This window comes from Melopsittacus undulatus, assembly GCF_012275295.1.
Source record: "Melopsittacus undulatus isolate bMelUnd1 chromosome W unlocalized genomic scaffold, bMelUnd1.mat.Z SUPER_W_unloc_5, whole genome shotgun sequence".
NCBI lineage: Eukaryota > Metazoa > Chordata > Aves > Psittaciformes > Psittaculidae > Melopsittacus > Melopsittacus undulatus.
In genome coordinates, this window is record NW_022993947.1 from 64419 (window position 1) to 136507 (window position 72089).

General features: G+C 42.1%; 1 protein-coding gene across 3 annotated transcripts; it reads left to right on the forward strand.

Moving 5' to 3' along the window:
- Positions 1-31851: 31851 nt before the first annotated feature.
- On the forward strand, positions 31852-55971 carry LOC117438290 (mesoderm induction early response protein 3-like). Of its 3 annotated transcripts, none has more exons than XM_034073822.1 (13): positions 31852-31973; positions 32672-32696; positions 34950-35095; positions 37964-38098; positions 39013-39133; positions 40328-40413; positions 40596-40668; positions 42773-42924; positions 43349-43430; positions 45848-45942; positions 47201-47328; positions 47508-47650; positions 52263-55971. In XM_034073822.1, exons 1-13 carry the CDS (start codon positions 31965-31967, stop codon positions 52715-52717), a joined length of 1650 nt encoding a protein of 549 aa, XP_033929713.1. In that variant the 5' UTR covers positions 31852-31964; the 3' UTR covers positions 52718-55971. The 3 variants fall into 3 exon arrangements, with proteins under 3 accessions (XP_033929713.1, XP_033929715.1, XP_033929714.1); XM_034073824.1 differs by having other exon boundaries at positions 47282-47328; XM_034073823.1 differs by having other exon boundaries at positions 45851-45942.
- The last annotated feature ends 16118 nt before the right edge of the window (positions 55972-72089 follow it).

Here is a 72089-nt window from a genome sequence, read left to right on the forward strand (position 1 = left end):
TAACAATACTTTTTTTACCTCTCGAGCCTTCGCACTCCTAGTTGGAAAGGCTTCTGGCCAACCTCAAAAGGTATCTGTTAATACTAACAAATATCTATAGCCCCTTTTTCTTGGAAGTTCCGTAAAGTCAATCTGCCACTGTTGTCCTGGTCCGTTACCCCTCCCAATTTGGCCTATTTTGGGTTTAGGATTATTTTTGGAATTCGTTTGGAGGCAGAGATCACATTGGTGGGTTACCTGTTGGATAGTAGCATACAGATTTCTAGCCATAATTTTGCTTATCAAATATTTATGCAAGGCATCTACCCCCCAGTGTGTTTTTTGATGTTTGTTCCTTATTAGTGACCATAACAGAGAGGAGGGGACAATTAGTTTTCCCTGTGCTGTGCTAGCCCACCCCTCCTCATTGAATATTCCTTCTTGATCTGTGATTAGTTTTTGGTCTTTGTTGTAATTTTGCTTATCTTCCAGGGAATTTTTCCCATCAGGGATTAAGGCTCCCTCAATTGTTATCTCACCTCTTGCCACTTCTTTTGCTTCTGTCCTCCAGCTCGTTTCCTTCCTCCAATTCTGAGCTCACCTTCTGGTGTGCCTTTATGTGCATGATTGCTACCTTCTCAGGCAGTTGAACCTCTTCCAACAGTTGCACTATTTCTTGTGCATGTCTGATGTTTTTCCCTTGGCAGTTCAATAGTCCTCTTTATTTCCAAATGGCTCCATGTGCATGCACAACCCCAAATTCATATCTTGAGTCTGTATAGATGTTTATATTCTTTCCTTTCACTATTTCTAAGGCTCTAGTCAGAGCAATCAGCTCCGCCTTTTGTACGGAGGTGTTTACTGGCAAAGGTCCACATTCTATTACCTCTCTGCAGGTGGTAACTGCATATCCAGCATGTCGTTTTCCACTAATGACATAGCTGCTCCGACCAGTAAACCAGGTTTCTGCATCATCTAAAGGGGTATCTTTCAGATCTGGATGACTGGAATATGTGGCCTCAATAGTTTCCAGGTAATCGTGGTGTACCGGTTCTCCTTCGTTTCTGCTGAGGAAAGAAGCTGGGTTGACAATGTTAGTTGCCACTATCTCTACATCATCTTGTTCCACCATGATGGCTTGATATTTCAGGAACCTCTGCGGGGAAAGCCAGTGCCTGCCTTTCACCTCTAGTACTGCAGACACTGTGTGTGACACTAGTACAGTCATTTTCTGCCCCAAAGTGAATTTGCGTGCTTCTTGGATGTTTAGCACAACTTCTGGGATGGCCTTGAGGCATCCAGGCCATCCTTTGGCTGCAGAATCCAATTGCTTAGAAAAGTAAGCAACTGCTTGCCGGTATGGGTCCAAGTCCTGTGCTAGTATTCCTAAAGCAATTCCTTGTTTTCATGGGAGAAAAGAAAGAACGGCTTACATCTGAGAGTCCTAAGGCTGGTGCCGACATCAGGGTGGTTTTCAATTGGTGGAAGGCTTGAGTGGCTTCCTTTGTCCACTGAAGATTCTTGTTGTCTTTTACAATTAGTGCATATAGAGGCTTAACAATTAGTCCATAATTGTAGATTCACAATCTACATCATCCTGTCATACCTAAAAAGGTCCGTAATTCTTTCACCGTCTGGGGTTTTGGCATTTGACACATTGCCTCTTTTCGGTCTTGTCCCAGTGTTCGCTGTCCAGCACTAATTTCATATCCCAGGTAAATTGTTTTTGTTTTACTATCTGGGCTTTTTTCTTGGATACTCGATATCCCTGTAGTCCTAGAAAGTTTAAGAGGCTTACCATCCAAGCTACGCAATTATCTTCAGTCTGTGTGGCCACTAGGAGGTCGTCCACATATTGCAACAGTTTCCTGTTTTCTGATGGAGTTTCCCAAGACTCTAAATATTTTGCCAGCTGTTCTCCAAACAGGGTAGGGCTGTTTTTAAATCCCTGGGGCAATACCATCCATGTGAGCTGAGTTTTGTACCCACTCTTGGGGTTCTCTCATTTGAGTACAAAGATTTTCTGTCAGTCTTCATGGAGAGGGAGACATAAGAAAACATCCTTCAAATCTAGAACGGTAAACCAAGTTAGCTCTGGTGTTAAGCATGTTAGCAAAGTGTATGTGTTTGCCACTACAGGGTAGAGGTCCTTAGTGTCATGGGTTCAGCAGTAGCAGTCATTTTTTCTCCTTCTTGGTGGCTGGTGCAGTGCTGTGTTTTGACTTTCGGGCTGGGAGCGGTTACTGGTGGCGCATACGTTTTTGAGTTACTGCTTAAATGTTTGGTTTTGTCCAAGGCCTTTTCTAAGCTCATGCTCTGTCAGGGAGGAGGGGAGGCCGGGAGGAGGGAGAGATAGGGCGCTAGGCCTGGGCTAGTCGGGGAGGTATTCCATACCACAGCACGTCATGCTCAGGGAGGTAACTGGAAGTTGGCCGGAAGGGGGGGGGGGGGGGTTAGCTCTCTTCCGGGTTGGGCTCATTTCGGCGGGTGGTATCGTATTCTCTCTCCTTGTTTATTTCCTCGAACATTGATTTATTAGTGGTAGCAGTAGTGATTTGTGTTATACCTTAATTGCTGGATTGGTTTTATCTCAATCCGTGGGAGTTGTATTCCTCTGGTTCTCCTCCCCATCCCTCCGGGAGTGGGGAGGTGGGGGGGGGGGGGGAAAGGGTTGTGTGGTACTGCGAGAGACTGAGGTGGGGTTTTAAACCATGACAGTTATTTTGTTAACATCCCGTACGTCCTGTACCACCCCGTATGACCCGTCAGGTTTATGAACAGGTAAAATAGGAGTGTTAAAATCAGATTGGCACTCTTTTAGCAGCCATAGCTGTAAGAAGTTTTCAATTACTGGGCAAATTCCTTCCCTATCTTCCTTTTTCAGGGGGTATTGTTTTATCCTAACTGGCTGTTTTCCTTCCTTGAGCTTAATCTGTATCAGGGGTGCTTTTTTGTCTTTCCCAGGTATATTTGTGGCCCATATTCCTGGTAATGCCCGGTCCGGTATATATCCTCTAAAGGGGGATTCTTCGACGTGATTAGCGACCAAAACTAAGCTTAACAACTCTATATACCGTTGGTCATTTACTTCTAGAGTGATCTCGCCTTCTTTGAAAGTAATAGTCGCTCCCAAATGTTCTAACAATTTTTTTCCCAAAAGAGCTTTTGGGGAGTTAGGCATGCCCCACTGTTTTCCCAATTGATATTTTAATGGTTTACAAAAAGTAAGCCTTTTCACTTTGGCAGTTTCCCCTTTTACCATAATGTAATCTTCTTCTAAAGGCATCAAGGCTTTGCTTAAAACTGAATATGTCGCTCCCGTATCAACCAAAAATTCCACCTCTTTCCCAGTATCCCCTAGCTTCATTATAATCAGTGTGTCTTCTAGGGGAGACTCCACTGGTCCCCATCATTCTTCTTTCATATGTGCGACCACCCTCCCCTGTGTCGTTCTGGTTGGGCGAGGACTTTGTTTATTTTCTGGACACTCATTCTTCCAATACCCATATCTCTTGCATAGCGCACATTGGTCCTTGCCCAACTGTGTCCCTGTTTTGGGTTGTAGTGGTCCCTGCCTTTGTCTTCCTCCTCTCTCTTCCTCCATGACTGTCACCAATCTCTTCATTCCTTGTTTATAACTTTCTTCCCGATTACTAAATACTTGCAGAATTTCTAAATTCCTTCCTTCAGTCAGCCACAACTTTTGGAGCTTCCGCCTAATATCTCTGGTTGATTGTCCTAGAAATAAAGATACTAACTGTTGTATTCCTACTTCCGACCCAGGATCTAAAGGTGTTTTATGACTCATTGCATCCCTCAGTTGATCCAGGAATTCCGAGGGTGACTTGGAGGGGCCTTGTTTAATTGCGCATAATGCTGACCAATTGATTGTTTTCGGGATGGCCCTCTCTACTCCCTTTACAATCCATTCCTGGTAAGCTTGCAATTTTGCCAGCTCTGCCAAATGATTTGGATCCCATTTTGGATCTTGGACAGGGAAGAATTCCTTCACAACTTCCTGCCTCATTTTATAATAAACCTCAGCCAAATCCCCTGCTGTTCTTAATATTAATTGTTTCTCAGTCTCAGTCATTGCTTCTAATAGTAGTTGCATATCACTCCAATCAGGATTATGGTGTTTTACAATAAATTGTAAGTGTTTTGTAACACTCACTGGATCATTGCGATAATCCTTTGCTACTCTCTTCCATGCTTCTAGGTCTAGCGTGGAAAAAGGTACTTTGATTAACATAGTGGCTCCCTCGGGTCCCACCACCGCTCAAAGAGGAGCTTGTAAAACTTGGGTTTGCCTGGTTCGAGAGGAGACTGGACTACCTGGGGGGGTTAAGGTCCCTTCTGATTCTGCATCTTCTTCCGGCCTTTTAGGTGGGGGTTTAAACATATCTATGAGATCCAGATCAGGGCTTTGATTTACCTTTCCTTGATTAGTGCACCTTTGTCCTATGCTACACAATGAACAACATCGCTTCAGTTTCCCTTGGCCATTCTTATTCTTCTCATGTTCTTTTTCTAATGCCAATACCATAGGGTTTTATGGAGGTATTATCCCACATTCCCTTTGCAATTCTGGATGATTCCGGAGAGTGAAAAACATATCTGCATAGGATACCTTATCACATTTGCCTTCTCTCCTTAGGAACAACATTAACTGCAAAATGGTGTTATAGTCTAGTGTGCCATTTAAGGGCCACTTCACCTGGTCATCTAATCGGTACAATGGCCACCATTGATTACAGTATTTTATTAGATTCTTTCTAGTCTCAGTTCCCTGGCTCTCTGCTATTATTTTCCAATGAGCTAAAATACAGCCCAAGGGGCTCTCCTTAGGTATATCCCTACTTTGACCTGTGCCCATTCTAATTCTAAGTGTTCCTCAAATTCAGTTTCCTTTCTAACTATGTCCTTATACTTTCTCTTCTTCTATGTTCCTCAAATACAATTGCAAAAATGGGGGAACAGACCAGTTTTCGTACTCTTTCAGGGGGTGCAACAAAGGGATATCTCTGTGTTTGACAAAATATTTCCACCGAGGCTATTTCACTGGTCCTATTGCTGCAAGTTTTATGCTGTATTATTACCCACGGCAGGTTATACCGATTGGATATAAATATACACTCAGAAGCAAGACTACATCTAATGGTTGCGATGTCCAATCCTTAATCTCCAGACATCAAATGTTAGAGTTTATACTTCTTTTATACAGCCATTGACATATAGTCAAACCAGCCACTTTGTAGGCGCTTGCCTCCGCCTTCTTCCTCTGTCCCTTTTCCACTCGAACCTTTCTTCACACTTTCTTATAGTCTTTTCCCACTCCTCCTTCCGTATCTGCCAAATTTCAGGAACTAGGCGAGCCTTTCCACATATGAACCCCCTGAAGTGAGAAGGACCTGAAAACATCCTATCAGGATAAACTCCTGTTTCTCTTCGATATTTTTGGATGAACTGATTACAGTGCCTAACTCCACTGTTGAAAAGAAGAACTATCACAATATGTGTTGCACAACTGTGATTGCCACAGTATCCAGATGTAATGCCAAGGACTTATTGTGGTTATGTTACCACACACAAAACAAGGAATCCCCTCTATCTGCTTGGTAGTCAATACAGTGTGGCTAGCCCTTAGAGTATCCGAAACAATGCTCCTATGATAGAGTCACTCTGGAACAGGGACCTTATCCCTCCCCCAGGGTTTAAATACTGCAATGTTGGTAATAGCAGAAATGAGAATACGAGACAAAAAAATGCACTTCATCTGTCTCCGGCCACTCTCCTCACAAAGAACACGGAACCACAGATTAGGACTCCACACTCACTTTGTAGCTATGCCATGTCTCAGTCAAACAAAACACTTAAAAGACCATCATTCAATCACATTCACATTCACATGGGATCCCACAGACACACTCCACACAATGGTTCCGCTTACCCTTCTCCTGCTTCCTACACAGTCATTAGCAGGTCCATCCTGGATCCCAAAACCTGGGATGCAGCAGAGACCCCAGACTCACATGGTTCACGGCCACTCTATCAGCTGACAAGTCCTTGGACTCACCCGATCCACCCTCAGGATCGCTAGCGGACACTCTATCAGTCAACGAGTCCCCAACCTACTGCTTGCAAGCCCTGCCTTTCCCAGTATGGGGACTATACTGTGCGCCAGATGTCTCTGCATGACCTATCAGCAGCCCTGGCCAAGCGTACAACTTAGAGGCCCCCTAAATTACAAGCATACCGTTTTTCGCAGTCTGCACAGGTTGTTGTCTGCCCCCCCAGTGAGCCCACAAGAAGTGGAGGTCCTCAAGGCAAACTGCCTGGGGCACCTAGGATGCCCACTCCTCAGCCTATCCTGCAGCCGAACAGACGTCTCCTGGCTGGCTCACAAAATTGATGCGCGGATAGTTTCCACAACTCATTAAAATTGTAAAGTAGGTATGCTTTATTCAGCGCTGAGGCGCATGGAGGATTGCTCCTCCAAAGGCATGCACACCCCAACATCGTTCTCCACTATATTTGTCCTCTAAAATACTGCATATGCATTAGGTTACACAATACGCATATACATATTCATATCCTATCCCTGCTTCGCATTATAATGAGTTAAAAGGCCCTTTGTGCTTCTGCCGTGTCTCCTGGTTGTCGTGGGCGAGGGTCTCAAGAAGAAGTAAACGAGTCTTCCTCAGGCCTAAACTTTTCACCTCTAGTTGTCACACATGCTCCCTGGTCTTTTGGTCCAGATAAAAGGAACCAAGTTAATGTCAAGCAAGCAGTATACTTTCTTTAGCAAGCAGCTGCAACTACGGTTCCTTCCTCTTATCAATAACCTTGCATCCTCCCATCCTGCTTTGGCCAGCACAATAAATGTTAAACAAGCAGTATACATTGTTTAGCAAGCAGCTGCAGCCCCTAATAAATCATTCCTTAACCCTAACTTCCTTGCATCGGTTAACCCCTCGCATCAATACCAGGCTATAAAGACTCACGCTTTTAACTTTGGAATTCCATGTTTCTATTTCTGGCCATACTTGCTATATCAAATTGTCCTGGGTTCAGCAGTAGCAGTCATTTTTCTCCTTCTTAGTAGCTGGTGCGATGCAGTGCAGTGCTGTGTTTTCGACTTTGGGAACTGATAACTAATGCTGATAACACCGATGTCTTCAGTTGTAGCTAAGTAATGTTTACTCCAATCAAGGATTTTCTTAGTCTCATGCTCTGCCAGGGAGGAGGGGCACAAGAAGCCAGGAGGGAACAGAGACAGGACACCTGACCCAAAATAGCTTAAGGGGTATTCCGTACCACAGCATGTCATGCCCAGTATATAAACTGGGGGAAGTTACCCAGAAGGCTCAAATCACTGCTTGGGTTGGGCTGGGTATCGGTGGGCAGGTGGTGAGGAACTGTGTTCTCTCCCCTTGTTATTTCCCTTACCATTATTATTATTGGTGGTAGCAGTAGTGGTTTTGTATTATACCTTAGTTACTGGACTGTTCTTATCTCAACCCGTGGGAGTTACATTCTTTTGATTCTCCTCCCCATCTCTCTGGGAGTGGGGGGGGGGGGGGGGGGGAGGAAGGAGAGGGGGAGTAAGTGAGCAACTGCGTGGTTCTGAGTTACTGGCTGGACTTAAAACATGACAAAAATTTACAGGACTCTGAATTAGAGATGGCTGAACAGAATATGTGTGTGCATATACACAGTGAATCAAATAGCTACATTAACGCAAACACAGTTTTCCATAGCTCTGGGGCATACAAAAATGTATGGATTTCTATATTTCAAGGTGTCTTTTTTCTTGAACTGGAATCAAGAAAAAGTGATAAAAATCTGCCTAACCTTCCTTATGAAGTAATGAATATACATTCTGTGCCTATATTTTGAATATATTTTATCAACCAAGTTAATATCAGATTAAAAGGGGGGTAAAAAGTATTTTGAAACACTCAGAAAAGGAAAGAACTAAATTAATTAGAAATAAAGAATCTAGTCTTAAAAAAACCCCAACAAACAAACAAACAACAAAAACAAACCAATAACACAATGAAGCTGAACAGTTATAGATGAGGAGTTGTAAGATAAAGAGTACAGAAACTCTAGAAGAAAATTTATTGAGATCTGTAGCATTTTTTTCTTCTTTACTCTTAAGGAATGATAAAATTAAGTATTAAGTCTTTTACATTCTGCACTCTTAGGTATATGCTATCATGGATACATCAAACAGATTTATGGTGTTCAGAGAATACTGTAACCATGTTTGAAGTCTTGGCCTTGTATCTGGGTGGCATAAATGCTGTGATACTTTTCACTTCATACTCCTCCAGCTAACCTAAAGCTCTAGATTAATGGCCTTAAAGTCCTTTCCTGTAAGTATAATAACAAAAGAAGTAAAGCCTGTTTGTTCAGAAAATGAATCTGGTCTTAGACTCTTAGGCTGTATCTTGATTCGGAGAAAACTCCAGGAACAAACTTGCCAACAAAGTTTTCAAGCTGACAAGCAGGTATTCTTTATTGCGGCGCCGGGAGACACGGGGGATAGCTCCTCCTAACGTGTGTCTCCCTGTTGCTACACAAGCCATCCTTATATAGTCCCTGGGCATACATACATGTTCATGAGGCTACATATGGATTACATCACTTTCCAGAAAGCTCCCCGCATGCGTACAGAATTGTGGTGGTGGTCTCTGAGGGTCGTTTACTTCTTCTAACAATCTTCATCACTTCTGGCAGCCTTTGAAGCACGCGCAGTAGATGCTTGTACCAGTTTAATTGGTTCTTTAGCATCAGAGACATAATAACCCTCCTATCCTCCTACTTATCATTTAGTTTAACCGTAGCCTATCCTGGACACCTGCTATTCCCAGATACTCCTTATCCCTGCGTCCTGTTTTTCTAGACTGTTTTTCTTAAGACTGCATCAACTATAACGATTTATCTTGTGCCAGTATGTTCTCTATCTGTACTCTATTTTTTTCTATGTATTATGCCCCTCAGTAATTTTCCACTGCTACTGTTACAAAGCCATTGAACTTAACATTGCTTAAAACTAATTCTAAAGGTTTATATATTCCATTTTGTGTTCCCCTTGTTTCAATCTCTATTAGTAAATTAAGTATGCTCAGGGATATTTCCTAGACATTAAAACCACCAAAAAGCACAGAATCGTACACATCTCTGCTAGTAAATTCTGTTTCCTTCAGAGATTGCCTGTTGTAGATGGACCATTGAACACAATAACTCCTGAAGGGTACTAAAGAGGCTGGTGGGAGCAGGGCACAAAACATGTGGGGGCCATCCTAAGAGTTTGATGTTATGGAGTACCATGTGCTAGCACTATTTAATTTACTGGAAAAGCAGTCACCATCTCCCACAAATCTATAGTCTTTGAGCTTCAAGATGGGAAGAAGGAAGGAACCCCATCTGTGTGTTACTGATGTCGCTTACTAATTCTAATCACCCTGCTTGTTCTGATCCCATGGTTTTGAGGATTGCATTTGCAGTAAAGAATAGGCACACAAAATAAGTTTTTAAATCCCCTAGTTTTATCTCCCTGTGCTTTAATTTTCATGAGCAGAAGTAACACAGCTTTATGCAGTACCAACTGGAATTCTGTATAATGCAAGAATGTGAGACTTCTTAAAATAGTCTTGCTTGCTTACCTCTCATGCCACATTTTTAAAGGGAATAATTTTCCTTACCTCCTTCTCAAGACATTTAGTATTCTGCTATTTTAATTTTGAAGGAGTTTAATTTTTTCCTACCGTGATAAATTAATATTAGTAATAGGCAAAGTAGCTTATTTTTTGTTAAGTTTACCAACAGCCAGCATATTTATAGCAAGAGGGTGTTTTACCCAGACTTACAGACAGATACAGCACATGCATGTAATGACATCACTGGTAATTACATAAGAGATGGTATAATGTGTGCATAACAAAATTTAATTTAGGGGAATTTTAGAGTTTCTTTTATTAATTTAATCAGTTTTATTTGTGTATAATCATGAATAGCCCTCAGGTTTTACCTTCTTTCAATTCTGTTCCCCATGGCTGCATGGTACTTAGTTTCTGGCTGGGTTTAAACAACACACTACAAGAATGAGCTCTGTTTTCATGATCTAGCAAATATGTGATGGCTCTAGGATACTCTTCAGTCTTAGGAAGATTTTTTTGTTAATTGAGAATAGATCACAAAAAGCAAGAATGGGAAATTATTTACATATTCATGAGATTTTATTTAATTTTTTAACTAATTATAATATTTGCATCCTAATTAAGCATGTGCTTTCTTGCTGAGTGGGGGCATCTGGTGGTCACTGACAGTCTTCCTCACTGTGTTTACTGAATTACCTCAGTGCTTGTGAATGCTTGCAAGGTCCTAGTGTTAGAGAAAGGGTGAAATTTAATGTTAGAAATAATTATATTGAATGTTTGCAAATCGATAGTAGGCCTTTTGTTAGAAATAATTATATTGAATGTTTGCAAATCAATAGTGGACCTTTGATTTTGCTGTTCTGTACCTTAGTTGTAATTTAGGCATGGGTGGATTTAAGAAAGTATTGTAAAACCTTATCCAAGCAGAACATGCAGACTGACCAGAGGCAGCCACGTGAAAACAAGAGAATGCTGGAGTCCACATAATGGTTGGAGCCTGTCCAAAGAACAGACAGGTCAAAAGGACAAAGCAAGGAAGACTTCTTACTTCATCTGAGGAAGACTCCTTACTTCATCAGGACGACCACCAGAGGGGGGCTGCGCAAGCGCAGAAGAGGCTGATGTCCTAATAGACTGATGAGGCAATCCCTAATGCATATGTATTAGTTAAGGTAGCAATTTAGGTTTAATATGCATCAATTGCGAAACTTTCGATGTATAAATTGCGAACGTGATGTGACAAGGTCGAAGCCAGATTTGGGTGAGCGCCCCTGGTTTCCCAGTGCTGCAATAAAGCAATGTTAAATGTTTCCTGCACAGCCAGAAATATATTAATATTGTGCCTACTGTAAACTGTTCAAGCTGTACTCCATGAAGTACCTAAACATACAGTCTGCCTATGGGCAAGATTCTGAGTTTCTAGAAGCTTTAATGCACTTTTTAGCCATGAATACAAGTAAGCATTGAGTCTGCTCTCCTGATTTCAGAAGGCCTCTCATAATTTTGCAAATGCATGAACGAAAAACTCTATACCTAGTTTTCTGTGTATGGTTGGATTTTATTCATTTCTTCATAATCAAACCAGGAACATCCTGCAAAGCCTTCTTCCTAGTTACTACAGGACAGCAATGTGTAGTGCTTTAAACTCTGTCGGCAAGACAGCCATGTAGTCTAGCCCCCCCTCCCCCACTCCCAGAGGGATGGGGAGGAGAATCGAAAGAATGTAACTCCCGCTGGTTGAGATAATAACAGTCCAGTACCCAAGGTATAACACAAACCACTACTGCTACCACCAATAACAATAATGATAAGAGAAATAACAAGGGAACAGAATATGATACCACCCGGCGAAACGAGCCCTACCCAAAAGAGAGGGTGCCCTTCTGGGTAACTCCCAGTTACCTCCCCGGGCATGACGTGCTGTGGTATGAGACTCACAAAGTCCTTGGTGAGTCTAAACATTTGAGCAGTAACTAAAATCATCGGTGTTATCAGCACTGTTCCCAAGCCGAAAGTCAAAAACACAGCGCTGCACCAGCTACTAAGAAGGAGAAAAAATGACTGCTACTGCTAAACCCAGGACACAATGAGAGACCATAATTACTTCCAAAGGGCTAACAACAAATTTGCAGCTGTAAAGACACATTTGCTGATTTTTACTTAACTGTACATCACGGTTAAATTTTATAGCAAACCACTGTATAAAGTACATAATCCCAACACTATTTGAAAAGAAGTTAATCACTTTAATGCTAAGGAGAAAACAATGAGAGGCATTAAGAGCTTTTCTTGCCTTTTTTTTATTGTTCTTTGAAAGCTATCCAGTAGTTTTGAAATTCTAACTAGATAGGCCTGCTTGTGATAAAAGAGTAAGCTAATGTCAATTAATAGACATTAACTTCATCTGCTGCTGCTGAGCCTTTAGCATAAATGCAATACTGACCATCACTAAAAAAAAACACAATGGAGAAAGGTAACTTATAAAGATAGGATGAATATGCAGCCCACACTGCAAAGTCCTTCAGAAGTTCTACTCCTGATTTTGTGATGATGCAAACCCACAAGTGGCTACATTTATGTTAATAATCATATTCACTTGAACATTTTCCTCATGAGTAAAGTTAGGCACAGAGGAACACATGTAGAAAATCAGGTTCCTGTAGTGGACACCAGAAAGTGACAGGAAACAAATAGGAATTTACAGTCCCTTTACAAGAATTTTTCCCATTTCATTCCCTCTCAATTTACCAGTCTTGATAATTTCAAAACAAAAATATAAGTTTAAAGGAACTGTAACGACAATCAGAGGAAATAATCACATTGGCTTTTCACTGTAACCCTAGTTCTGTTTCACTCTCATTTCCTTGCAGCAGATAGATAGCATTCATGCACACAAACAGGACAACACTCTGTACATAACTTCCCCACAATCTCTTCCTTCTTCATCCCCCTGCTCTGCACATAAGCAAACACCCCATCGTAGCACTATATTCATCTTTTGCCCAAGTCTTGTTTTGCCTCATCTCAGGAGGTATTTTTGTCTATCCTGGGTGCATACTTGTCTTTTTCACCTTCTGTTTCAATTTTGTTGCTTTTCATTATTCCTATGCTTCCTTCTCTGGATTTCTATTATTCTTAGACAGGAGCTGGCAGAAAGAAAAATCAGAAATAGCAACAGTAAAGAGAGAAAGGTAGAGGAGAGAAGTAGGCACTTGAAAACCTGTCCATTTGTACGGCAACATTTCATGATCTGTTGTTTCTCTGTAATTTTGGAGTTCTGTCACCTATCATTTAATGCCATCCTTCACTAGCCATCATCACCCTTCACTGACTTTAATTTATTTGGGGAAGATGATGATAAGGTAGCCATCCAGAAAGAGGCAGCAAGAACGCTCACACTTAAATCTTTACCTCAAGTGTTCAGTCTTTACAGATGAAGTGGATAAGAGTTTTCAGAACTGTGATGTGTGCTGAATAGTGATCCTCGTGTCCTGGGTTCAGCAGTAGCGATCATTTTTTCTCCTTCTTGGTATCTGGTGCAGTGCTGTGTTTTGACTTTCGGCCTAGGAACGGTGCTGATAGCACCTAGGTTTGTAGTTACTGCTCAAAAGTTTACTCTGATCAAGGACTTTGTGAGTCTCATTAGGGAGTAGGGGAGGCTGGGAGGAAGCAGAGACAGGACAGCTGATCCAAAATAGCCAAAGAGGTATTCCATGCCACAGCACGTCATGCCCGGGGAGGTAACTGGGAGTTCGCCGGAAGGGCTCTCGCTTGCTCTCTTTCGGGTCGGGCTCGTTTTGGTGGGTGGTATTGTATTATCTCCCCTTGTTTATTTCCTCTATCATTATTTTTATTGGTGGTAACAGTAGTGGTTTGTGTTATAACTTAGTTACTGGACTGCTCTTATCTCAACCCGTGGGAGTTACATTCTTTCGATTCTCCTCCCCATCCCTCTGGGAGCAGGGGGTGGGGGAGTGGGGGGGTGTGAGAGAGAGACTGTGGCTGGGTTTTAAACCACAACAACTCGCCAACAAAGTTGACAAGCAAGTATTCTTTATTGCGGTGCCGGGAGACACGGGGGATAGCTCCACCTAGCGTGTGTCCCGGTATTGCTAAACAAGCAGTCCTTATATAGTTACTGGGCATACCATGACCAGGAGGCTCGGTGGCAGATTCAAACCAGCCATCATCGACCATTCTCAGTCAGTTGCTGAGGTGAGTAGCTTGAGAGAGGACGCCTGCAACACCAGAGCGGAACGGGGGAAATCAGTGTCCAGGAGCTTCACCTCAGAGCGACAAGAGCCACGGAGGAGAGAGCCTCAAGTCCTCAACAGGACTTGCCCAGGAGCTGGCAGCTCAGCTCACACGAGGAGCTGACTCAATGGGGGCAGAGCCAGGAGGAGTGGCACCAATTGTGAGTGGTTAAAAAACTGCCCAGGGAGCTCGGCGACTAACAGCCTGGTGAACAGAGCGGGCGAACAGAGCGGGTCGAGGCAGTTTGCGTGGGCAGGCGAGCGGGTTGGTGAGCACTCGCCTTATGACCAGGGCCCGGTCTGGGAGTTCTGCCCTGGCTGCCCCGATGGCGGCCAGCGTAGGCACCCAGACAGAGCCGGTAAGAGGGGAGGCTGCGATGCAGAGCTCAGAGTGTAGAGAGTGCCAGCACTGGTCTTGTGATGGGAGGGTGCACAATGGGCAGGGTGGCACTAGGTGCTTCCTAGTGGAGGTCCTCCTCCAGCAGGTGGCTGAGCTGCGGGATGCTATCAATCAGCTGCAAGACGTCAGGGAAGTTGAGAGGAAGCAGGACTGCTTGCTCCAGGCTCAAACAGTGCAGGGGCTTCAACCTTCCCCTCTAACTCATGAAGGAAAGAAGGAGGCTGGGTTAGGGTAGCAAAAAAAAATTTTAGTTGTAACCAAAAAAAAAAAAAGGAGGAAGATGACAGCTTAAAGCAAGGGGCTTCCTCCTCAATCTACTGTACCCACACAGAACCGCTTTGCTGTCCTGCAGGGGGCTGATGAGGAAATGCACTTGCACCAGAAACAGCTGGCTAGTGCAGTGGTACAGAAGATCTCTACTGGTGCCACCAGGAAAAAGCGGCAGGTCGTAGTAGTAGGGGACTCTGCCTTGAAAGGGACAGAAGCGCTCATCTGTCGGCCTGATCCAGTCGCAAGGGAGGTGTGTTGCCTACCTGGGGCACAGATCAGGGATGTTGCGGAGGGGCTGCCTGCTCTAGTAAGTCCCACGGACTATTACCCGCTTCTAGTTATACATGTGGGTGCTAGGGATATAGATAGTAGTAGCCTGAGGAGTATAAAGAAGGGCTACAGAGCCCTGGGAGAGGTGGTTAGAAGCTCTGGAGCTCAGATAGTCTTTTTGACAATTCTCCAAGACATACGGGAGGATCTTCCAAAGGTTAGGAGGACTAGACAGGTTAATAAATGGTTAAAAGAGTGGTGTCGTAGTCAAGGGTTTGGGTGACTTGAAGGCCGACTGGGGGCTGGTGGAGCTGCTCTGATAAAGAAAGGGAAGAGTGGTTTTCCTGGAAGGCTTGCCAAACTTGTCAAGGATACTTTAAACTAGATGTGTTGGGGGAGGGGGGCATCATTCCATCCCAACACACCCAGTCAGTTGCCAGCACCTATAATAAATGCTTGGAGCAATGCAGTGATATTCTAGCCGCTCCAGTCAATGAGCCGGCTTCATTTGGAGCTCGGCTCAGATGCCTCTATACAAATGCCAGCAGCACGGGGAACAAACAAGAGGAAGTAGAGATGTGTGCATGTCTACGGGGCTATGATATAATAGGCATCACAGAAACATGGTGGGATGGCTCCTTTGACTGGAATGTTGGAATGGAAGGTTACAGGCTTTTTAGAAAAGACAGGTCTGGTAGGAGCGGAGGGGGAGTTGCCCTTTATGTTAGGGATAGGCTGGAGAGTATGGAACTTTCTCTGGGGACAGGTGATCAGTTAACAGAAAGTTTGTGTGTCAGGGTTAAGGGGAAATCTGTGATGGGAGATATTACTGTGGGGATCTGTTACAGACCGCCTGATCAAGAGGAACCTGTGGATGAAGAACTCTACAGACAAATAGGAAAAGCCTCACACTCGCAGGCCCTTGTTCTCATGGGGGACTTCAACCACCCTGACATCTGTTGGAGCGACCGTATGGCCTGGCACAACCAATCCAGGAGGTTTCTTGATTGTGTGGAATACAACTTCCTTCTGCAAGCAATAGAGGAGCTGACGAGGAGAGGTGCCATGCTTGACCTCGTGCTCACCAACAGGGAAGGGCTCATTGGAAATGTGATGCTCCAGGGAAGTCTTGGATGCAGTGATCACGAGATGGTCGAAATTGACATCCTCAGGACTGTGAGAAGAGGGTGCAACAAGCTCACTGCCCTGGACTTCAAGAGAGCAGACTTTGGCCTCTTCAGGAACCTGCTTAGCAAGGTTCCATGTGATATAGCTCTAGAGGGCAGGGGGGCCCAAGACTCTTGGTTAATATTCAAGGATCACCTGCTACAAGCTCAGGAGTGTTGCATCCCAACTAGAAGGAAGTGCAGCAGGAGGGCCAGGAGAGCCCCTTGGATGGATAAGGAGCAGCTGAGAAAAATTCACAGGAAGAAAGAGGCTTATAAAAGGTGGAAGCAAGTACAGGTGGCCTGGGATGAATACAGGGATGTTGTCTGGGAAGTTAGGGACCGGGTTAGGAAAGCTAAGGCCCAATTGGAGCTAAACTTGGCTAGGGATGTTAAAGATAACAAGAAGTTATTTTATCAGTATGTAGCGGCTAAAAAACAGACCCGGGACAATGTAGGTGTTGACGCAGGAGTCACAGACAATGCGGAGACGATCAATGTGATCAAGCGATTGCCAAAGTTTATTCAGATGCAGTTCTCCTTTTATACCCTTACACCCTTAGGTTTCTTATGTAACAGCCTTGGATACTGAGCTCTAATTGGTTAGTCTAGAGGTTACTACTGTTTACAAAGCTAATGATTATAACTTGTTATAATTGCGATTAAATACCTTACTCTAAAAATACAGTGGGAAACTACAACCTTGGCAGAGATCATTCTCTGCACATTTTCAGTGGAAAATTACAGAGGCCTAACAAGACAAATGACCTTGCTTATGACTGCCAAGAATCTTCTTACTCTACATTAATAAGGCTCAGGGTATCGGCATCACTCACTACGTGGCCTTGGCTCTTTAAGAATTCCCACAAATCCCTCTTCTTGTTTTTGAATGATCCAGATACCCTTTACAGCTTTTTCTGCTAGCAGTTATCGTTTCAACTGAACTGCTCCTCCAAGTCTTGGGTTTACCCCCAGGTTACAAACTGCCCCAATACTTTTCTTTTTCCCACTCCTCGCCTCCAGTGTCCGTCCCGGCCATTCCACCAGGGGTGCACTGGGAGCCAAATTGGAGGGCAGCTTCATCTGAACATCAGTACCAAAATTTTTTTTTAGAAGTCGTTCACCCTGTTTTACGTGGCTAAAAACACCGGCCTCCTCAGCACTAGCTATAAACGCCTGCCTGCTCGGCAACAACCATAAATATTTGCCAGCAACCACGCTTTTGCATTAACGCTTTCTTGCCCGCAATGTTAAACTGCTACTCATGAAAACTTCTACATGAACCCGACAACAAAAAATATACAGAACGCTGTCTTCCCTCATCACACACATACACACACATATGCACACGCTTGGGATCCCACAAGCACACTCCACCCAACTACAATATTTGAAACACAAAACTCAGACAATCATTACTCCCACTACACAGTTCCACATACAGAACGTGGCAAAAGGACCTTTTAAAGACTACCAGGAAACAAATTCCAAGAAGCATCATCGCAGTGTGAGGTGGCAGCCTCAGCCTTAGCAGGAGTCCCCGCAGAGGCTCTGACTCCCTCACATGACATGAGGCTTGGGCTTTTATACTGACCAAAATGCACACTCGTTCTGACACAGGTGGCCAGCCTACATCGGAAGAAGTGACAGCAATATATATAAAGGTCTCCAAGGTTTGATAGAAACATGGACATAGGTCCTACACCTGGGTCGGAGCAATCTCAGGCACAGCTACAGGTAAGGCAAAAATGAAATTCATGGTAGTCCTGCGGAGAAGGACTTGGGGGCGTTAGTCAATGAGAAAATGAACATGAGCCAACAGTGTGCACTCACAACCCAGAAAGCCAACCGTATCCTGGGCTGCATCAAAAGGAGCGTGACCAGCAGGTCAAAGGAGGTGATCCTGCCCCTCTACTCTGCTCTTGTGAGACCTCACTTGGAGTATTGTGTGCAGTTCTGGTGTCTTCAACATAAAAAGGACATGGAACTGTTGGAACTAGTCCAGAGGAGGGCCACGAGGATGAACAGGGGAATGGAGCACCTCCCATATGAAGACAGGCTGAGAAAGTTGCGGTTGTTCAGCCTGGAGAAGAGAAGGCTGCGTGGAGACCTCATAGCAGCCTTCCAGTATCTGAAGGGGGCCTACAGGGATGCTGGTGAGGGACTATTCATTAGGGACTGTAGTGATAGGACAAGGGGTAACGGGTTGAAACTTAAACAGCAGAGGTTTAGATCGGATATAAGGAAGAAATTCTTTACTGTTAGTGTGGTGAGGTACTGGAATGGGTTGCCCAGGGAGGTAGTGAATGCTCCATCCCTGGCAGTGTTCAAAAAAGGAGGAAGATGACAGCTTAAAGCAAGGGGCTTCCTCCTCAATCTACTGTACTCACACAGAACCGCTTTGCTGTCCCGCAGGAGGCTGATGAGGAAATACAGTATTTAATTTACTGGAAAAGCAGTCACCATCTCCCACAAATCTATAGTCTTTGAGCTTCAAGATGGGAAGAAGGAAGGAACCCCATCTGTGTGTTATTGACATCGCTTACTATTCTCAGCAAGGAAGTGGGAGTTAAAGGCTGCCAGAAGTGAAGAAGATTGTTGGAAGAAGTAAATGACCCTCAGAGACCACCACCACATTTTTGTACGCATGCAGGAAACTTTCTGGAAAATGATTTAATATATACTTACCCTCATGAATATGTATGTATGCCCAGGGACTATATAAAGACAGCTTGTGTAGCAATACAGGGACACACGTTAGGAGGAGCTATCCCCCGTGTCTCCCGGTGCTGCAATAAAGAATACCTGCTTGTCAACTTGAAAGCTTTGTTTGCGAGTTTGTTCCTGGAGTTTTCTCCGAAACAAAAGGAAGCAAGGATGTACACTGAAGAGAAGTAAATTCAAACCTTGTGGGTTGCCTCTTGCGGGATGAGGGTAAGCGGCTGAGAACTATGGGGACTGCTTTAACAAAAGACATGTTTTAGAAGTCATTGCTGTTATTCTTAAGAAGTATGGGAAAAAAGGTGATGAGGAAGAATTGAAGCATATCCTTCTTTGGGCATCAAAAGCTTATCCAGCTATTAATACTACTAATATTTATACCCTGGACATTTGTGAGAAAATTGGTGTTAATTTGTGGGACTGTGCTACAAAAAATGATAAAGTTGCTGCCACTTTATTGAGCCCTTGATGAACTATTTCTGAAACTTTAAAAGTTCATGTTGGCTCACAAGCACAGGAAGCAGAAGCGACACCTTCGTCTCACCACCACCCTCTTTGCTGGATGCTGCCGTGAGATCCAAAAAATCAGTCTTCTGTTGCTGCTCCTGCAGTTCTGTTGCCTGAAAATTCTGATGCTGACCTGCATAGTCCTTTTGACCTGGGGCCTATTGATCCAGAAAAGGAGCCTGATTTATATCCCCCAGATCCTCATGATAAATGGGCAGCCATAAAGGGAGAAGTCAGACGGTTGGGGGTTGGAGATGCTTTCCCAGGGGTGTATATGCCAGATCAAGACCCATGGTGGGAAGGTCTCTCATATGCTCTTATCAAAGATATCAGGTGAATGGTGATGGACCATGGACTTGGGGCCCTATATACAACTCATTTGATACTGTCTCTCTGTGATACTCATGTACCAGAAGTTGGCAAATTCAAATACGTCCATGTTTCTATTGACCCTTGGAGAACTTTCTAGATATGCCTAGCCACTTCTTCCAACATAGCCTGGCCCCCTGGGTCAGAATGAGTGTGCATTTTGGTCAGTTTAAAGCCCAAGCCTTATGTGATATGTGGGAGACAGAACTTCATACCACCCAGATCAATGTTGCCTGCTATGGTTGAGCCTGCCACCTCACACTGCGATTATGCTTCTCTGAGATGGTTTCCTGATTGTCTTCACAGGGTCCTTGAGCCATGTTCTGTACATGGGGCCCTGTAGTGTGAGACAAGGAGGCACAAAGCATAAAATTTAATCAGTTCTAAGTAACTAAGTTCTAAGTATCAGTTAAGTTTGATGGCTTTGTAATGGAAAATAACTGAGGTGCTTGAAGGTAGTTGACATAGTTTTAGGTCCTTATCACATTAGTACAAAAAGTGTAAGAAAAACAGAATAGAAAAACAGGACCTGGGTATGTGGAGTATCTGGGACTAGGAGATGTCCAGGATGGGCACAGTTAAACTAATTGATAAGTAGAAAGACAGGATGATTGCGGTGTTAATTAACTCATTAAGTTGGTGTAAACATCTACTGGGGAGTATCCCGGACTAGCAGATGTCGAGGATGGGAGTAGTTAAACTAACTGATAAGTAGAAGGACTGGATTATTGCCATGTTTGTAACGTTAATTAAGCTGGTGCTTGAAAGACTGCCAGAAGTTATGAAGATTGTTGAAAGAAGTAAATGACTCTCAATGACCACTACCACATTTTTGTATACCTGTGGGAAAATTTCTGGAAAATTATATAATTCAAGTGTAGCCTCATGAATATGTATGTATGCCCAGTGACTATATAAGGATGGCCTGTTGTCCTGTTTTAAGTCCAGTCAGTAACTCAGAACCCCATAGTGGCTCTCTCACTCCCCCCCTTCCTCCCCCCACTCCCAGAGGGATGGAGAGGAGAACTGAAAGAATGTAACTCCCATGCACTGAGGTAAGAACAGTCCAGTAACTAAGGTATACACAAAACCACTACTGCCACCACCAATAATAATAATGATAAGGGAAATTACAAGGAAGAGAATACAACTGCTCACCACCCACCAACCGATACCCAGCCCAACCGAGCAGTGCCCTAGCCCTTCTGGGTAACTGCCCCCAGTTCTACATCCTGGGCATGACATGCTGTGGTATGGAACACCTCTTTGGCTAGTTTGGGTCAGATGTCCTGTCTCTGATTCCTCCTGGCTTCCCCTCCACTCTGGCAGAGCATGAGACTCAGAAAGTCATCAGTCAGAGTAAACATTACTAAGCAGCAACTAAAAACATCGGTGTTATCAGCACTGTTCTCAGGCTGAAAGTCAAAACCACAGCACTGCACCAGCTACTAAGAAGGAGAAAAATGACCGATACTGCTGAACCCAGGACACCTGTGTAGCAATACACTGATATATGTTAGGAGGAGCTATCCCCCGTGTCTCCTAGCGCCGCAGTAAAGAATACCTGCTTGTCAACGTGAAACCTTTGTTGGCAAATTTGTTCCTGGAGTTTTCTCTGAATCAGTTTGGCACCTCAGATGGGACACTCTCTGCTTGGCTGCAGGACCCACTGAGGACAGGGCTCCCTGCCGCAGCCAGGTGGAGGGGAGAAAACACCGATACGATGTAGGTTCACAAAAGCTCCGTTTATTGATTACAAGGCTGTTCTTAATATACTGTTTTAAGCTTCCTTACACGTGATCACGCATTACTTGATTGTCTGCCTCGCTTTGTCCACGAGGCATACACACTCCCCTTTACCTTTCCTGATTGGTTTCAAACATTCGTGTCAGCTCAGCGTTACATCATGCTTTTGCAATTACTGGCATCCTGTTATTGTGTTCCTGTTTTGCTGATCTTGACACTTCTTCTTCTTTTAACCTGGGGTCATAAGTTCACTTTCTCACAGCTTGCTGTAGGCCTGTTCAAGCGCCCATGCTCGACCCCCATCAGCTCCCTAGGGCCCTTGGGAATTTTTCCAGGAGGGACCCCTCGACTCATTCAGATCACTACAGGAGCAGACAAGTACCATCTTCATAAAAGGCATTCTTTTCTTTCATATAGTCTGTAAAATGCAGGGGGCATCCAGGATTGGTAAATTGGTTTGGTAAACGTACACAAGGTTTGGAAGCCTTCCATAAATCAAGATAGGAAATCTCATGGGTAAAGGCTGCTAGCGGGATGTCGGGTGGGGGATCTTCTCCTGTGGCAGTGGGTCGGTGTGTGTGCTGTGGGGATTGGGGATGTTGGAAGTGAGACTGCCCTGGGGGGAGTGCCATGGGGTGGCTCTGGTGACTGAACGGGAACTAGACTGACAGGGAAGTGAGGAATCTACCCTAGCAGATCCGCTGGTTAAATTAAAACTAGGCACTAGAGGAAATAAAGTGAAATTTTAGTGGATACAGGAGCAACGGAAATTTTAGTGGATACAGGAGCAACTTATTCGGCGTTAAATCCAAGGGAAAAGAATTTGTTACAGATGTGGGAGCTACTGGCCACCAAGAAAAAAAAAGAAAAAAAAAGAAAAAAAAAGAAAAAAGTAATTCTTTTTTGAAAGTGGGGGTAATGATTGTCTGCCTGGATTTTGTGTTTCAAATATTGTAATTGTGTGGAGTGTGCTTGTGGGATCCCTTGTGTGTGTTGAGGGCAGACAGTGTTCTGTATTTTTTTTGTTGTCTGGTTTGCTTAAAAATTTTTAATGGGGAGCATAAAAAGGCAGTGAGGCCCCTTTAGTTGTTTGATAGCCATGTTCAAAAGAAGCTGTCCTCCGATTCAGCTCCCAGTATTGCACTGGTGGAATGGCCAGGATGGACACCAGAGCCGTAGATTGAAAAAAAAAAAAAAAGCTCTCTTGATCTATTGAAGTATTGGGGCAGTTTGTAGAGACACAACAAACAAAGCCTAAAGAGCACCTGCAACATGCTGGGCACATGGGAGGAGCCCTGCTTAGTGTGTTTAAAGTAACCTGGGGGTGAATCCAGGACTTGGAGGAACAGATAGATGGGTTGAAACAGGAACTGCTAATTGAAAAAGCAAGAGGGGCAGCACAGCCACAAGCTTTATTAGCTGTCACCCAAGCAGCATCAGGGTGGCAGAAGAAAAAAAACAAACCCGAGATGAGGCAGACATGAAAAAGGAAGGAGCCAGCACATCTATGTTTCCAACCTGCCTGGCCCTTTAACTGCAGGTAATGACACAGCAAACTCCTTGAGTGTTAACACTGTGCAGTTTACTTCTGCAGATGCTTCACATTCCTTTTTCATCAGAATGCCTCTGCTTTAAGGAATTACTTTAACCTGTCTTCTCAAGAACTGATAACCTGGGGGAGGGGGTATATTTGCATCCTAAATACAGGTCCATGGCAGCTGCCTGCAAAGTTTGTCACACCTTACCATCAGCTAGACAGACAAGTTGAAGAACCCAATGCTTCAGCTGCAGGAACTGACCATGAATACCCTGAGCAGAATGAGATAGAGGAAGAGAAAAAGGAATGATTGCAAAACATCGCTTGGGGGCAACTGAAAAGTAACAATTTGAATATGTGTGCTTGTAAAGTAGCTATTATTAGAGGCTGTGATTTTGTGTATAAACCACCTGTATTTACTAGCCAGTTTGTGAGAGGTAATAAAGGGTTAATGAAATTTTGCTTTCACCAAGCATATGTGGCCTGCACAAGATAAAAGCTTATCAAACATGACCATCCTGTAATGTAACACCAGTGAGAGAAACTGAAAGAACTAACACCCACAGGACTGGTCAGAACTGGCTCAAGACCCAGGGTGAAAAGTTCACCTTAGAGGAAGACATCTTACTTCATCCCCAAAGACCCCTGAGACAACCACCAGGAGGCAGAGAGCATGCACCAAAAGGAGGAGACCAGGGAGGACTTACGGAAATCCTTTTGGAGAAGCATTTGTAATAATTCCTCTCTGTTCTTGGGTTAACTATGAATATGCATTTGGCTGATGCAATAGAGAATGGATAAAAAACTTGTGTAACAGTGCACCTCTGGCTATGGTCATGAACCCAGTGCTGTTTTCTTTGATCCATTAACTTTGTCTCTAATACATTTTTTTAGAAATGAGCACGTTTCTGACAAGTTGCTAATAAGAAACTACACCTTGTATTGTATGGATTTGTCACTTGTAAAAGAGATGTTAGAGCATGCAAATTTGGAGAAGCTGCTAGAAAATACTAAGGCAGAAGCTGGAAAGATTCTAATACAATGGTAGTGTTATAAAGCAGGTAATGGAACAAATTAAGAGGATGGGAGAACATAACTGGTGGGAAATTTTCTTTGGCTGGTCCCCCACTGTCATCACCATCTTCAACATGCTGCTGCACCCTGTAGTAGTTATACTGCTAATGTAAATCTGTGTGTGCTTTGCCATAGTAGTGACTTGTTACTGGATGAGGCAGGTGAAACTCTGCATTGACAACGAGGTGCAAGGACTGAGGTTGACCAAATGCCTGCTACCACATTGTCGTGGTTTAAACCAAGTCCCCCTACTCCCGGAGAGTTAGGAAGGAAAATCCAAAGAATGTAGCCCCCACAGATTGAGATAAGAACGGTTTAATTGCTAAGGCATAACACAAAACCCCTACTGCCATTTACTACTACAAATAATAATGATACAGCAAACAGCAAGTGAAAAGAATACAACACCCCACCAGCCACCGACCCATAACTCACTCCACCCTGCCCGGCCGAGCACCATGTGCTCCCTCCTCCATTTTCCTCCAGAGCTCTACCCCTTCAGCCTTCTCTTTCCCAGTATGCATCCTGGGCATCACGTGCTATGGTATGGAATACCTCATTGCCTAGCCTGGGTCAGGTGTCCTGTCTCTCCTTCCTCCCGGCCTCCCTTCCTCCACCTGGCTGGAAAAAACCTCGAACAAAAACACCCTCAAAACATGCTCAAACCATGACACACATTCAAGGGCAAGACTGGGTTGGCATCTATGTTTGCCACCAAGAAGAACCTTTAGCTCCGCTTCTGGCTGCAACTCACCAGGTGTGGAGCAGTGAGGACACATGCCATGCCTGACCTTGATGTGAGGGATGGCCTCCCCTGTTATAAGAGGGCCATCCAGGAGGGAAGGGCAGGCCAAGCAGTCTGTGGTTGGCAGGAGAGATGATCTAGTCCAAATCCCCTACTCAAGTACGGTCACCTAAAGCAGGTATTGGTAGTGGATATGCAAAACAAATAAGGGGGAGATGGAGGGAGTGAAAGGGGTAGGATATGCATGAGAAACACTCTGGGAACAAATTCTTAGGCTTTGATACTTAACAAGCCTTGGGGTGATAAGTGGGAATATTGAAAGTCAGGAAAGCTAAACAAGCAAGTCTTGGGAGATAAGCCAGAATGCTGTTGTAACAAGGAATCTCAGTTGGAGGCCAGAGGATGTGGGGGTCGTGAGACTATCTGAAGCAACAAGATGAAACTGTCGCCCTGTGAACAACGTGTTCTCAGCATTCTGATTGAACTATTTACCCTGGGATTTTTACAGGGGCCAATGAGATGGAATGTGGCATGCTTGTGCAGGTTGGGAAAGTACCAAAAAAAGGGATAAAAAGGGCTTGACTGTAATAAAGTCCTTCTCTGCAGAACTGCCATGAATTTCCTTTTTGCCCAACGTGTAGCTGTGCCTAGGATTGCTCCAACCCAGGTGTAGGACCTTGCACTTGGCATGGTTAAACTTCATGAGGTTGGCATCAGCCCATCTCACAAGCGTGTCAAGCTCCTTCTGGATGCCATTCCTTCCCTCCAGCATATCAACTGAACCACACAGCTTGGTGTCATCGGCAACTAGCTGAGGGCACGCTCAATTCCATTGTCCACGTCAGCGACAAAGATATTAAACAAGACCGGTCCCAGCACCGATCCCTGAGTGACATCACTCATTACTGGTCTCCAGCAGGATATTGAACCGTTGACCACAAGTCTTTGAGTGCGACCATCCAGCCAGTTCTTTATCCACCGAGTGGTCCACCTATCAAATTGATGTCTCTCCAATTTAGAGACAAGGATGTTTGACAGTGTCAAACGCTTTGCACAAGTCCAGGTAGATGACATCAGCTGCTCCACCCCTCTCCATCATTTCCGTAGCCCCATCATAGAAGGCCATCAAATTGGTCAGGCAGAATTTCCCCTTAGTGAAGCCAAGCTGGCTGTCACCGAGCACCTTGTTGTTTTTCATGTGCCCTAGCATGCCTTCCAGGAGAATCTGCTCCAAGATTTTCCCAGGCACAGAGATGAGACTGAGTGGTCTGTAATTCCCCGGGTCATCCATTTTCCCCTTCTTGAAAATGGGGGTTATATTTCCCTTTTTCCAGTTGTCGGGAACTTCACCTGACTGCCATGATTTTTCAAATATGATGGCCAATGGCTTAGCAACTTCATTCGCCAGCTCCTTCAGGACCCGCAGATAGAATTCATCAGGTCCCATGGACTTGTGTACATTCAGGTTCTTAAGATGGTCTTGAACCAGATACTCTCGTACAGTGGGCCCAAGGTCTAGATTTTCACAGTTCCTGTGTCTGCCTTCCAAGACTTGGGTGCTGCAGTCAGAGCCTTTGCCAGTGAAGACCAAGGCAAAGAAGTCATTCAGAATCTCAGCCTTCTCTAAATCCAGGGTAGCCAGTTCTCCTGAAAGCTTCCAGAGGGGGCCTACATGTGGGAATTCTTAAAGAGCCAAGGCCACGTAGTGAGTGATCCTGATACCCTGAGCCTTATTAATGTAGAGTAAGAAGATTCTTGGCAGTCATAAGCAAGGTCAATTGTCTTGTTAAGCCTCTAATTTTCAAGTGAAAACGTGCAGAGAATGATCTCTGCCAAGGTTGTAGTTTCCCACTGTATTTTTAGAGTAAGGTATTTAATCACAATTATAACAAGTTATAATCATTAGCTTTGTAAATGGTAGTAACCTCTAGACTAACCAATTAGAGCTCAGTATCCAAGGCTGTTGCATAAGGGTGTAAGGGTATAAAAGGAGAACTGCATCTGAATAAACTTTGGCAATCGCTTGATCACATTGATCGTCTCTGCGTTGTCCGTGACTCCAGCGTCAACAAGTGGTGCCCGAACAGGGACCCTCAGATCGGTAACCTTCGCAGAGGGTTTGAAGTCTGATCAGGAACAAGGGGGCAGGAGCCAGCTGAAATCGGCACTGCCCCGGCACTGCCCGGCACTCGCTATCCAAAGATGAACAGGCGGTAATGAAGCTCCTCTAACATTTTCTCTCTAAGAGAAGACTAGAATGTGATAGTGCCGCCTTACAAAGACTGTTAAAATGGTCCCGAGACCGTGGTCTTCTGCTCACTGTGCAGGCAGCATTTGAAGTTTCTGAATGGGAATGTACAGGACAGACGCTGTGGGACATGATCAGCAATGGGAACGTACTTGGAGGTAGAAGCCTCGGAACAGAGCCTATGCTAAAAAGATTGTTGATCTGGAGTAAGGAGTTAATTGTGGGAGTCGGCGAAGCTTTTAATCTTGAGACTTGGGAGAAAATTACTAAGGAAGAAGCCTCTGATTTATGGGTGTTTTCAGTCCTTCTTAAGGTGAAGGGAGCAACCTTTAAAGAGACAGACTTAAAGTTAATGTTGAAATGGTTGAAGATGCATTACCCAGAGATTGATGAGTCTACCGGATTTGAGATATCTTTGTGGAATGAGGCAGGAGTTAAGCTGTGGAATGCAGCCACGAAAGGCAATGAAGCTGTGAAAAGTTTGTTAGTCATTTGGAGAACTGTTTTAGAGACGTTAAAGTAAAAAAATGAGATCACGGAGACCAGCGCCCCCCCCCCCCGAACCTCCGCCAGTTGCCGCTGAGGAAGCGACGACTGAGGACAGGGATGAAGATGATCGTTTCGACCTGAGTCCTATTGACCCCGAGAAGGAGCCCGTGCACATTCATCAGTTTGCTGTTGCTGCTCATGAGATTCTGACGCCTGATAATGCCGATGCTGACCTGGATAGTCCTTTTGACCTGTAGCCTATTCATCCAGAAAAGAAGCCTGATTTATATCCCCCAGATCCTCAGGATAAATGGGCAGCTGTAAAGGGAGAAGCAAGACGGGTGGGGGATGCAGATGTATTGCACAGTTTCCCATGGTGTGTGTGCTTCCCACCCGAGATGGGAAGGTTTCTTGTACGCTCTTATCAGGGGTATCGGAGAGAATGTGTCAGACTGTGGAGTTGGGACCCCATATACAACTCCTTTGATACAGTCTCTCTGTGATACTCATGTACTAGATGTTGGTAAATATAAGTATGTCCATGTTTCTATCAACCCTTGGAAACCTTTATAGATACGGCTTGTCACTTCTTCCAACATAGGCTGGCCACCTGTGTCGGAATGAGTGTGCATTTTGGTCAGTATAAAAGCCCAAGCCTCATGCGATGTGAGGGAGGCAGAGACTCTGCGGGGACGCCCCCTAAGGTTGAGCCTGCCCCCTCACACTGCGATGATGCTTCTTGGAGATGGTTTCCTGATAGTCTTCACAAGGTCCTTGTGCCACGTTCTGTATGTGGGACCGTGTAGTAGGAGTAATGATTGTCTGGATTTTGTTTCAAATATTGTAGTTGTGGGAAGTGTGCTTGTGGGATCCCATGTGTGTATGTGTGTGATGAGGGCAGACGGTGTTCTGTATATTTTCCTAAGCAGTTAATTTCTGCAGCTGTTTCACATTCCATTTGCATCAGAATGCTTCTGATTTAAGGAATCACGGGTTGGATTAAAGATATTATTAAAGGTGTTTTAATATTAGTAACATTTTAAATCCTACTTTTAATGATTATTCCTTGTATCTTACAATGTATACAGCGTATTATAGAAAAAGCTGTAAAGGGTATCTGGATCACTCAAAAACAAGAAGGGGGATTTGTGGGAATTCTTAAAGAGCCAAGGCCATGTAGTGAGCAATCCCAATACCTTGAGCCTTATTACTGTAAAGTAAGAAGATTCTTGGAGGCATAAGCAAGGTCAATTGTCTTGTTAGGCCTTTGTAATTTTCCACTGAAAACATGCAGAGAATGATCTCTGCCAAGGTTGTAGTTTCCCACTGTATTTTTAGAGTAAGGTATTTAATCGCAATTATAACAAGTTATAAACATTAGCTTTGTAAACGGTAGTAACCCCTATACTAACCAATTAGAGCTCAGTATCCAAGGCTGTTACATAAGGGTGTAAGGGTATAAAAGGAGCACTGTATCTGAATAAACTTTGGCAGCCATTTGATCATGTTGATCGTCTCTGTGTTGTACGGGACTCCTGTGTTGACACCCAAGTCCTTCTCCACAGGGCTGCACTGAATTTTCTTTTTACTAACAGTTATCTTTGGCAAGTAAAAAAATCTGGGAAAATCTGTCACTTCCACACTCTGCAGTAACTGCTAACAGTCCCTGATATGTTGAATGACTAGAGAAATTATTAGTACATTTTCTACTTGTTTGTTTTGGTCATGTCACTGCTGCAAGATTTCTCTAATCTTTGCAGAATTTCTCTGACTGAAGAAACTCATTGCTTCAGATACACTGAAGAATATATATTAAGTTCCATGGCTCATTACGGAATTACATTTGGGAACTATTATTGTTTTGACATTTTCTTTCCCTGTCAGAGATATATACACTAGAAATTGTATAGTGTTGATAAATAGTCTAGAGAGTTTGTTTAGAAACTTATTTAGTTTATACATTAATAAGGTGCTTAGGTTATAATTTCTTTTTCTTTGGATTGCAAGTCGTTCCTGAATAAATCAAAGTCTTTTTCAATGTATTAGTTATTGAAAGAGTGTTCACAAATGTGAGGATGGACAGTTTATCTGTTCTTGTACCACAGAATCGTTTGGTCTTTGTAACACCCAAATTAATTATAAAATAGAGATAGAAATTGTTAATAAAGTGGGTTCAGTATTGATTCGGAGAAAACTCCAGGAACAAACTCGACAACAAAGTTTAAGTTGACAAGCATGTATTCTTTATTGCGGCGCCGGGAGACAAGGGGGATAGCTCCACCTAGCGTGTCTCCCCGTATTGCTACACAAGCCGTCTTTATATAGTCCCTGGGCATACATACATATTCATGAGGCTATGTATAGATTACATCATTTTTCAGAAAGTTTCCCTCATGCGTACAGAATTGTGGTGGTGGTCTCTGAGGGTCGTTTACTTCTTCCAACAATCTTCATCACTTCTGGCAGCCTTTGAAGCACACAGTAGATGCTTATACCAGCTTGATTGGTTTGTTAACACCATAGACATAACAATCATCCTGTCCTTCTACAGTTAGTTTAACTGCAGCCCATCCTGGACACCTGCTATTCCCAGACACTCCTTATCCCTGTATCCTGTTTTTCTATCCTGTTTTTCTTATACTTATTTTGTACTAAGGTCATAAGGGCCTAAAACTATGTCAACGACAAAGGTTTATCTTGTACAAGAATTGTCAGTATGTTCCCTAGCTGTACTCTACTTTTTTTCTCTGTGAATCATGCACCTCAGTAATTTTCCATTGCTACTGTTACAAAGCCATGAAACTTAACATTACTTAAAACTGATTCTAAAGGTTTAGATATTACATTTTGTGATTTGGTGCCCCCTTTGTCTCAATATTAATGTACTACCTAGAAAGACCTACAGTATCAGAACTGATGTCCTGAAAAAGCTTGAGAAAAAAAGTACAGTTTTTTTAATATAGAAAATAATTACTACTTCTTTCACTAACATCTGTGATAGTATAGCCACACTTCTGCAGACTTCCCAAGCTACATTAAAATAAAGCAATCCAGATTGAGCTGGATTTCTAAATTTCACAGTATACAGACTTTGTTGTTTAGAGCTGACAGTTTGCATTAGTCATTTAAAGGCATCCTCACAAGGATTAATTTTTCCAAATGCTGCCAAATTCATAGAATCATAGAATCAGCTAGGTTAGAAAAAACCTTTAAGATCATCACCTCTACCCCAGGACTGCCACATCCACCACTAAATTATGTCACTAAGAGCCTCATTACATGTTTTTTTAACACATCCAATTACTGTGATCACAATGAACACATACTGTCTGCAGGGCCAAGGTTTATCCTGCTTCCTGGGCTCCTGCTGCATTGCTGATGGTTTGCATACCTCTGATTTATGGAACAGAACTTCATAACTCACAAAGAGTTATAAAGCAGGTGTGTTTATTGCGGCACAGGGTGCAAGGGGGATTACTCCTCCTAACACACACAGAGAGCTCAACAAACTAGGTATTTATTACACACAAACATACATATTAATCGGATTTCACAAGCATAGGAGGAGATTACTACAGTTAGCTCTAAGAACTCATTAACACCATTCCTCTCTCCTCTATGCCTGCACACTGCCATCTGGTGGTCTCGGGCCGGGGTCTTCTGTATGAAGTAAGAAGTCTTCCTCACCATGCACTTTTCACCCGTTTCCCCAGCTGGCAACCGCAAATCTTATAGAGACTAGTTGAAACAGGTTCCTGTCAGATATTCATCTTCTTGAGAGAAAAGGGTCCCTGATTTTAAACAATGTGTTTTGGTTATCTATTCTATTATGGGTTTCTCTGTTTAGATCACACCTGGCAATCAACAGCAAAAAGGTTTGAAGGCTTTGGCATTTTGTTTCCGGCTTCAGACACTTAGGATGTTAAGTGCTAGCATAAGTGCTAGCCCTCCTCCACACCAGCACCTAGGAAGGGCCTCATTACAAAGTGAGGAGCAGGTCACACAACCAGGTACCACTCGGCCGTGGAGTAAAGTTTCCGCAGAGTATCCCTGTTCCCGGAACAGGACTGCAAGTCGCGGCAGTCACACACAAACTGATTAAGACACGCCCCGCATGGCGCTGAAACCAGGGGGTGCCCGGGTTACCTGGGCTCCAAGCCAGCTTCAGGTGCCCTGAGGAAGCACAGCGAGAACCCCAGCTACTCTCGCTCCTTTCGCCCCAGGACGGGCAACATCCGCCGGCCGAGGCTTTCCCAGGCGGGCAGCTAGGCGAGCTCCTGCCTGGACTCTGCGGGGAAGTGCTGGCACCGAGCGCCCTCCCCGAGGGAAGCAGGACACCTTCACCAACCGGGCGAGAGACTACGGCGCCGCTGGAGGTGGAGTCTCGCCTCTGCTTCCGCTGCCGCCCAGGGTCTCTCTTTTCTTCCCTCCTTAGTCGGTTCCGGTTGAAGCTTAGTGGCTGCTATTGGCTTAGTGACCCCATCCGGGCATTCGGTGCAGCGTTATCGGTCATCGTCCCAATATGGCGGAGGTAAGCGAGGATAAGGGGGCTGAAGCGTTAAGGTTCAATTGGTTCTCTGCGAGGCTCCGCCACCAGCAGGCCCCCCTGAACATTTCTCATTATCCCCATAAAGAGCTTTTGTGGCGGCTCGGCGGTTGGCAGCGCTAGGGTAGCTGGAGCCTGCGTCACTAGGCCGTGCAGTGCAGGTACTGAGTTCATAGTCTGCGAGCGGCCGACAAGCTGCTACCGGAGGCGGGCGGGGGAACGACAGTCACACCAGGTCCTGAGAGGGTGCGGGACAGTTTGGTGGCTGTGCCGCAGCGCGGACGATGGAAAAACGTCTGGCGGTAGGGAGGAGGAGTGAGCTGGAAATGGGGAAGAGGCAGCTGCTCCGTCTTTCTTTGCCTGTCCCTGTCATGTCCCGCTGAGGCCGGACAGAGTGGGAGCGTCGGGCCGGGCGCGGCTTCTGGGCGGCTTCTGGCAGGGGAGGAGGAGGAAAGGGAAGCGAGTGAGAGAAGGAAGGATGGGAGAGCGCACAGGATGCAGCGGTGAACAGGGCAAGGGACGGGGACGAGGCCGATGGGGACTGCGAAGCGGCGGAGAGGGAGAAGGGGGTAGGGGGAAGCGGGGGGAGGGGGGAGCGGGCGGGAGTGTGAAATAAAGGTCTCCTACCTGCTGCTGGGCTGGAGGGATTCTGTGTCTCACCTCGTTTTGTTCTCTTCTCGTAGGCTTCATTTGGGAGTTCGAGCCCAGGTTCGTCCTTACCCATCTCCTGTCCCAGCACCTAGTCTGCTGCTCACATGCCGTTCTCTCCTTCCTGCTTCTTCTCAAAGTTGCCTGTTGCCTTGTAGCTTTCCTAACACTTCATGTAACTAGTTGTCTGTCCGATTTTTTTAAACGAAGATGTGCGCTGTGGAGTTATTTTTTTTAATTCTGATCGCAGTTAGTAATTGGCTGATTGGAACCCAAAGTTAAAACAAAGTTTTGTAGCATTTTTAAGTTAGAGTCTCAGTAAAAGCCATGTATCCTGGAGAGTGGCTGCTTATACTGTTGCTCATAATTGCAGGCTTGTGTAAATTTTTTACTTGATAATGTCAGAAAATGTTTAAAATCGTAATGATATGTAATTGTTAAGGTTCTTTAGAATACTTTACATAAGCAAGCATATTTAACATTAGCAGGGCTCCCCATGAAGAAGTATTTGGGGAGTGCATTTGCTTCTGTGTAACTGCTTTCAGCATTGGCTATTTTTAACTTAAAAATATTAAATTGATGGAGTTTGTGTTATTTTAATGTGGTTTTAAATATTTTAAATGAGACACTGAGTGTTAAGACTTATTAAAGAAGTGGGAATTTTATCTCAAGTCTGTGAGTGGACTAGAACTTTCACTTGAGTTAAACATAAAATGAATTAGACCAGTGATTGGAAGCAGTAATCTTGAGCATGCATATATATATGTATGTAAGTATATGTTATATTAAGGTAGTTGATAGACAGTTCTTTAAAAGCCATAGGATCAGGATGTGATGATTAACAAGAGAAAAAGTCAACATATGATGTCATAATTTGAGTAGTATCATCAGCTCTCTTGAGACCATAATATGAGTAGCATGTGAATAAAAGGCATTTTTGTCCTGAATGTTTCCCTGCGGTATGATTGTCACAGTATTGTCTTAAGCTAGGTAAATAGACAAAGTTTACTTGAATTCCCTGCATATAAGGAATGAACACTTAGCATAATTGCTGAAAAATTAATTAGATATTTTAAGACTCAGAAGTGTTGGTATATACAACTGTCTCCTTGAAGGCTAGAAGCAGTGCAGAGCGATTTTGGTTTGGGCATTTGTCTTTTTGGTATTTTGTGGGGTTTTTTTCGGGTTTTTTTTTTGTTGGTTTGGTTTTTTGAAAGCATTGAAAATTTGTAGCTGTTTCCTTCAAAACTTCAAAAAATTCTTACATAGAAATAATTCTTAATAGACCTTTTTTTGTTGTTGTTTGTAAGCCAAGAATTGCAACAGAGCAAAGGTATGTAAGAACTAGAAGGGGAAACCAGAAGTGAAAGGGAAATATCGTAGTCTGTTTCTTCATCCTGAAAGACTTAATAAAGTGAACATTAAAGAATGAAGCAACCCTATGTGCCTTTAAGAACACTGACCTTGTGGTGCAGAATATTTGTATCTTTAAAACTTGTTGAATCTAATGATAACCTTTCTAACAGTTGACAAAATGCACTTAATAGTACTTTTTTGATTACTTATGAGTATCCTCTTGAGTAATGCAAAAGTGTGTGTTGGACCACAGAGCTGTCACAATGACTTGTTAATTAATGTGATCCATTAGAAGTATTTTATTATTTCTGCTGTATTTTCCTCTGTATTTCTTGAAACTCTGCTATGTTCTTCCTTAGATCAAGGGCTAAGAATTAAATTCATTTTTTTTTTTTTAAATTTCGTCTGTGAGGCTAAACTAATCTGAAATGAGTCTTGCTGCTTATTTTGCCATTAGTAGGAAGCTGATTTGTAACTTAAGTTGGCTGTTTATCATTGAAAAACTATGCTAGTTACCATATAAATCATATAAATAGAATCGGTCTATAAATTAGTCTCTTGCAGCATCTGAAATCTTGTGACAATTGGATTTTATATGTTAATGATTGTTTCAGGGATGTTTTGTACAGTCTTTTATTTAGTCAAATATTAAGTTTCTGTAAAATATTAATATTAAAATATTTCTGTAAAATATTAACTTTCTGAAACTTTGTTTCTCCCAAGAACTCTATACTGCAGGAGAGAACTGGACCTATTACTTCAAAGTACAAAAGAGGAAGTCAGCTAGAATAGATGAATTTGTCAAGTAGTTAAGAATTTGTTCCAGTTATTCCATTGAGAATTCTGACCCTGTATATAAAAATTCATGCAGCCTTATTTTTTTTCCTGTGGTGTAATTTCACGTGTTGGTGTATACATAAGAAAGAAAAATTATTCAAATTGGGGTTGTTTTCATAGTTGGCTCTTTATCGTCTGAGGATCATGACTTTGACCCTTCTGCTGAAATGCTGGTACATGATTGTGATGATGAGCGAACTCTTGAAGAAGAGGAAATTATGGAAGAAAACAAGAATTTCAGCTCTGAAATTCAAGATTTAGAAAAGGTAAGACTGACTTGCTCTCCTAAATGTCTGTTTATGTTGTACCTCTCAGTGAAAAGGTATTAGTGTTATTTTAAGTTCAGGATCTTCCTTTTTTTCTTTTAATAATCCTTTCACTTCGGAAGAGAAATTACTAAATTAGGTTTTAGAGTCCTATCATCTAATTTTACTTCGAAGTTTAATAAGATGAAATTATACATTTTGCATATACATTACGTGACAGCTAGCTGTGTTTCATTTTGTTGGTTGGATTTTGTTTTTCCAGTCTGGAAATACAGCCCTGTTTTGCACATGATGGGTCACAGTTATTTGCTACATAAATTGTAGTTCTGTGTCCCAGTTTCAACAGTTTGGTATTTGTTGGGTTTGAGATAACAGATTTAACCAGAGCATATTAGTAGGAATTTATATCTGTTAACTGTTGCTGGTCATGATACTGATTTATCTGTTCTCAATATTAGTTTCTGATACATGTCATGTCACTTTTGTTGCTGCTGTTAAAGACTGGTTTTAGTGCTCTGTAGCACTTAGGAGGTTTGTTTGCCTGGGAGATTTATCATTAAAACACTGTTCTGGAGCTTAATCAAGTGTTTGGGCTCTGTACTGAAGACATTACTGTACTTTGGGTGCCATAACACCAAGACAAGTATGAATTGTACTTCTTCCTCTGAAATGCTTCTTGAGAAGGAAATACAAAATGTCACCTTCACCACCTTCTGATGTTTTCTCCCTTGTTACAGTAATTTTTCAGTAACTTGAACGTCCTTGTGTAGTCAAAATACTTCTATTGGTATTTACCAGGAATATTGTTTCGGCTTTTCCTAAGGTTAACAAGCTCAGAATATGGGCAGGTATCTAGAAATCTTTTCATCTCAGAGGGTCTGGAACATCACTCTCAAGTGATGAAGTGATAGAATGGGGGGGGGGGAGGACAGGACTGGACACCCCGGGTATTTCAAAGAGGCACAACTTATTGCACTGTGCTTGGGCCTGTCCTGTACCTACCAAACACTGATATTATGCAGCACCCTCAAGAAGAGAGAGTCTCTCGATCTGAAAATATACCAACAGACACTGTGGCTAAACCACAGACCCAGTCTTCAACTATATCGGTCACCCCATAACTAAAAAGAAATGGAAGCAGAAGTCAACTTGTTTAGTAAGGGATGAAGAAGCTCTTCCTAAGAGGGTACAGGAGAGAGAATCAGAAGAGGCAGCCTGTTCTGCAGCAAAGAAGTCCCAAGAACAGGAGGAGGAAGGGATTGTAAATCATAAATGAGATAGAAACCACTTGATTCCTAAGTGAGGTGTGAGATATGGGAAAAGATTTTGGCAATTGACCAGGTGAGAAAATTCTCACTAGGGGCCAATAGTCAGGAATTCAAGGGTAAGGAAGCTGTCCAGCAGCTGGAATATCTTTTTAGGGATGAGGCCATTGACAGAGGGATTGGAAAAGGCAGGAGTCTCTGGTGGTGACAGGTATCCCTTCAAGGAAGAACTAGCCAAATTCCTGAAGCATATTGGTGGTGGAGGTGATCTATAACAACCTGGTTAACAGCCACGTATCCAAAGATCTGGATGAAATCCAGTGCATGCGGTCCATGTGGTGAAAGTTTGTATGAAGTAGTGAAGGGGAAAGGGACCTGGGGGTCCTGGGGGATAGGAGGATGACTATGAGCCAGCAGTGTGCCCTTGTGGCCAAGAAGGCAAATGGCATCCTAGGGTGCATTAGAAAGGGTGTGGTTAGTAGAGCAAGAGAGGTTCTCCTCCCCCTCTACTCTGCCTTGGTGAGGCTGCATCTGGAGTATTGCATCCAGTTCTGGGCCCCTCAGTTCAAGAAGGACAGGGCATTGCTTGAAAGAGTCCAGTGCAGAGCCACAAAGATGATGGAGTGGAGAGCCTCCCTTATGAGGAGAGGCTGAGGGAGCTGGGTCTCTTTAGCTTTGAGGAGACTGAGGGGTGACCTCATCAGTGTTTATAAATATGTAAAGGGTGGGTGTCAGGATGATGGAGCTAGGCTTTTTTCAGTGATAGGACAAGGGGCAATGGGTGTAAACTGGAGCATAGGAGGTTCCACGTTTACATCAGGAAGAAGTTCTTTACTGTAAGAGTGACAGAGCACTGGAACAGGTTGCCCAGGGGGGTTGTGGAGTCTCCTACGTTGGAGATATTCAAGGCTCGCCTGGACAAGTTCCTGTGTGATGTACTCTAGGTTACCCTGCTCTTGCAGGGGGGTTGGACTAGATGATCTTTTGAGGCCCCTTCCAACCCTTGGGATTCTGTGATGTCATATGCCAATACCTTGGCAATAGTGAGCTGGACAGACATGGATGCATTGACTACAGATGGATTGGTCAGACAATTCTGAAAATACAAAGATAATCTCACTTCTTCCCTACAAGCCTGTGTCAGCTGTGGAGAAACTGACCAAAACTGGTTTATTGTTGTGGTGTTTTGCATACTTGTAACTATATAGGACTAAAGTCTTCAAGTTTTTTTTGCATTGCTTTCTTGTAGAGAAATTGTTGGTGTTTCTAGTATGTCTTCTGTATTAAAGAAATCTAGGCAAATCATGGTCTACAGTATCAATCAGATAAAGAGCAAATTTTTAACTACTCCTTAGTTTGATCACATACATGGTTTTCTTCACTATTTTGATGGAACTTCATTATATGCCAAGAGACATGGCTATGAATTATTTCCGTCCTGTACCTGAAAATGTTTTAGATCTTTACTTAAGATGCCTGCTTTCAATTAATTTTTTTTGCTTGTTTTTACTTATGTTTTTAAAAATGTCTTATTCTTTTAGGCCTTAACTGCTTACAAGTATTTGCCAATATGTTGAAATGTTTGTAAATACTTCTGTATTAGGAAGGAAACATGCCACTGGAAGATTTACTGGCATTCTATAGCTGTGAACCTGCAATTCCAGTTATGGCTGGTTCTAGTGCAGATAGCTCTCCAAGTGAACTTGCAGATGAACTTCCAGATATGACTCTAGATAAAGTAAGTCAGAACTGTTTTCCTTGTGTTATGGTTTAAGAGCAGAAATCTATGTGACCTTAAATTATATTTCACTACCTCTTGATGTTACAAAATACACGTTTGTCAATTTCAATATACAATTGAGAAGAGTTGCTGTACTAGTGGAGGACTTGACAGTGTTAGGCTTAAGATTGGACTCGGTGATCTTAAAGGTCTTTTCCAGCCTAAATGATTCCATGATTCTGTGATTCTGTGTTGTTATTACTGCGCAGGAGTCGGTTTTTCTGTAGCTCTGTATTTTAATGTATGTAATGTTCAGAATGTATGCAACTGTAGGTAGGTAATGTTATCTTTTTTTTTTTTTCTCTAGAAGAGTGGAGAGTCTGCTAGTGGAGTATTTAACCTACAGAAACTTTTTTGTGCGTGTGATTTGGGAAGATAATGGGTTGTCTATTATCTGTAACTCTTTTCAGCAAAATTTTATTAAAGTTCCTGGGGCTGTTCTATTTACTTAATTTATACACCACCCGCCCACCCCCACCCCCCCACCCCAAGTTTAAGAGGTAACAGCCTGTTAAAGCTTTAGTATATCTGTGATGCAAAGAAGGACAGAATTATAAAGATTTCTACTGGCCTTTTTCTTTGGAAGCAGTTGGAGGAACATTAGAGATTTGTTGCTTGCAGAGGTTACTACTTGTCTTCTATTAAAATAAATGCACAAGGGGGAAATTTAACCCTCGTGTTCAACTCTAAGATAACTAGTTATATTCTGATATTTAGGAGTGAGCTAGCTTTTTAATTAAGAGGATGGTTTGCTAAAATTACTTATGGTAAAATATTTTTAATTAATGTGGCTTACAGTTTGCTGAATTTAAATGCTCACCAGTCTATACTTAATAGTTGGTCTGAGGTTTTATTTTTTTTTAATGATACAGGAGGAAATTGCTAAAGACCTCTTATCGGGTGATGATGAAGAAACACAGTCTTCTGCTGATGACTTGACACCATCAGTTACTTCACATGAGGCTACCAACTTCTTTCCTCGGCCATTAAGATGTGGGAAACCTAATTTTAGAATAGTACTCAAAAAGTCTTAGCGTTTTATTTTATATATATATATATATATATATATGTACTTTCCTAGTTTAAAATATCAGAATTGCACAGTAGTGCTGACGTTATAGGGAATTGAGAAACAGTGCTTTGCAGGATGTTGTATGTGAATGTTGTCCTTGGTTGGTATTACTGATTACCTAAAAAACCTATGTTTAATCCTGTGCTCAAAACACAGATATAATAACTTTTCATAATTAATAGTTAATGTGTTGAGGAACACTCTTTTTGTGTTGGTTTTTTTTTCCAGTATTTTAGTGAATGACATGAATATGCGACTCCTTTTAAATTGGTGTTTCTCTACTAAAACTTGCTGCTCCTTTAAGCCATTGACTCTTCCATTCAGCCTGTGGATGTGAACTGGGATGTGATTCCTTTGTGACTGTTTCCCTCCACACATTCAACAGTTTTCCATAGGACTTCATGAGTCAAAGTGGTTTTATATGGGATGGGGCCTATGAACCCATAATCACCAGAATTTCTCTACCCATGGAGCTATTATGGGAAAGGTCCAAGAACCAGTGGTTCAGTTATCCAACCTGGACAAGATATTCTTCATTGCTCCAACTCTAGTACGCCGGTGAACAAATGAAATACAATAGGCAACATGGAGGATTTTTATCATGATTTTAATTTGATGAGCATCTTGAGCTTTTTCTGGGGGATTTCATCCCTCTAGAGAAGGAGGATGCTGAAGGGGATGTATTTTTGTCCCCCCCTCCTCCTCTTTGAGAAGACTTGCCTTCAAAGACTTGCCTACAACTTTACTTTCTTTGTGATTAACCTGGGGCTGAGTCATAGCCCTGGAAGCTTTCTGGTTTTATCATACCTTTTCTGTAAGGTATAAGCCTTTATTGAAGAAAATTGATGAAGAAAAATTACTAACACTCAAAAGTGTTAGAAGCATAGCAGATTGTCTCAGTTGCAGTAATAATGAATGTTTCAGTTCTGCAAAATACAAGTACCAGTGCTTTCTGACTTCATACTAGTTTGATAGAAATATAGATCAACAGATTCATGATGAATGTCTCCCAGAATAAAATTAGGGTCTCCTTTCAATAGTAAAGTATATATTATAGTTCTTTGTTTGAACTGAAAATTCTTCCTAACTAAAACCAAACTTCTTTGTCTCTGAAGCAAACACTATGTGTGATGGAGATAAGGAATCAGAAGGTGAAGGCGTAGAGGCAGACAGTGGTAATTCATCTGAAGAGTTGAGAAAGGTAATAACTATATCTTTAACAAACAAGTTAAGAAAAACCTTGCTATTAAGAAAAATGCATTAAGATTTTATAGTACCTTAATTCTGGAGTTCTTTGCAAAATGCCATGTTGAATTTATAATGCTTCAATACACAGAATATTTAGCTAATACCATTCTCTTGTTACTTTTTTTATATTTTCAGGAAATAATGGTTGGTTCACAATATCAAGCTGAAATTCCACCTTACCTTGGCAGATACCATAATATTGAAAGGGGTAAGTTCTGACTGTTTTACTTGTTTTCTTATTTATACAAACCAGTTGATGGAAAAAAATGTTCCTTAAATTTATGAGATAAATTATTATAATATAAATTAAATGGCTTAGTTAAAGTCTTGGAGACATTTAAAAAAAGTAAAATAATTCAACAAAAAAAACCAAGGCCCTAAAAACCCAACCCCCCCAAAAAAAAACCCAAACCCGCCAAACAAACAAAACAAGCCTTAGATAACTGAAGTAACACAACCACATAATTATATCTCAGAATTGTGATTCTGCAACTTCGAGAGGAAATTCTCAAGAAGACCTAGGAGGATGGATTACAGTGTTAATTCTGAAGTATCTAGTAATATTAGAAGGCAACAAACTGTTTCAAGAAGGAAATAACTGGGCTATGCAATTTGGCTTTCACTGAAGATCTTCAAAATGGTATTTTTCTTTGCTTGTTTTTTGGCAAACATAACAGTGTGGGTCACAAAATGGTTATGAAAACCAAGCAATGAACTCTTAAATTTTCATAGAATTAGTAGATGTAGGTCCTGATATACTTTGTTTTTTTAAAAATATGATGATTTAAGTCTGAAATTTCTGTGTAAATTTAGTTTAAAAACTGCAATTGTGCTACAGTAGGAAAAAATATCTTTATTAAATAGATTTATTTAGTGGTTTTAGAAACCATTATGAGAAAAGTATAGCACACATAGCTGTGGAATTAAAGTAAATATTGAAAGAAATTTCCTCATGGGTGAAACAGCTGTTGGAACAGTTTTGGGGGATATGTTAATAAATGAAGGCCTTCTGTTTTTTCTTCTGCAAGTTAACTGTGTTCAAACTGTAACATTTTGTGGGAATATCATTCTAGTGAAGTATCCCAGATGGGAGAATTTGAAGAGCTCCTTTTGAGAATATTGGGCATGGACTCCAACAGGAAGTGCTGGGTTGTCTTGGTTGATAATAAAGGTTGAAGCTGAGTGTTAGCAGTGTTTGGAGAGGTTGGACCTGGCTGTATGGGTGGAGGTTTCTGTGAAAGCCTCTTCTGTGCTCCCTGAAGAGCTTGTGATGGCAAAGAGGGGTTTATATTTCTGCTATGTAGTTCCAGCTACCAGAATTGTGCTAGAAGGCAGTTCTGCTCTTCTATAAACCTTGCACTTGTAATATATGTGTTTAAAAGCTTTCCATGTTCTTAAGTCATAACAGAACTTTCAAAGGAGATACAATTTTATTCCTTAATAATCTTTCCTTCAGATTTGAGAAATTTGAGAATATTCATCCCTTCTACTGTAACTGCCATTATACTTGTGTGTTTTAGAACTTAATAACTTTAATTTTATTTTGCCAAGAAAGTACACGAAGCATTATGTGTAATGTTAATCACATCTACTGATCAGAGTAAATATTTATAGTTTAATCTAGAATTTAAATGTGGGCACAGACAAAGGTTCAGGCAAACTCTTGAATGTTTCCAATATATTGTCTTTCAAATAAGCTACTTGAGGTGCACACACAATTTCAGTATACTATGAAGGAGGACTGTATATCCCGATTGCTTGTAAAATATGTAATGTACAAATTGCATTCAGTTGTTAGTGAACAAAAAAATAATTTACTATGTTGAGACCTAGGTTTCCATTCTGTGATGTAAGTTTTGGTGAATTTTAGTTGAAAATGACCAGTTAGTACGTATATTTTAAAAAAAAAGTGGCTATTTGAAATATTAAACTAATATCCTGCACTCTTTTATTGTAAACTGTAGTTTATTTGTTGAAAACAGCTGAATATAACTGTGGTTTTGCTAGTTTATTTATATGAAGATAATGAGTACATATGCATAAATTGATTTGATTCATCTAGTTGTCAACAAGCTGCTCCTCTGTAAAGATTCTGTCTCAGGTTCAGTCCCTTATCATGGAACCTGAATCACTTCATCATACCACAATACAGTCTGTCTCTTAACTGAGGCTTTTGGGGAAAATGAGTTGCCAATTTAAAAATGGCATGATGGTGCTTGACTTGATTCCTGTTGTTTGCCTTTGTGAAGTAGCTTTTTATGTTATACCTTAACAATGTCACACCTAATGTTGATGTATTCCTGGTTTAACAGCCTATGAAAACGAAGACCATTTACTTTGGAAACCTGATGTGATCTCAGAAAGTAAAGTTAAAGAATACCTGTTTGAAACCTCCTTAAGAACAGGAAATGAAAACATGATATGCAGAATTCCTGAAGGACTACATACACGGGACAATGAACAAGTATGTTTTATATTGTGTTCTGTTTGTGATACGTTGCTTTGTAATTAATGTGTTCTCTTTCTCTACCTTGTGTTATAAAGCTAGTAATATTCAATTCACCTTGGATGTTATTGGGGATGTTAAGTATGTACTTAAAAGTACAAGTATTTGAATGTTGGTAGTGTTGCAATCTGTGATGTTTGATTGCCATGCTGTTGACAAATCCAGCTTTTCTAATAATTTAATATAACATTTTACATTTGTTTAATTAAACCTTGCCTCACTTTTGGATGGTTTTGCTTTTGGTTGTTTTCAAATTTTCATTCTGTATAAAGATAAATCCTCTTTTTTACATTAGATATGCTCACTGAAAGGCTAGTTTCAGAAGTTTAGATTGGATATTGGCAAACTTTGACTCTTTCTAAAGATAACTTCTATTTTGTAGGCACTATATGAACTTCTCAAAAGTAGCCATAATGTTAAAGAAGCAATTGAGAGATACTGTTCAAATGGAAAGGCATCTCAGGGTAAGAGAGAGTACCTGCCGTTTAAGAAATGTGCATTTGGAGGAAAAAAAAGTGTAGTAAAATCTTGAATAAGATTCAGATTGACAAGTACGTATTTTTCAATGATGTCTTTAGCACAGAATAGGTATAATCTGTTGGACAGACTGAAACTTCTGCTAGAGAACTTTGCAGCTTGTTTAAGGGTTGTAGGATCAGATTTTACATCTTCCCCTTTCCTCTATTGCTGTTTTAAGAATGGCCCAGACTGAGAAGGATGGGGGAGATAAGATTCTGCTCCCATAAGGCAGTTAACACTCACAGTACCTTTTGAGATCATGATCAATTATAATTTGTTACTGTAAAAGTCAGTCAGAGAAACTCTCTAAGACTCAATTTGGAGTTTTAGAAAGCAGGCATTCTTTATTGCAGTGCTGGGTGCACGCATGAACTGTTTCACAAAGGTGAGCACACTATTACTTGCCGGCAGCAGCTATATATTTAGCATACTCGTTCATATTCATAGCTTTTTCAGGAACTAAATATAATATTTCTAATTACGCATGTGTTTTTTGTTGAGTGGGGGTCTCTGGCGGTCGCTGATAGTCTTCCTCATTGTGTTATTGTGTTTACTGAATGACCTCAGTGCCTGCGCATGCTTGCAAGGTCCTAGTGATGAGTTAGCAGTTGGTATGTCCTTGTTTCTGTTCTGTTTCATGCTGGTGATGCCAAGGCTGGCATCCTTGTTCATATTTACTGTGTCCTTAGTTGTTATCTGTCCCATGATGTTCTTTCCCCCATTAGCTGAACATTCCTTTCTCTCTGCATGTTAGCAAGTTAGAACAGTTTGCCGTATTTTACTATGTTAGTTTAAAGACATACACACTATTGTTAGTTTAAGCCTGCAATCTGATTACTTATATACCAGAATTAGAACATAACTGGCTACCTAAGTGAGCCCCACTCTTCATCACTGTGCTAACATTGTGCTATGTCAGACCTAAGCTGGTTCTACTGTATAGTTCTATAGGTCTTTAGTTAGAGTGTGGAGAAATTTGTTCAAATTTACAGTGGAAAATGAGTTAGTCCCTAACTTTATTATTCCCTTTAAAAATCAGAGCTTATAATTTAGCAGAGATGATTGTCTTGTATTTTAACATATGTGCTGCATAAAGCAGAAGTGGCCTATGAGCCCTGGCATAGGTTGGTATTTTAAACAAAACTGGATCCAAAGGGAATTTGAGTGTTTACAAGCTAGGCATTGTGAAAGCTAAGTATGTAAGGTGAAGCTGAAGGGAACATCAAGAAATATCAGAGCAGTGCTTCAGAAAAAGCTCTTCTATAAGAGATTGTGTAGAGCTAAACAGTAAGGAAGTATCAGTTGCAGGGCTGTATCCTAAACCCCATACCTCTCTAGTATTTAGGTTCTTATTTTAGGATTGAAAAATACCTCTGCCCCAAATTCTGTCCTAAGGACTAATACTCACCACCACCCCCTGCCCCAAGTCAGATGGGATTTATACCCTCATTAAAACTGGTAAAGGATGATAATATTGTTAGGACCTGTCTCTTAGAGTAACCATTGTGCTATGATCTACCCTACCCACTGAAGTTCACTAACTTTACATGGGGATCTTCTATTTGAAATTTGAGATATCTGTAGTAAGGAGTGAAAAATTAATGGAGAAAGAAAGGAAATAGCCTTGTAGTGGAATGATTATCATCTTCACCTGGGAACAGGAAAGTCTTTGTTCCAGTGTCTGCTTCCAGAGATGTTTTGAAATGTGTATTTGGTTTTTTTATTGTTCTGTTTTTTTTAATTTATTTTCTCTATCAGCTTTAAGTAATAGCTGAACAGAACACTATTATGAATGCAAGATGCTTAAAATATCCCCTCTTTGATTCCATTATATATATATATATAGACACAAAGCCATAATTGAGATAGTATAGCAACAGTACTTGAGACAGAACTGACCTACTCAGTTTGAGCTACTTTGGTTTAAAACTCTTATTCTTTTTTTAGTAACCTTTTTGGTTTTGTTTTCATTTGTGAAGCTAAAATTCAGTTTCATCTTAAAGAGAGAGATTATTCCTTCACTCTTTTTCCAACAGCCACCGTTCTTTGTATCTGATGCAAGAAGAAATATTCAGATAAATAATGTCACTGATATCTTAGTGTTGTTATCAAATCTTGTTACCCTCCAGGATAAAAATTTCAAAAATCAGACTTTGGTTTTTTTGTTTTGTTTTTTTCTCATAAACAAGAATATTAGATTTCGGGCAGGATATCTACAGTAAAGAATATGGATCTAAGTAACTGAACTATTAAGGTTTATTTAGAGTGCATTTGGATATTCATACATTAGCAACACAGATTTTCTCTGTAGAAGGTTAGTGAACAAAAATAAGTTTATCATGCTACTTTTGCAATTGTCTAGAAGAGATGACAGCATGGACAGAAGAAGAATGCAGAAGCTTTGAACATGCACTTCTGATTTATGGAAAAGACTTTCATCTCGTACAGAAAAACAAGGTTAGTATTTTACAGTTAAATGGAAGAATTGAGAGATGATAATGATACTGAAAATCTGTAAAAATGATACTTCTTTTCAGAAGCCATGCAGAAGAGTGCAATAAGAACCAACATATTAAAACCAGCATGGCATTTTTTGTGTTAATTTTAACTTTATAATTGAAGAAGCTAAGTTTTGCAAGGTGAGTCAGTATATTATTTCTGAAATTGACTCCTGTTGACATTACTTTGTTTTATGTTTTAGTATTATGATTTAGTTTAAATCTCTTCCTCTTCTAGAAGTATAGTATTTCCATAGCATTCCAGACAAACAATAATGCATACAATAGAACAAATGTAATACTTTCTGTAGTGGTTTAAGCCCAGTCAGCAGCCATTTGCTCACTTTCCCCCCACCCCCCCCCCTTTACTCCCTCTGCTCCCAGAGGGATGGGGAGGAGAATTGAAAGAATGTAACTCCCATGGGTTGACATAAAAACAGTCCAGTAACTAAAGTATAACACAAACCACTACTGTTAGCATCAATAATAATAATGATAAGGGAAATAACAAGGGAAGAGAATACAACTGCTCACCACCCACTGATATCTAGCCCAACTGAGCAGTGATCTAGCCCTTCCAGGTAACTGCCCCCATTTCTACATCCTGGGCATGACATGCTGTGGTATGGAATACCTCTTTGGCTAGTTTGGGTCAGGTGTCCTGTCTCTGCTTCCTCCCAGCCTCCCCTACTCCCTGGCAGAGCATGAGACTCACAGAGTCCTTGGTCAGACTAAATATTACTTAGCAAGAATTAAAAACATCAGTGTTATCAGCGTTGCTCCCAGGCTGAAAGTCAAAGCTACAGCACTGTACCAGCTACTAAGAAGTAGAAAAATTACTGCTACTGCTGAACCCAGGACACTTACTTAGAATATTTCCGTTGGAAGGGACCTACAACGATCATCTAGTCCAACTGCCTAACCCCTTTAGGGCTGATCAAGAGTTAAAGCATGTTATTAAGGGCATTGTCCAAATGTCTCTTAAACACAGGCTTGGGGCATCAACCACATCTCTAGGAAACCTGTTCTATTGTTTGACCATGTTCTTGGTAAAGAAATCTGAAACTATAGATCTCTTTCTAAGTCTCCTGATTTAATTGGTTTGTTCCAGGTACTAGAACACTAAAACTAACAATATTGCAAGAATAGGGGGTTTGGGAGAGTACAAAACAGACTTTTTTGCATTAATCTTGTCAATTCTTCTTGTCTCCTTTTAGGTAAGAACCAGAACAGTTGCTGAGTGTGTGGCTTTCTATTACATGTGGAAAAAGTCAGAACGTTATGATTACTTTGCTCAGCAAACAAGATTTGGAAAGAAGAGATATAACCATCATCCAGGAGTTACGTAAGTAAAACAGTCTTGGAATATATTTTCTGTTGCAAATGGTAGATGTAGGTAGTTTTTAATTCCCATCATTGCAGTATTATGCTGAAGTGCCTATTGCAAATTAAATTAAATCCATCATCATTTTTAGGCTTTGCTTTTCTGTTAAATATCTCATTATGAATACCATATTCTTTAAGGGACTACATGGATCGTTTGGTAGATGAAGCAGAAGCCCTTGGAGAAGTACATTCTTCAGCCTTAACATCTCATACTCGAACAGAAACCATTCCTGATCAACAGCTAAGCATTCTGAACTCTATTACTGCTAGTGAGCTGACAGGTAAAGTAAGAGGAAAAAAACAAACCAACCCTCACAAAACTTTTCTGTTTGTCCTTGTTTAAGCCTAGCCAGCAACTAAGTACCATACAGCCACTCGCTCCTCCCCACCTTCCCCCCTGAGAGGGATGAGGGGGTGAATCGGAAGAATGTATAACCTGTGGGTTGTGATAAGAATGGTTTAATAATTGAAATTAAGTAAAATTATAATAGAAAGAATACAAATAATAACAATACTAATAATAATGGGGAACAACAAAAAAAAAGAGAAAATGAAAGTGATGCACAATACAGTTGCTCACCACCCATTGACCGATACCCAGCCTATCCTGAGCAGCTATCGGTTCCTTCAGGGTAATTCCCCCCAGTTTATATATTGGACATGAAGTGCTGTGGTATGGAATGCCCCTTTGGCTAGTTTGGGTCACGTATCCTGTCTCTGCTCCCTCCTGGCTTCTTGTGCCCCTCCTCCCTAGCAGAGCATGAGAGACTCAAAAGTCCTTGATCAGGGTAAGTGCTACTTAACAACTAAAACATCGTTGTGTTACCAGCATTATTCCCAGACTAAAGCCCCAAACCAAAGCACTGCACCAGCTACTAGGAAGAAAATTAACTCTATTTCAGCCAAAATCATGACAGTATCCACCCCTTATTTATGTCATGCTCAGGTCCCACACTTTACAATATATCATCACCTTTTCTATATCATTATATTTTTTTATTTATACACACACACATCTACATACAGATATCATTCCCTTAGCCTACAGGCCATCCCTATAAAAGTTTGTTGAGTTCATTCAGTCAATGATGTCAGACTTCATCTTTCATAACAGTCTTTCAGGGCAGGAGAGAAGGGTGTATGGTGCTGGACTGTTGCCTGCTGCAGTCAGTTCTGATTTAATCACCACTGTACTCATCCAGCTTCATTAAAGTTCATTCTTTGTTAGTATAATGATCAAAACAGAGCTAGGTTCAGGCCCCAGTCTCCAATGCCGGAGGTGACTTCTAGCTGCTATAGAAAACTTCTAGCACTATATAACACGTTGAGCTACTATGGAAGTGTTATATAGCAGTCAACAGCATAAAATCGAGTTCATTGGTGACATTTACCCAAAATCAAATTCCCTTGAGGTACACACTGGATTTCCCCATTTCCTGCATTGACCAAGTGCACACAGGTCCTGGAGAAAAAGCAGTCCCACAAATGGGTTTCCTTTTGCCTGTAGCAGGAATATCCCAGACTGTCTAGCATATTCCTTATGTGCACCACAGAAACATTATCCTCTTCTAGAGTATGTAAAAGTTTTGATTGGGTCAGGCCAGCCTGATTGGCAGATCCACTAATAAAGGTGGCTTCTGCTAAATGTGTATCCCAATGTTTGAAAGTCCCACCACCCATTGCTCTCAGCGCAGTCTTCACCAGTCTGTTGTACTGTTTGATTTTCCCGAAGGCTGGTGTGTGATAGGGGATATGATATATCCACTCAGTGCCATGCTCTTTGGCCCAAGTTGTTCTGGAAATGAGTCCCGTTCTCTGACTCAATTCTTTCTGGGGTGCTGTATCACCACAAAACTTGTGTTTCAATATCCAGGAAGGTGTTCTTGGCAGTGGTATGGGGTACTGTGTGTTTCCAGCCATCCGGTTGTTGCTTCTGTCATTGTAAGCATTTGCTTCTTGCCAGGGCAGGTTGGTGGGAATGTGATATAGTAAATCTGTCAGCCCTTACCATATTTGTACTTCAGCCATAGTCCTTCATACCAGAGAGGTTTTAACTGCTTGGTTTGCTTAATTGCAGCACATGTTTTGCATTCATGAATAACTTGGGTGATAGCATCCATGGTCAAGTCCATCCCTAATTTACAAACCCCTCTATATATTGCATGGCTTGAAGTATCATGGACCCTTTGGGCTAAAACTAATTCAACCTTATGTTGACAGTCTAGATCTACCCAAGCCACTTCAGTCTTAGCAGCCTGATACATGTGTTGGTTGTTCTGGTGCTCCTCAGTGGCCCAACTCTTGGGTACCTGAGCATATAACTGGTGTACCTTCATCACAAGGTTCTGCACCCGGGTAGCGATATCTTGCCACAGTGCAGCAGCCCTGATGGGTTTACCTCTACCTTGCCAGTTGCTCTGCTTTCATCGCTGCAACCACCCCCACAGGGCATTTGCCACCATCCATGAGTCAGTATAGACATAAAGTAATGGCCATTTTTCTCATTCAGCAATGTCCAAGGCCAGCTGGATGGCTTTCACCTCTGCAAATTGACTCGACTCGCCTTCTCCTTCAGCAGTTTCTTCAACTTGTCACAGGGGACTCCATTCAGCTGCCTTCCATCGCCGATGCTTTCACACAATACGGCAGGACCCATCAGTAAACAAGGCATATTGCTTCTCACTTTCTGACAGTTTATTATGCAGTGGTGCTTCTTCAGCACTTATCACCTTCTCCTCTGACATTCTGAAATCATTATCCTCTGGCCAGTCCATGATGACTTCTAGGATTCCAGGATGATTGGGGTTTCCTATTTAGGCTCATTGTGTGATTAGTGCAACCCACTGAGGGGTTGACCTTGAGTCTCCCCTGGAGCTTTCTGCCAGAGGTTCCAGGTAGGACCATTCTCCCCAGTGGTGGTATAAAGCGCATTTTACACATCTTGCCTGGTCCAGACTGGTGCAAGGGCTACTGCATGAGCTATCTCCCATTTAATTTGTTGAAAGGCTTGTCATTGCTCAGGACCCCATTTGATATCATTTTTCTTTCTGGTCATGGGCTTACAATCAGACTATAATTTGGGATGTTCAGTCCCCAGAACCCCCCAACACCTAAGAAAGCTTGTGCTTCTTTCTTATTAGTTGGTGGAGACATTGCTGTTATTTTATTTCTCATGTCTATTGTGTTCTGACAGTGTCCATCTTGCTATTTTATTCTCAGAAATTGATTTTCCTGTGCAGGTCCCTTAACCTTACTTTGTTTTATGGCAAAACCGGCCTTCAGAAGGATTTGGATTATTTTTTTCTCTTTCTAAAAATTACTTCTGTTGTATTGCCTCACACAATAATGTCATCAATGTATTGTAGGTCTTCCAGAGCTTCTCTCCATTACAGTACATTCTGTGTAAGTCTGTGACAGATGGTAGAGCTGTGTTTCCAACCCTGGGGCAGTCAGTTTTAAATGTACTGGACTGTAGTGTTATGGGGATGAAAATAGTTGTGCTGCCAGTTGCCAGAGTTTGTGTAGTCATGGTACTGGTCATCAGTTTGTATAGCTAGGGTGCTTGTGGAAATTGAAGTGGCTCTAATGCTTGTCGCTGGGGTATGAATTGCCATAGTTTGTGCAACTGGGATTTGAGTAGCTATAGTGTGTGTAGCAAGGACTGAAGTAGCTGCAGTCCTTGTCGCTGGAGTTTGAGTAGCTACAGTGCTTGTCACTCGATTCTGAGTCCCCTTTTTTTTTTCTCCTTTGAGCCACAGTGCTTCTTATAGTGGTTGGAATAGCCACATGTAGCTATTTTAACCCTAAGCAAGATTTGAGCCATATTCAACAGTATGCTGGTTCCTAGCAAAAGAACCAAGCTGATTTCAAGGCTATACAAAGGTATTCAGAATCTTTAAAATACATGGATAGTGCTGTAATTATCCTGGAAGAGGATATAGGAAACTGAAGGAAGATGTTTCTGTTACCAGTTGGCTTTCAGAGGAGAAAAGGCCAAAGGTATAATCATTAGTAGTTCCCACCAGATGGCTCCTGAGGGACAAGGGTGATGACAATACTGAGTGCACATACCACATTAGTCTCATGACCAGCAATTCTGTCATAACCCAGCACTGCAGAGTATAACAGAATTATAACTAAGCTCAAGCCCCATGAATAAACATTACCACAGGGACCACATATGACAAGAACAGTATTGCATAGCAAACCAGTGAGCATGAACTCCGAGAACAAAGGAAGCAACACTGTGGCCAATGACTATTACAATACAATGAATGCTTATACCAGAATTGTTTTAACACACTCTGGTCATATCCATCTTTATCTCAACCCTTTGAGCCCCATGTTGGGCACCAAAAAGAACTGTCATAGTTGAAATCCAGCTGGTAACTTAAGTACCACATAGCTGCTCACTCTCTCACACACACACCTGGGTGGGATGGGGAGGAGAATTGAAAGAATGTAAAACTTGTGGGTTGAGATAAGAACTGTTTAATAATTGAAATTTAGTAAAATATAATGCCAACAATAACAATGCTGATAATAATGATAGGGAACTTCCCCCCACCCCCCAGTTTATATACTGGGCATAACATGCTATAGTATGGAATACCCATTTGGCTAGTTTGGGTCAGGTATCCTGTCTGCTTCCTCATGGCTTCTTGTGCCCCTTCTCACTGGCAGAGCATGAGAGACTGAGAAGTCCTTGATCAGGGTAAGTGCTACTTAGTAACAACTAAAATATATGCGTGTTACTAGCATTATTCCCAGACTGACACTAAAACACAGTGCTGTACTAGCTACTAGGAAGGAAATTATCCCAGCTGAAACCAGAACATTGTTGTAACTCTATAAGCAACTATCTTGTTTACATTTTGTGTTCATCTTTTCTAGCATTGACAAGCAGTGTAGCTACAGTCTGCCATGATTCAGATGTGAATTGCCTGGATGATACCTTTCCTCCTATGGACAGCTTACCCCGAGCACCAGTTAATCATGTGCCTGTTGGAACAGAGGAATTGCTTAACTTGCCTAGCAGTGGTGAAAGCGATTGTTTTAATTTATTTGAGACTGGCTTTTATCATTCAGAGCTAAACCAAATGAACACATGCAGTGAGGAAACAGAAAGACCTGCGAAGAGGTTGAAAATGGGGATTGCTGTCCCAGAATCTTTCATGAATGATGTCTCTGTAAATAATCTTGGTGTGGACTTTGATAACCATGCACACCATATTACCAGTGCCAAAATGGCTGTTTCAGTGGCTGACTTGAGTTTATCTGCAAATGAGACAAATGGTTTTATTAGCACCCATGCTCTTCACCAACATACTGCCCTTCACTCAGAATGACTGTGGAAAACTAAACAAACAGTGGGTACTTTATGCAGTAGTAGTAAACTTAATGGGAGCTATCAGGTTTGCTTAGTCTTTCACTGGAAGTTTGAATTTTGACATCAGTGATGTCTCTTTATGTATAGAACTATATCTTGATTTATCAAGAGTAATTTCTTTTTTCAGTCCAGAAGTGTGGAGATGTTTGGTGGAATTTGGGACTGTAGAGAGAGGCCACCATTTCAAAACCAGCACAGAAGTTCTGAACTTATTGGAGTGGCTTTTTAGTCTAAGTTACTTTTGCCATAACAGATACAGTGTAAAACAACATTTAGAGGTACTGATACTGATTCTCTGCTCATTGTAGCTCCCACCCTCTTATAAAGGGAGGGATGGGCTTCTCTAAATTAAACTACACAAATATACAAGGATGTTTTTTTAAATGGAAACTTCTTTCATGTGATACCAGAGTACTTCAGTTTAAAACCCAGCAAGTTCATCTTGGTGGAAGCTAGCACAAGGGACTTAACATGAGTAAAGCATGAAGACCTACACTTGGATGCTGTTGCAAAATTATAGGACATGGCTACCTTACATAGAAGTAATTATGCTGTCAGTTATCTGTGTACTTTAAACTTACTAGCTTAAACAGATGCATCTTAGGCTATTGTATTCAGATGCGGTTTGTCCACAACTTTGAAGATGAATGCACCTGTGTAATTTAACTTTCCTAAGGCAGCTGATATATGAAAGCTACAGTCTGCATAGCTTAGGATTTATCAGTAAACAAACAGTCTGTGTTTTGGAAGACATCTTGAATTATTTGGAACACTGCAGTTCAAATTTTTAAAATTTTGAGGGACTAACTAATTTTTCTAAAAATATTAGAACATTGAAGTATGTATCCAAAAGTTTTTCTTCAAAGTGGATTGCATCTATTTGTTTTGGCAAGTCACTGGCTCAAAAATGGCACTTAACTACATTGGTCAAATATAAGAAAGGATGAGTAAAAATGTTTCCCATAAAAGCAACTATTTAACTTAAGTATTTTTTTACTTTAAACATTGAGTGCAATTTAGCCATCCACAAAATTTTTCTTGCAAATGTTTTTTCCAGTTCTTGTGGAACAACGTTACTTCAGTAGGATAACCTCTTTCCCTCTGTACTTTTTCTTTGCACTGTTTGTATTACAAATTTAATTGCCACTAATTTGTTTTCATTATTGAAGTAATTAAGTATGTGTTGGTGATATTTGTAATAGTTGCTTCAAAGTTATGCTGAGTAATTATAAAGTAATGACTTTAATATTTGGAAAGGAAGAGGGTATTTATTATGTGTACTGTGAAGTGTATTGACATCCTGAGTTTCAGATGCAACATATGGAGTTTTCTTTACAGCACTGTAATGAAGATTGCCTTGAAGCATTTATGCAATAGCACATTTACCATATTAAAAGAAATTAGTGTAGCACAGTGGACAAAAATAATTTGTAATCACTTCTTAGCATATACATCTGAAATATGTAATTCTAGTAAGTACACAGTAAAAAATGGGTAGCCTTGGCCCTATGTTGTACTCTTGACATATTTAGCCAAGTTGTCAGCTTCTTGTTGCTGTGTTTTGTGCTGAACTGCTTACCTTGTTTCTTTTGTTTATGAATCAACACATTTTATGTAATTTTGTAAAATACTGGCCATAGTCCTTCATTGTTATATGTTCAAATTTATGGGTTTGCAGAAAGTGGCTGGTCTGTATAAAAATCATTATACAAAGATGACTGAATGCTTATACCAGTTGCACTTAAATGAACGTGCCCATTCTTATTAGCTGATGCAGTAATATATTCAGTTTATCTATGCATTGCTGGGCTCTTAATGTAGATGGAGACTTGTGTAAGGTTTGGGTTGCAGCAAGTTGAATGGACACCTTAGTTATTAAATACTTTTGACCAAAATTCAGAAAATGAGAGAAAAATTAATTCCAGCTAGTCTAATAGATTTTTAGATGCTGATCATATTTAGCCTGTTGGCTAGCTAGCTCATATTGTTTACTTTTAATTCCTTGTTAAAATGAGGCAATAATTTGCAAGATTTTGTAAATATGTAAATTCTTCATATCTTTAGATACCTGTTTCAATATTTTCTGACTACTTATGTGTATAGTAACATTTTTGTGTGTGCTTGATGTGAAATTCATAAATTTGTGCCACTATGACTTTATCCATGTCAAATAGCTATTTATTGAATTTTTCTTTCAGAAGCTGGATTTAATTATTTTTCTCTCAGTTTAAACATTTAAAATTGAGAACTTGTTGCTGTTTATTAAAAGAATTGTGTTTTGAAAGTCAGCATGAAGATAAATGAATTTCAACCATATGAAGAAATTGTATTGCCTTGGTTCTTTGATGGTGAAGCACGATTCTTATAACAAACTGTGATGAATTCTTTGTCCTCTGCCATACTTTTTCTTTATACAAACAAACCAAAAAACCATAATGGGCAATTGCAATGTTGGTAAATATATCCTTTTTATATACAGGGAGTCTGAAGAGGATAGCTGATTAATTTAAAGTGTAACTTGGCATTTTGATTATAGCAATACTTTTACTTTGGTTGCATGTATGTCATCTTTTCATACTAGGTTTTTAAATATTAAGTTTTCCTCCTGTTATGGTTAAACTGCTGAATTTACTTGGAGGTTACTAAATTGTGTACTATTAGGTCAAAGAATTGTGCAATTATTTCCTGTTTTGATTTTTGAGGGTCAAAAATGTAGTAGTGATACTACTAATTTAACCAAAGTTTTTAGGTGAATATTTCAATTTTGAATGTAAACTAATGGAGAAACTGACCAACAGGGACACTATTTGCCCAGCATTACAAGCACATTGTCTACAGATGGGGAAACTAAATACAGTAATTTATAAAATAATGACAAGGTTACTATATATTTTTTTTTATATATATATTCCTGGTTTTCATTGGAAGAAGGAAAATACTGTCAATTGTAAAATACAGTAGGTATGGTTATAGTCCTCTTAATAAAACAGAGTTTCCAGTTATTCAAAGTACATCCCTGTGCATAACAACATCTTTAGTGAAAATTGGAACGTGTTTTTAATATCAGATGCTCAAGAGGAAGTTGCTGTTGTTGCATTGGTTTTAATATTTGAACATAAACACTGATATTTTTTTTAAGCATTATTTTGTATTTGTTGTACTTTAATACCTGGTGTACAAGTCCAGAAATAAATGTCTGGAAACCTTTCTTTACTTGTAAAGCCTTTCATGCATCTGCATTATGTCTGCTACTTCCTTTTCAGATTTATTTAGCAAAATGTGTTCAGTTATTAAGATACTTGCATACTGTTGAAGTGCACACTACCACTTGACCTCATATACAGATGAAAAATTCTGTAAGCATCTGGGAGAATTTTCATGATTGTTAGCACTTGTTCTTGCAGGGGACTTCAACTTTCCAGATGTCTGCTGGAAATACAATACAGCAGAGAGGAAACCGTCTAGGAGGCTCCTGGAGTGTAAGATAACTTTCTGACCCATCTGGTGAGTGCCCTGCTGGACCTGTTCTTTGCAAACAGAGAAAGACTTGTGGGTGATGTGATAGTTGGAGGCTGTACAGCGATTATGAAATGATAAAGTTTTTGATTCCCGGAGAAGTAAGGAGGGGGGTTAGCAAAACTTGGACTTCTGGAGTGCAGACTTTGGCCTGTTTAGGGGCCTGGTTGATAGAGTCCTTTGGGAGGCAGTCCTCAAGGACAAAGGAGTCCAGGAAGGCTGGACATTCTTCAAGAAGGAAATCTTGAAGGTGCAGAAGCAGGCTGTCCCCATGTGCCAAAAGACAAGCCAGTATGGAAGACGACCAGCCTGACTGAACTGAGAGCTTTGGCTCAAAGTTGGGTGAAAAAAAATAGTTTATAACCTTTGGAAGAAGGGGCAGGAAACTCGGGAGGACTACAACAATCTTGTGAGGTTATGCAGGGAGAAAATTAGTAGGGCCAAAACCCAACTAGAACTTAATCCGGCTACTGCCGTAAAAGACAATTAAAAATGTTTCTATAAATACATTAGCAACAGAAAGAGAGCCAAGGAGAATCTCCCTCCTTTATTGGATGTGGGGGAAATCAATGATAATGGCTGAGGAAAAGGCTGAGGTACTTAATGCTGCCTTTGCCTCAGTCTTTAATAGTAAGACCAATTGTTTTCAGGGTAGCCAGGCACCTGAGCTGGAAGACAGGGATGGGGAGCAGAATTAATCCCCCATAGTCCATGGGGAAATGGTTAGTGACCTGCTACACCGCTTAGACACATGCAAGTCTATGGGGACAGTTGGGGTCCACCTAAGGGTACTGAGGGAGCTGGCAGAAGTGCTCACCAAGCCACTTTAAATTATTTATCAGAAATCCTGGCTAACAAGGGAGGTTCCAGTTGAGTGGAAGGTGGCAAATGTGGTGGCCGTTGACAATAAGGGCCAGAAGAAGGATCTGGGGAACTGTGGGCCTGTCAGTCTGACCTTGGTGCTGGGAAAGTTTATGGAGTGGATGGTCCTGAGTGCCTTCATGGGACATGTATGGGATGAGTAGGTGATCAGGCCCAGTCAGAATGGGTTTATGAAAGGCAGGTCCTGTTTCATTAACCTGATATCTTCCTATGACAAGGTGACCTGCTTAGTGGCTGAGGGAAAGGCTGTAGATGTTGTCTACCTGGACTTTGTAAAGCCTTTGACACCATTTCCCGCAGCATTCTCCTGGAGAAACTGGCTGCTCATGGCTTTGACAGGTATACTCTGCTGGGTAAAAGACTGGCTGGATGGCTGGTCCCAAAGAGTGGTGGTAAATGGAATTAAATACAGTTGACAGACGGTCACAAGTAGTGTTCCCCAGGGCTCAGTGTTGGGGCCAGTTCTATTTGAGATCTTTATCAATTATCTCAATGAGGGGATTGAGTATACCCTCAGTGAGTTAGGTAGGAGTGTTGATCTGCTTGAGGGGATAAAGGCTCTGAAGAAGAATCTGGAGTTTTGCCAGGGGAGGTTTAGATTGGATATTAGGAAAAAATTTTTCACTGAAAGGCTTGTCAAGCATTAGAACAGGCTGCCCAGGGAAGTGGTGGAGTCACTATCACTGGAGGTATTTAAAAGATGTGTAGACATGGCGCTTAGGTACATGGTTTAGTGGTGGATTTGGCAGTGTTAGATTAATGGTTAGACTTAATCTTAAAGGTCTTTTACAACGTAAATGATTCTATGAATGGGAAAAATGAAAATGTAACATACGGAGATGCAGGTAAAATAGTAAGAAATAATTTCTCTCAAGCATTAAACCATTATGTCTTTAGCATACCAAAATATTCGATGGGACTTAACTGTAGTTCCAGAGTAATGGATTAACAGCAGTATAACCCAATTTTCAAACTACATCGTAAGCTGTGGAGAATACATTCCTGTTATTTTGTGTAAGAAAATCTGCTCAAATCCTTAAATCCATTTCAGATTAGACTATTTGAAATGCATTTTTTGTTTTTTTCCCTCCTTCAAGAAGATTGCCACTAATCTTGGACCCTGAAAAGCACTGTATTATTTCTAAGATATTACATACCACTTCTGCCAAAGGGCAGAATTATTTACTTCTATGGTTTCCTAGGCTAAGAATGTTTGTTTTTGCAATGACTGGCACAATAACTCTTCACGGAAATTATTTGTTAAAGAGATAGGAAGGCAAGCTGATATGAATTGGAACAAGAAAGCAGTAATTTGCCAAGTAATTAAAATGAACTTTGCTTCCCTTTTTTCAGGAGCTTAGATGACGAGATGCAAGCTAAGCATCTTCAGTGATGGTTGATACAAGATGCAAAGCAAAATACCCATCTAAAATGCCTATACCTCTCTTTTTCCAGTTCTTTAGCATAAAGATCAGTGTTGTTAGACAAAACAAATCATAATGACTAACACCATCTAGTCCTTTTTTTGATGCAATTAATTGTTAGCCATGCAATTCTAGAATCATAAAAATGGTTTTAGTATATTAAGATACATATGTATATATGCACACAATGTAAGCTTCTGCAAAGATTTTAGTTAAACTCTTGATAATTCAAACAGCTGTTTTCCTGCTATCCCAAATCAACAGGGGTTACAGTTAACAACTTACTGGAGAATTACAATTAACTGTTAGCACCAGCTTTGTCATTTTAGCTAAAAAATCAAAAGTCAGAGCCTTGCAGACCAATTTTCTTTAGAAAAGCCTGTTGAGAGCAGATGAGTGTCTCTTGATGCAATCTCATTTATGCAAAAATCTGATTTCACCATCTGAACAGCAGCAGCAGCAGGCTCTCACGGTTTCCAAATTGATACTGTAGTGTGAAAGGCTCTATCCTCCTGCCAAAGAGGTACATAGATTCAGCCTAACCTGCTAAACTTCTCAGCCTCTCACACCCTCACAGTTTGGCAAGTTGCATAGGGATGACAAGGGGACTAGAGCACCTCCTGTACGAAGGCAGGCTAAGAAAGCTTGGGCTGTTCAGCCTGGAGAAGAGAAGGCTGCGTGGAGACCTCATAGGAGCCTTCCATTATTTGAAGGGGGCCTACAAGGATGCTGGAGAGGGACTCTTCAGGGTCTATAGTGATAGGACAAGGGGTAACGGGTTAAAACTTAAACAGGGGAAGTTTAGATTGGATATAAGGAAGAAGCTCTTTACTGTAAGGGTGGTGAGGCACTGGAACAGGTTCCCCAAAGAAGTGGTAAATGCTCCAAATCCCTGGCAGTATTCAAGTCCAGGTTGGACAAAGCCTTGGGCAACATAGTCTAGTGTGAGGCATTCTTGCACATGGCAGGGGGGCTGAAACTAGATGATCTTAAGGTTCTTTCCAACTCTAACCATTTTATGATTTGAGCTCTGGTGCTTGCAGTCAGGGGACCCCCTCATTGGCAGCACCAGGACTGCCAGGACATTTATTACAGGGGTGAGGAGTGAGTTTGGACAAAACCAGGAAAAATAAGCCTAAAACTCTACGTGCAGTAGTGAGTCTTCCCTTTTAGCCCACACACCCCTGTTTTTGCTTTTATGTTGGTGAATCCTCACTGAGGGTCCAAGCCAGTACATCATAATTGACAACATATTTAAAATTACGAATTAGCACCTGAATTAGTACAATATTTTAACATGTTGTTGTGGTTTAAACCCAGCCACACAGTTCATTCACTCGCTTCCCCCCTTGCTCCCCCAACTCCCGGGGAATTGGGGAGGAGAATCAAAAGAATGTAGCTCCCATGGGCTGATATAAGAACAGTTTAAAAACTAAGGTATAACACAAATCACTGCTGCTACCACCAATAATAATGATAAAGGAAATAACAAGTGAAGACAATATGACACCTCACCACCCGCTGACCGATAACTCACCCCACCCTGCTCAACCAAGCACTGACCGATACCTCCTCCAACCCCCCAGAACACTAGCCCTCCCAGATCACTCTCCATTATATCCTGGGCATGACATGTTATGGTATGGAATACCTCTTTGACTAGCCTGGGTCAGGTGCCCTCTCTGCTTCGTCCCGGTCTCCCCTCCTCCCTGGCAGAGCATGAGGCTCAGAAAGTCCTTGGCCAGAGTAAACATTTGAGCAGTCACTAAAAACATAGGTGCTATCAGCACTGTTCCCAGCCCAAAAGTCAAAACACAGCGCTGCACCAGCTACCAAGAAGGAGAAAAAATGTCTGCTACTGCTGAACCCAGGACACGTGCAGACAATAGGAGAAGGGATTTACAGACCTGGCCTGTAAGTTGAAACTGCCTACATTTTAGTTTGCTTTTCTTTCTTCTACCACTAAGTGTACAGGCATATAGAGGTAGAGTTAGCCAAAGAAGTTCCTAATTTTAGGAAATGAAAATTACCCAGTCAAATAGTCTTTTAAGAGAAAGATTGTGATGAATAATTTATTAATATTAACAAACAATAAATAAATTTTACGGGTGTCATGGTTTAAACCCAGCCACTAAGTAAGTATCACACAGCCACCCTTTGGCTAGTTAGGGTCACATATCCTGTCTCTGCTCTTTCACAGCTTCTTGTGCTCCTCCTCAGTATCAGAGCATGAGAGACAGAAAAGTCCTGGATCAGGGTAAGTACTACTGAGCAACAACTAAAACATTAGCATGTTATCAGCATTATTCCCCCACTAAAGCCAAAACACAGCACTGTATGAGCTGCTAAGAAGAAAAATAACTATTACAGCTGAAACCAGGACAAAGGGTATTTTTACTGGGGCATTAATTAGATTGCACATTTCATCTGAAATAGTCAGAATGAGTTCTCTTAGATGCTGGTGGAGTCTACTGGTAAGGAATGGCCAGACAAGGAATTAGAATGATTTTCAGCTTTAACAGAAACAAGAATGTAAAGACAACAAGGAAAAACCTGATGTACCTATTGGAATGGCTTCAGGTATTTTACTGAGGCCATTCTTGCCACTCTCCCATTTTCCTCTCTCCAGGTTGTGCTGCTTCTTCCTCAGAAGTACTACCTGACTGTACTGCCTCCTCCTGGCAAGTTTTGTCCTGGTTTAAGCCCAGCCAGCAACAAGAACCACGCAGCTGCGCAGTCACTTTCCCCCTTCCTTCCCCTGCTCCTGGAGGAATGGGGAGGAGAATCGAAAGAATATAACTCCCACGGGTTCAGATAAAAATAGTTTAGTAGCTACGGAATACCACAAAGCACTACTGCTACTACCAATAATAATAATAAGGGAAATAACAAAAGAAGAGAACACAATCACTCACCACCCACCAACCAATACCCAGCCCGACCAGAGCAGCAATCTAGCCCTTCTGGGTAACTGCCCCCAGTTTATATACTGGGCATGACATGCTGTGGTAAGGAATACCTCTTTGGCTAGTTTGGGTCAGGTGTCCTGTTTCTACTTCCTCCCAGCTTTCCCTCCTCCGTGGCAGTGCATGAGACTCACAAAGTTTTTGGTCAGAGTAAAAATTACTGAGCAACAACTAAAGACGTCAGTGTTATCAGAGTTGTTCCCAGGCTGAAAGTCAAAAACACAGCACTGCACCAGCTATTTAAAAAAGGGAAAAATGACTGCTACTGTTGAACACAGGAAAGTATACACCCATTATTCCATACCATTCACATCATGCTCAGATCCCACACTTTCAATATACCATTGCTCTTGTCTCATATATATATAGAATCATAGAATAGTTAGGGTTTGAAAGGACCTTAAGATCATCTAGTTCCAACCCCCCTGCCATGGGCAGGAACACCTCACAATGAACCATATCACCCAAGGCTTCATCCAACCTGGCCTTGAACACTGCCAGGGATGGAGCATTCAGGGATGCTGGTGAGGGACTGTTCATTAGGGACTGTAGTGATAGGACAAGGGGTAACGGATTGAAACTTCAACAGCAGAGGTTTAGATTTGATATAAGGAAGAAATTCTTTACTGTTAGAGTGGTGAGGTACTGGAATGGGATGCCCAGGGAGGTAGTGAATGCTCCATCCCTGGCAGTGTTCAAGACAAGGTTGGATGAAGCTTTTGGTGATATGGTCGAGTGTGAGGTGTCCCTGCCCATGGCAGGGGGGTTGGAACTAGATGATCTTAAGGTCCTTTCCAACCCTAACCTATAATTCACAACCTCCCTGGGCAACCCATTCCAGTACCTCACCACCCTCAAAGTAAAGAATTTCTTCCTTATATCAAATCTAAACCTGCTGTTGAAGTTTCAACCCATTACCCCTTGTCCTATCACTACAGTCCCTAATGAATAGTCCCTCACCAACATCCCTGTAGGCCCCCTTCAGATACTGGAAGGCTGCTATGAGGTCTCCACGCAGCCTTCTCTTCTCCAGGCTGAACAGCCCCAACTTTCTCAGCCTATTTTCATATGGGAGGTGCTCCAGCCCCCTAATCATCTTTGTGGCCCTCCTCTGGACTTGTTCTAACAGTACCATGTCCTTTTTATGTTGAGGACACCAGAACTGCACACAATACTCCAAGTGAGGTCTCACAAGAGCAGAGTATAGGGGCAGGATCACCTCCTTTGATGCAGCTTCTTTTGATGCAGCGCAGAATACGGTTGACTTTCTGGGCTGTAGACGCACACTGCTGGCTCATGTTCATTTTCTCATCGACCAACACCCCCAAGTCCTTCTCCACAGGGCTGCTCTGAATTTCCTTTTTGCCCAACCTGTACCTGTGTCTGGGATTGCTCCGACCCAGGTATAGGACCTTACACTTGGCATGGTTAAATTTCATGAGGTTGGTATCAGCCCATCTCACAAGTTTGTCAAGGTCCCTCTGGATAGCATTCCTTCCCTCCAGCATATCAACCGAACCACACAGCTTTGTGTCATCGGCAAACTTGCTGAGGGCACACTCAATCCCACTGTCCATGTCACCGACAAAGAGGTTAAACAAGGTCGCTCCCAACACTGATCCCTGAGGGACACCACTCGTTACTGATCTCCAGCTGGACATTGAACCATTGACCACAGCTCTTTGTGTGTGGCCATCCAGCCAGTTCTTTATCCACTGAGTGGTCCACCTATCAAATTGATGTCTCTCCAATTTAGAGACAAGGATGTCATGTGGGACAGTGTCAAACGCTTTGCAGAAGTCCAGGTAGATAACGTCAACTGCTCCACCCTTGTCCATTATTTCCATAGCCCCATCACAGAAGGCCGCCAAATTGGTCGGGCAGAATTTCCCCGTAGTGAAGCCATGCTGGCTGTCACCAACCACCTTATTTTTCATGTGCCCCAGCATGCCTTCCAGGAGAATCTGCTCCCACATGTTGCCAGGCACAGAGGTGAGACTGAGTGGTCTGTAATTCCCTGGGTCATCCATTTTCCCCTTCTTGAAAATGTGGGTTATATTTCCCTTTTTCCAGTTGTCGGGAACTTCACCTGACTGCCATGATTTTTCAAATATGATAGACATTGACTTGGCAACTTCAGTAGCCAGCTCCTTCAGGACCCGCGGATGGATTTCATCAGGTCCCATGGTCTTGTGTACGTTCAGGTGCTTAAGATAGTCTCAAACCAGATCCTCTCGAACAGTGGGCCCAAGGTCTAGATTTTCACATTCCCTGTGTCCGCCTTCCAAGACTTGGGTGGTGTGGTCAGAGCCTTTGCCAGTGAAGACCAAGGCAAAGAAGTCATTCAGAACCTCAGCCTTCTCCAAATCCTGTGTAGCCAGCTTTCCTGAAAGCTTCCGGAGGGGGCCTACGTTATCCCTAGTCTATTTTTTAGGCACTACATACCTATAAAATCCCTTCCTGTTATCTTTAACATCCCTAGCCAAGTTCAGCTCCAATTGGGCCTTAGCTTTCCTAACCCAATCCCTAACTTCCTGGACAACATCCCTGTATTCATCTCAGGCTGCTTGTCCTTGCTTCCACCTTTTACAGGCCTCTTTTTTCCCATGAATTTTTCTCAGCAGCTCATGTGCTGTGGTATGGAATACCTCTTTAGATTGTTTGGGTTAGGTGTCCTGTCTCTGCTTCCTCCCGGCTTCCCCTCCTCCCTGGCAGAGCATGACACTCACAAAGTCCTTGGTCAGAGTAAACATTACTGAGCAACAACTAAAACCACTGTTGTTATCAGCGTTGTTCCCAGGCTGAAAGTCAAAACCACAGCACTGCACCAGCTACTAAGAAGGAGAAAAAAATGACTGCTGCTGCTGAACCCAGGACACCCATAAAAATCAAATCCAATTGTTGTTCTGCCTCAGGTTCCAATTTTACGTCAGTATATTTTCTAGCAGTCTCCTTTAATTTTTCCAAAATACACTGAGGGAGATTCATTCTTATCTTGTTTCACCTCATATTATTTAGATCAATTTAAAGCCCCTGGCTTTACTCTTAACAACACCCATTTTTTATATCAATTTAGCCTTCTTCTATTCTCTATGTTATTTTGATCCTACTGGGGATCTCCTGAAGGAAAATTCTGCTTCAAAGATCCAGGGAGGGTTTCATTAATGTGTGCTGCCTCTGTCTGTGCTTTTGCAAGTTTTAATACCATCTGCTTCTCAGTACTACCCAATAAATTATCTAATATTACTTGTAAATCATTCCAATCAGGATCCTGAGTTTGAATAATTATCTCCACCACCCTTCCTACCCTCTCTGGATCCTCTCTTTATAACGCTGCTGCTTGTTTCCATGCTGTCAGTCCATGATTGAGAATGGCACCTTTACATATACTGGCCCATTCTGTCTTACTCCCTGCCTCAAAGGGGCTAACAATTGGGATTGTTGTCTGGTTCTTCAAGACACTGGAGAATGAATTACTGCTTCTTCCATCTCATCCCCCATTCCACTACTATCTGGTTCTAGTTCAACACTTCTTTCCCTTACATGTGAAGGAGGGAAATATTGTCCCTTCTGTGGGGGTGCTACTTATAATTCCATTTCATCCTCTCCTGGTACTACACAATTAATACACCTCCTTCCAATATCACAGCTGAACAGCAACACTTTGTTTTCTTATTTTCTGAAGTTAATGCCATCACCGAATTATCTTGACTGATTAGCTTACACTCATTCTGTCAATCTGTTCACTGTCTCAAGTAAAAGAATAAATCTACATATGGCACTTCATTCCATTCACCTTTTTCCTGGTTTCAGCAGTAGCAGTCATTTTTTTCTCCTTCTTAGTAGCTGATGCAGTGCTGTGGTTTTGACTTTCAGCCTGGGAACAACGCTGATAACAACAATGGTTTTAGTTGTTGCTCAGTAATGTTTACTCTGACCAAGGACTTTGTGAGTGTCATGCTCTGCCAGGGAGGAGGGGAAGCCAGGAGGAAGCAGAGACAGGACACCTAACCCAAACAATCTAAAGAGGTGTTCCATACCACAGCATATCATACCCAGTATATAAACTGGGGGGAGTGACCTGGAAGGCCCAGATCACTGCTCAGGTCGGGCTGGGTATCGGTTGGCAGGTGGTGAGTAGTTGTATTCTCTTCCCTTGTTATTTCCCTTATCATTATTATTATTGGTGGTAGCAGTAGTAGTTTTGTGTTATACCTTAGTTACTGGACTGTTCTTATGTCAACCCATGGGAGTTACATTCTTTTGCTTTCCTTCCCATCCCTTTGGGAGTGGGGAGAAGAAAAGGGGGGGGAGTGAGTGAGCAGCTACATGATTCTGAATTTGGACTGGGCTTAAACCACGACAACTTTCTCTTCTACAAAACATTAACTGAAATATAGTATTGTAACTCAAAATTCTATTTTTTTGCTACTTTTCCTTATCGAATCATAGAATCTTAGAATAGTTAAGTTTGTAAAGGACCTTAAGATCATCTAGATCCAACCCCCCTGCCATGCTCAGGGACACCTCACACTAAGCCATGTCAAACAAGGCTCTGTCCAGCCTGGCCTTGAACACTGCCAGGGATGGAGCATTCACAACTTCCTTGGGCAACCCATTCTCACCACCCTCACAGTGAAGAATTTCCTTATATCTAACCTGATTTTCCCCTTTTGAAGTCTTAGCCCATTACCCCTTGTCCTATTACTACAGTCCCTAATGAAGAGTCCCTCACCAGCATCGTTGTAGGCCCCCTTCTGATACTAGAAGGCTACTATGAGGTCTCCACACAGTCTTCTCCAGGCTGAACAGCCCCAACTTTCTCAGCCTGTCTTCATATAGGAGGTGCTCCAGCCCCCTTATCATTCTCGTGGCCTTCCTCTGGACCTGCTACAACAGCTCCATGTCCTTTTTATGTTGAGGACACCAGAACTGCACACAATAATCCAAGTGAGGTCTCAGAAACATACAAAGGCCACGAAAGAATACAATATTCAGTCATCTGGCTTTTGTGTAAATCATCATGCAAATTACTCAAATTTGTTAACAAACATACGAGCAGCAATGTTTTTAGTATCCTTTCATCCATGGTGGTCAAATTTCCAGAACTTGTACTCTTAAACAGTTTTGCAAATCTTCATGCCATTACAATAAAATATATAATCAGTAATTGCCAAAACAATCAAATGGTAATTATCAAATTACAATAAAGTATGCAAGAGTAGTCACCAAAATATGCAAGTGGCAATTACTAAAATAACAGTAAAATATGCAAACAGTAATCACAAAAAATGTAACCTGTTGGGGGTCGAGCATGGGCGCTTGAACAGGCCTACAGCAAGCTGTGAGAAAGTGAACTTCTGACCCCAGGCTAAAAGAAGAAGCGTCAAGATCAGCAAAACAGGAACGCAATAACAAGATGCCAGAAGCATGATGTAACGCTAAGCTGAAGCGAAGGTGTGAAACCAGTCAGGAGAGGCAAAGTGGAGCGTGTACCCCTCGTGGGCAAAGTGAAGCAGCCAATCAAGTAATGCGTGATCGCGTGTAAGACAGTATATTAAGAGCAGCCTTGTAATCAATAAACGGAGCATTTTTTGAACCTACATCGTATCGGTGTTTTCTCCCCTCCACCTGGCCGCGGCATTCTGGTGACCCCGACGTGATACCAGGAGAGAGAGAGAGACCGCGGACGAGAGAAGATGGAGATCCCGGCTGCCTGAGAGAGGCAGGCTGCCCGAGAGAGGCAGGAAAGGAGCTCAAATTACGTGGCCACGGCTGACCGGTGAGTCAGGCAGACTGCGGTCTGGTTCGGGATGGGTTTCGCTGTATCAGCGATAGAAAAGGCTACGATAGAAGTGTAGCGAAGAAAACAGGGTACTCGATACCCCGACAGGAACTTGTGGACTTTTTATTCTGGTGCCGACGAAGGGGGTTGTTAGAAAATACGGGACAGTTATTCTCCAAAGACCAATGGCGTAAGATAGGGGAAGAATTGTGGGAGTCGGCGAAGCTTTTAATCTCGAGACTTGGGAGAAAATTACTAAGGAAGAAGCCCCTGATTTATGGATGTTTTCAGTCCTTCCTAAGGTGAAGGGAGCAACCCTTAAAGAGACAGACCTAAAGTTAATGTTGAAATGGTCGAAGACACATTACCCAGAGATTTATGAGTCTACCGGATTTGAGATATCCTTGTGGAATGGGGCAGGAGTTAAGCTATGGAATGCAGCCACGAAAGGCAATGAAGCTGTGAAAAGTTTGTTAGTAATTTGGAGAACTGTTTTAGAGACGTTAAAGTCAAAAAAGAAAAAAATGAGATCATGGAAACCAGCTGGCCCCTCCCCCCCCCCGAATCTCCGCCGGTTGCCGCTATGGCTGCGAAGATTGATGTCGGGGATGAAGATGATGCTTTTGATTCAGGTCCTATTGACCCCGAGAAGGAGCCTGTGCATGTTCATCAGTTTGCTGTTGCTGATCCTGAGATTCTGATGCCTGATAATGCCGATGCTGACCTGGATGGTGCTTTTGACCTGGAGCCTATTCATCTGGAAAAGAAGCCTGATTTATATCCCCCAGATCCTCAGGATAAATGTAAAGGGAGAAGTGAGATGGGTGGGGGATGCAGATGTATTGCATGGTTTCCCTGTGGTGTATATGCTGGTTCAAAACCTGCAGTGAGAAAGTCTCTTGTATGCTCTTATCAGGGGTATCGGGAAGAATGTGTCAGACCGTGGAGTTGGGACCCCATATACAACTCCTTTGATACAGTCTCTCTGTGATACTCATGTACTAGAAGTTGGTAAATATAAGTATGTCCATGTTTCTATTGACCCTTGGAAACCTTTAGAGGTATTGCTGGCAACTTCTTCCAACATAGGCTGGCCACCTGTGTCGGAATGAGTGTGCATTTTGGTCAGTATAAAAGCCCAAGCCTCATGCGATGTGAGGGAGGCAGACACTCTGCGGGGACGCCCGCTAAGGTTGAGCCTGCCACCTTGCACTGCGATGATGCTTCTCGGAGCTGGTTTCCTGATAGTCTTTACAGGGTCCTTGTGCCACGTCCTGTATATGGGACTGTGCAGTGGGAGCAATGATTGTCTGGATTTTGTATTTCAAATATTGTAGTTGTGTGGAGTGTGCTTGTGGGATCCCATGTGTGCATATGTGCATATATGTGTGTCTGTGTGTGTGTGTAATGAGGGCAGACAGTGTTCTGTGTATTTTTTGTTGTCAGGTTCATGTAAAAAGTTTTAACAGGTAACAGTTCAACATTTTGGGCAAGAAAGGGTCAATGCATAAGTGCAGCAGGTATTTATGATTGACCACCTAAAAAAAAAAAAAAAAAAAAAAAAGGGGGGGAGTGTAATGATGGAGCAAACTCCTTGACTGTTAACACTGTACAGTTTACTTCTGCAGCTGCTTTACATCCTTCACAATCTTTCTGATCATTCTGAAACTATTCACAAGAAATTGTTTGAACTTAAACAAAATATTAAAGAACTTACTGTAGAAACAAATCCTATAGACTCTTGGTTAAAATCGTTAGGAATAAGTAGTTGGTTAAGGAGTTTAATCATGATGTTTAGTGGACCAATAATGATTATGTTGATAATTTTGTTTTTTGGACCTTGTTTGTTACAATGTATTATGCAACGCATGCAGCAGATGACGAACGCTTTATTTGAAAAAAGAGGGGGAGATGTTGGGGGTCGAGCATGGGCGCTTGAACAGGCCTACAGCAAGCTGTGAGAAAGTGAACCTCTGACCCCAGGCTAAAAGCAGAAGCGTCAAGATCAGCAAAACAGGAACGCAATAACAAGATGCCAGAAGCATGATGTAACGCTAAGCTGAAGCGAAGGTGTGAAACCAATCAGGAGAGGCAAAGTGGAGCGTGTACCCCTCGTGGGCAAAGTGAAGCAGCCAATCAAGTAATGCGTGATCGCGTGTAAGACAGTATATTAAGAGCAGCCTTGTAATCAATAAACGGAGCATTTTGTGAACCTACATCGTATCGGTGTTTTCTCCCCTCCACCTGGCCGCGGCAGTAACCCTTTCAGTTTAAAGCCATTCCTCCCTTGTGCTATCACTAAATGTCATTGTAAAAAGTCCCTTTCCAGATTTCTTGTAGTTCCCCTTTAGGTATTGGAAGACTGTTATAAGGTCTCCTTGGAGCCTTCTCCAGGCTGAACAAGCTCACGTCTCTCAGACTGTCTTCATAGGAGACATGCTCCAGCTCTCTGATCATCTTCATGCCCTGCCTCTGGACTTGCTCCAACATTTGAGTTGTCTGTATCTTTCTTATGTTGGGGGCCCCAGAGCTGAACACAGTGCTGCAGGTGGGGTCTCATGAGAGCAGAGTAGAGATGGGGAACCACCTCCCTCAACCTGCTGGTCATGCTCCTTCTGATGTACCCAGAATATGGTTGGCTTTTTGGGCTGCAAGTGCACACAGCCAGATCATGTTGAGTTTTTTGTCAACCACTACCCCAAATCCTTTCTCCTAATGGCTGATCTCAAACCATTCTCTGCCTAGACTGTATTTGTGATTGGGCCAACCCAGGTGCAGGACCTTGCACTTGGCCTTGTTCAACTTCATGAGGTTTTCATGGGCCCAGCTCTCAAGTATGTCAAAGTCCCTCTAGATGGCATCCCTTCCCTCCAGCATGTCAACCACAAAACAGCTTGGTTTCATCAGCAATCTTGCTGAGGGTGTACTCAATTCCACTGTCCATGTTGCCAACAAAGATGTGGTGAGATGTGGTGAGGCACTGGAACAGGTTGCCTAGGGAAATTATGAATACTCCATCCCTGGCAGTGCTCAAGGCCAGGTTGGACAGGGCCTTGAGCAACCTGCTCTTGTGGTAGGTGCCCTGCCCATGGCAGGGGATTAGGACTAGATTATCTTAAGGTCCTTTCAAACCCTAACCAGTCTATGATTCTATGTTGAACAGTGCTGGTCCCAATACTGACCCTTGGGGAATGCCACTCATCACTAATCTGGACATTGAGCCATTGACCACAAGTGCAATCATCCATCCAATTCCTTATCCACCAACTGGTGCATCCATCAAATCCACGTCTTTCCAATTTAGAGACAAGCATGTCATGAAGAACTGTGTCAAATGCTTTGCACAAATCTGGGTAGATGATGTCAGTTGATGCTCCCTTATCCACCAATGCTGTCACATTGTCATAGAAGGCCACCAAATTTTTCAAGCATGATTTGCCCTTCCTGAAACCATGTTGGCTGTCACCAATCATCTCCTGATTTTTACATGTCCCTTAGCATAGTCTCCTGGAGGATCTGTTCCATGATCTTGCCAGGCACTGATGTGAGTCTGACCAGCCTATAGTTCCCTGGATATTCTTGTTTTCCCTTTTCAGAAATAGGTGATGTATCCTCTTCTCCAATCAGTAGAAACTTCACCAGACTGCCACAACTATTCAAATACGATGGATAGTGGCATAGCTGCTTTATCTGCTAGTTCTCTCAGGACCTGGGGATGCATCTCATCAGGTCTCATGGACTTGTGCACCTTCAGGTTCTTTAGATGATCTTAAATGTGATAATCTACTACAGCAAGCAGTTCTTCATTCTCCTAGTCCCTGCCTCAGCCTTCTGTGACTTGGGTGGTGTGATCGGGTCACTTGTTGGTGAAGATTGAGGCAAAAATGTCATTGAGTACCTCAGCCTTCTCCATGTCCCAGGTAACCAGACCTCCTGATTCCTTCTGGAGAGGGTCTACATAATCCCTTGTTTTCCTTTTATCCCCAATGTAACTATAGAAGCTTTTCTTGTTGCCCTTAATGTCCCTGGCCAGAATTAATTCTGTCAGTATCCTGGGTTCAGCAGTAGCAGACATTTTTCTCCTTCTTAGTAGCTGGTACAATGCTGTGTTTTTGACTTTCGGTCTGGGAACAGCGCTGATAACACCAATGTTTTTAGTTACTGCTCAAATGTTTAGTTTGACCAAGGACTTTGTGAATGTCATGCTCTGCCAGGGAGGAGGGGAAGCCGGGAGGAAGCAGGGACAGGGAACCTGACCCAAACTAGCCAAAGAGTTATTCCATACCACAGCACGTCATGCCCAGGAGGTGGAACTGAGGGCAGTTACCCGGAAGGGCTAGATCACTGCTGCGTTGGGCTGGGTATTATCGGTGGGTGGGTGGTGAGTAGTTGTATTGTCTTCCCTTTTTATTTCCCTTATCATTATTATTATTGGTCTGGAGGAACGGGTGTGTGAACTGAAGAGGAGAACAAGGGTCAAGGCTGATCATCCCATGAAAGCTGCGGCTTCAGGTTCTGGTGAGCAGGTTCCCAGATGGAGTGGAAGAGCTGATTTTACTCCAGCTCCTGTCATAAAGGCTAATCCCTGTCTACAAGACGTAAATGTCCAATGTTGTGGTCACTATTAGAGGGGCCATGCCTCCAACCAGGTGGAGGTAGGGGACAATCGGATTTACTGGACTGTGTGGATCAGATGGCCTGGTATGTCAGTCCCACAGAAGTATAAGTCTCTAGAGGATACTGGTGCACAGTGTACCC

Coding starts and splice junctions, on each gene's coding strand:
- LOC117438290 (XM_034073822.1), top strand. Junction 32,697..34,949: donor ATTTGGGAGTTCGAGCCCAG/GTTCGTCCTTAC, acceptor TTGTTTTCATAG/TTGGCTCTTTATCGTCTGAG. Junction 43,431..45,847: donor AAATGGAAAGGCATCTCAGG/GTAAGAGAGAGT, acceptor GCAATTGTCTAG/AAGAGATGACAGCATGGACA.